The following is a 65876-nucleotide window of genomic DNA, read 5'->3' on the forward strand; positions in this document are numbered from 1 at the left end:
TCCTATTCCACATAGAGTAAACCAGATCATGTATTTGCTGTTTAACCATTACTTGTAATCTGGCACTATCTTCGCTTGTGAATGCCTTCAATGAAAACTAAAAGAATCAATATTGTACTTCCTTTTTTTTCCCTTCTCTTTAATTCTGTGGCAACAATTGACCATTCTGGCTCACGTCTCTTAATCTTGCCGATGTTTATAACTTTATGCTACAAATTTATAATTGCGACAAATACAAGATTTGGTAATTATGTGTTACCAGGGTGGCAGGCAAGGGTTTAATAGTGATTATTCTTTCTAGTTTCTACATTCTCGGTAAGCAAAGATGACAGTCATCATAATCAATAAAAGATGGGGAGAAAAAGTATGACAAGAAAATAAGTTACCTAGTTCGCGTTCACCAGCCAATCTAAAAAGCAGTGCAGCCTGATAGAACAATTAATTGCTGATTAGAATAGTAAAAGGTGGTTAAAAACATTTAAAAGGTAACATGTTTGGCATTCCGAAACATTACTCTTATGACTTGTGCATGGGCTCTAATTAAGCTCTTCTTTTGCTGTTTTTCTTCTTCCCCTTTCAAGTCCAGCGTATATCTAAAACGCCTGGAAGCATTGAGCACCAGTGCTGCTTGCTGTACATGAGTAAAACTTCAGTTTAGATCTCTTGGATAAGCACGCTACCAAGCTAACATTCCTCAGAAATTAAACAAGTTAACCACAACTCAGGATCGAAATAATATTAAAAACCGACACACTGATGATTTGGCCATGACAAACTCTACTGCATTTGAGTATTAATGCAGTGCTCGGGAACCAGAAATGCAATTTTCTACATACTATCAAATATGATAATGGCAGAGTTCATAATTATTTCCAAAAAAAGATATGAACCGGTTGTATTGTTACAATATGGAAACTAACCCTTTGGTCCCACACCAAAGAGACATCTCAGAATTCTCATTCTTTCTATTTGAGTTTGGTGCTCATCGTCAAGATTGTACTCATATCCAAATACTCAAGTTTCAAATCAAACTAATTACATTTTGCTGAAAGTCTTCTATTTTCTACGCCAGCTGATGCACTTGCAGGTTGACCAATGGTCGCAACTTGCACATTCACTTCTTTTGTTTTTGCTCATTTTTAATTTAATTTAAAACAAAACTCTCATCACATAATGGCAATTTTCTGATTAGTCACAATAAACTGATCATTACACACGAAATTTCACTAACCTATCCTCCTAAGATATGTTCAACCTATCCTCCATTACATTCATGATTCATCCAACATATACTAATAACAAAATAAGAGTGGGTGTTTGTTTGTTTAAATTCTTCAACATATCACTATTTTGTACAAGATATTGACCTGATATGAGAGGTGGAATATGCAAATTCTCAAACAAATAAAAGTTATGAATGATTGTTCAAAAAATAGAAATTGTGTGAGTCATTTGAGTATGAACCTATTTGGATTTGCTTGTTTGAGTACTTATGAAAACAGAAAAGTTAAATTTCATCTTATCTTGGACCTGTTTGGATAAACAGCTTATAGCACAAGTGCTTATCAAAATAAGCACTTATGAATAAGCTCGCATAAGCTATTTTTATAATAAAACATAAAAATAAATTTAAATGGCTTTTCCATATGTTATTATTTGCTTTCATTAGCTATCTTGAAGAATTTATAAAAATAAGTTCAAAACAATTTATGGAAAATGTCATAAGTTATTTTGCTTAAGTCTAACAAACCGTGTCACAAAACTTATAGCAGTAGATAAGCTCAAATAAGTTCATCCAAATAGCTTATTCATAAGCATGAGCTTATGCTATAAGCTGCAAAATAAATTGTTTATCCACCAAACAATCATATGAATTCAATTTCCTCTTACATTAACGGTTGCATCTCAATATAGAAACTGAAGATAACAAGCAATGCACATTGATTAATTGATTGATGCGTAATATATAGAAAGTGCAGTTAAAGAAAAAGCATAAACAAAAGCAATTAATGCAATGCAGATTGAGTAATGCATCAAAATTAATAACAATCATAGTAATTCACAGATTCACAATAAGATAGAAAAGGAAAGGTTATTATTACTCTCCAACGGCGAAGAGTCTCGTGCGAAGCATTCTTCGTTTGAGTAATATCGAAAGGATCATCAGGATCGATGAGTTCGTCGTCGTCGTCATCGTCATTATCATGCTGGTTGTTGTTGTGGTGATGGTTGTTATCGGAAGGTGGTGGAGCATTGTTGTTGTCGTCGTTGTCGTGGTGACCGGCGGCGATGTTGACGGTGAGATGGCCGTTGGAGGAGGTAGTCATGGTTGGCGAAATTTGAAAAAACGGTTCACTGGAAATGAAAATGAAAATGAAAATGGATACGCCAGTGCCACACAGAGATGGTAGGGCACAGGCACAACCACAATACAATCAGAACTGATTAACTTTTTTTTCTTTTCTGAATCGCAAAAAAATAAAAAAAATAACTAAATCAATGAAATGAATGAATGAATGGCTCCGTACATTGGGGCCCACTAGTTCCGTTAATAATAATAAATGGTTTAAAAGTAACCAACGGAGGGAGAATATTATTATTAGATTTAGTTAATTAATTATTGATTAATTAAGAAATTAAGAAAAAAAACACAAGCAGAAAAAAATTAGATGTGCGCACTGCGCTATTATTGTGTGGCGATGCAAAACTAGCGCTCCGTTTCCGTTAAGTTTTCGTGGACAGAAGAAAATTTCACATACACTACCATTCATAACATTTTCATTTTTATTTTCAACTCTCTTTAATTTGATTTTTTTAAAGTCTGTTTAATCTGAGTAAATTCATTTCAATTAAGTGCTCTTGGATTGAATTGCATGTTATTAAATCATTTTTATTTTAAAAATAATATTTATAATATTTTAAAAAAATAATATTTAGAACTCTTCGATATTTAAAATTTAAAATTCGGGTGTATCATATCTAATTTTTAAAGTTAGATATTTTACATCATATGATCTTTAAGAAACATCATTAAAATTTACTCACAAATTTTTATAGATTATGTTGATGTAATTTATATTAATATAAATATAAGAGTATTTAAAATTTATTGTTCAATCATTTAAAATATATTGTTGTGTTATTTATACTAATTATTTTCCTCTATACTTTAGAAAATAATTTTCATTTATTTCAAATGTTTAGTATACAACTTTAATAATAAAAATAATATTCTCTTCCTCCAAAATCAATTCTTAGTAAGAAACAATTCTACATTTATTATAGGTTAGTTGTTACAACTTCTTTTAATTTTCCTTCTTTAACCTCCTTAATTTTTATTGATTCCTTTTCTCTTTTTTGTTTTGTATTAATATAAATAATTTATTACTATTATGATAATTATACATTCAAAATCAATTCTAATAAAAATTATCCCAATAATGTTAATGGATAACATTCTATATTTATTTATTTTTTGGAAATAATGAATTTGGTTATACCCAAAAAAAAAAAGGAAAATATAATTAAAAATCAATTCTGATAAAAAATTTCCAATAATGTTAATGGATAACATTCTATATTTATTTTTTTTTGGAAATAATGAATTTGATTATACCAAAAAAAAGAAAATATAATTCAAAATCAATATTGATAAAAAAAATTCCCAATAATGTTAATGGATAACATTCTATGTTAATGGATAAAAAATTTCCCAATAATATATTATTATTTATTCCAACTGTATTTATAATTCTTTTCACCTATTTCATTATTATTTACTATCCCTCCATAATATTCTATATTATTATATCTAAATATAAAAGTAATTTTGATAAGCTCAATTATAATAAAATCAATTCTACTAAATTCAATTATCAATTTTTTTAAAATCAATTTTATCTACCGACAATTCAAACACACGCTTAACATTTCAAAATTTATTCTTAAACTTTTATCTTTTATCTTGATATTATAAAATATATATCATTGTATGTAGGGATCTCAGCATTGTATGTACTATGTAGGGATTCAATAAAATCATATTCGCTGTACAAAATTTGTTGTTTTGCATGTTTCTAAAAAATGCTGCGTTGGATGAATACTGATTAGAAAAAAAATTATTTACGTCTCAAATTTTGATTGTAATACATTCAAATTCAATGAAAATATGTGAACACATATATACATACATAGTTAAAACATATAATTTCTCAATCATAAAATTGGATATTTTCTTCTAAAAAAATATTAAAGTTTCATTAATAAATAAGTGATTATATTTAAATAAATTAACAATGCAAGCGATTTACCTATAGTAATAATCTGGTTAAAAGAACCTCACTTGCAGCTGCTACCCAAACATGTCTCCAACTTGTTTCAACCAGCAAATATAGCTGTAATGTGCTGCCAAAGAAAAAGATTCAAACACAGTACCTTGAGAAAATTATTCTACTATATAATATATCATCACTATCATAAGTATAAATGATAAATAAATTTATAAATAAATGAAATATAAGTACCTTGCGAAAAATAATTTGGAGTGAATGATGATTGTATCTGAAGTCTGTGCAAGTTAACAAATACTTTAGATAATACGTAGTTCATGTAGTATACGGATACTTGAGCTGTACGCTACGTATGCATGGCATTGTAGTTAGTTAGAGTTTGTTACAACTAACTCTTAGTGAGCTACATATAAAAGCCACTATGTAACAGATTTCAGTTAAGCACTTTGATACAACAAATTAGCTTCATCTTCTTCATTCTCTTTTCTCTCAATCTTCTTCACCATTTTTGCTTCACTAATGGAGCTTTGAGTATTGCTTATATGGTATCAGAGCAGGTTCGTCCTGCTCTGCTTTCGCTGCGATATCGTAGTTCGTTTCTTCTCTTCGATTGATTGGTTATGGTGATCGAAGGTTCTTGGAGATTTACTCTTCTTTCTTGATTTCGTTCGTTTTCTTTGCATTGTATCGTTGCTCAAGTTCGGTGCTCGTAGTCATGGCGAGAAATCAGAACAACAACAATTCACAAAATCAAGTGGATCAACTAGATCCATACTACGTTCATCCATCGGAGAATTCATCTACAGTATGCGTCACACCAGCTTTATCTGGTGACAATTATCATGCATGGTCAATGAAGATGAGAAGGGCATTGGCGATGAAGAACAAGTTCAAGTTTGTAGATGGTTCCATACAAGTTCCAAATGAAGATGATCTGAACTATGCTGCATGGCAAAGATGCAACAACCTGGTTCATACATGGATCATCAACTCTACTACACCATCAATAGCACAGAGTGTGGTGTTTATTGATAATGCCATTGATATGTGGAATGATCTCAGAGATCGGTTCATGAGAGGAGATCGAATTAGGGTTGCACAGTTGCACCAAGAAATCTCTAATCTCAAGCAAGGTACCAAGAAGATTTCTGACTATTTCACTGAATTGAGAGGATTATGGGAAGAGCTGGATCAATACAGACCAGTCCCAAATTGCAGTTGTAGAATTCCATGCACATGCTTAGCTATGAGGAATGTCAAGAACTTCAAAGCTGAAGACAGAATAATACAGTTCCTGATTGGGCTCAGTGAAGAATATCAGGGAGTGGCATCACAAGTGTTGCTCATGGATCCCATGCCACCTATAAATAGGGTATTCTCTTTAGTCATGCAACAAGAGAGAAAACTGCAATATGGAACAAACTCTTTCAGCACAAATGTTACTGAAGAAAGTGCTGGATTAGTGAATGCAGTAGATGGACAAAGGCAATATGGAAGAGGAAGAGGTAATGGCAATGGGAACTATAATCAAGGAAGAGGAAGAGGAAATCCGAAGGTATGCACATACTGTGGCAAAATCGGCCACACCATTGATGGATGCTATAAGAAGCATGGATATCCTCCAAATAATGGCAAAGGGAATTCTTATGTGAATCAAGTCGAAAGTGAGGAAGCAGAGACCAAATCCACAGTTGGCTCAACAAGTGATAATGGCAGCATGACTTTGACAAAGGATCAATATCAATCCTTGATGGCATTGCTGGAGAAGAACACTGGATCAGTCAATCTAACTAAAGGAGGTAACCCTTTCATAGCCAGTTTTAATATTCATAGTAGTGTAGACTGGATTCTTGATACTGGAGCCACACATCATATATGTTTCTCCTTGGATTGGTTTGATGAATATAATGAGATAAATCCTATTATGGTTAATCTACCTAATGGGAATTCTATTGTTGCCTCTATATCTGGTAATGTGAAGCTATTAGATGATCTTGTAATTTCAAATGTGCTTTATTTGCCACAGTTTGAAGTTAATCTAATTTCAGTGTCAAAAATGTGTAAGGAACAGGATTGTGCCCTAGTATTTGGTACTGATAGTTGCATAATACAGGGAAAGAAGGATTTGAAGAGGATTGGTTTGGCTAAGGAGCACAATGGCCTCTATCATTTGGAAGCAAGAAGAAGCAAAGGCATAGGGATGGTTTCTAGTGTATTTGTAAATAATAGAATTACAAATAAGGAAAGTATACCACCTAGTGTATTGTGGCATCTTAGGCTAGGACATTTGTCATATGATAGGATGAATTGTATGAACAAATTGTATAGCTATATTCCAAATGGCATCAATGCTGCATGTGATGTATGTCAGCAAGCCAGGCAGAAAATTCTACCTTTTCCAATTAGCAACAGAAATGCAAATAAAGCTTTTGATCTTGTACATTTAGATATTTGGGGGCCATTCAGTACAACATCTGTTCATGGATTCAAGTATTTTTTGACTATTCTTGATGACTTTAGCAGGCATGTTTGGGTGGTTATGATAAAGTTTAAATCAGAAGTGCAACAGAAAATTAAAGATTTCGTAAGCATGGTTGAAACACAATTTAACTCCACAGTCAAAACAGTTAGAAGTGATAATGGAGTTGAATTAGCCATGCCAATGTATTATGCCTCTAAAGGAATTCTGCACCAAAAGAGCTGTGTGTACACTCCACAGCAAAATGGCAGAGTTGAAAGGAGGCACCAGCATATACTGAATATCAGTCGTGCCCTTATGTTTCAGTCAGGCCTGGCAAAAGAATATTGGTCCTATGCTGTGCTACATGCTGTATTCCTCATGAACAGAATTCCTACAAAAGTTTTGAAAAACAAATCTTCTTATGAGATGCTATATGGAGATGCTCCAGATCTTAGTTCCTTGAAGGTGTTTGGCTGTCTGAGTTATGCTTCAACACTACCAAACAATAGACTCAAGTTTGATGCTAGAGCACGAAAGTGTGCTTTCTTGGGATACAAGGCAGGTATGAAAGGATTTGTGCTTTTAGATATTACAGATCACACTATCCTTATTTCTAGAAATGTCAAATTCTATGATCTAGAATTTCCTTGCAAAGATAATTCCACTGATTGTGTCCCAGCTGATGTGTACATTTCTCAACCTGACCTTGTTCATTCATCCACCACTTCTGTCCCTTCCATAAATATTTCCGAGCCTAATCATGATGTCACAATATCATTTGACAATAATTCCTCCTCTGAACCTAACCCTATTCAACCAGATAATACCACCCCTTCACATAAAGCCTCATCTGAATTGTCTTTCACATCAGATGCTTCACCCACTCTTTCTAACCCTACAAACTCCTCACAACCTGAAACAAGTTCTCTTTCACAACCTGAGCCACGAAAATCTACTAGGGTTGTCAAACCACCTAGTCATCTCAAGGACTATGTGTGTCACTCTAATGTTTCTTCGTGCCAATATCCCCTTGCTAATTCTATTTCTTACTCTAATCTTTCGTCACACCATAGAGCTTACATCATGGCATTGTCCACTGAAACTGAACCTCCTAATTTTACCTTAGCTTCCAAGGATTCTAGATGGGTTGAAGCCATGCGCAAAGAGGTTGAGGCCCTCAACACTAATCACACTTGGGAGTTTGTGGATTTACCTCCTAATGCTATTCCTATTGGGAATAAGTGGGTATTCAAAATTAAACGACATGCTGATGGATCTATCGAACGGTTTAAGGCACGACTTGTGGCTCAAGGTTTTAATCAAACAGAGGGATTAGACTACTTTGAAACATTTTCCCCCGTGGCAAAACTCTCCACTGTACGTGTGCTCTTGGCTCTTGCTGCTATACATGGCTGGCATTTACATCAGTTAGACGTCAACAATGCATTTCTCCATGGAGATTTGCATGAAGCTGTCTATATGAAGGTACCACAGGGTGTGTCCTCTCCTAAACCAGGTCAAGTTTGTAGATTGCTCAAGTCTCTATACGGGTTAAAGCAAGCAAGTCGTCAGTGGTTTGAAAAACTCACTGCTTTTTTGCATTCTCAAGGTTTTGTTCCTGCTCATGCTGATCACACCTTGTTTACCAAGTCCACTTCAACATCATTCACAGCTCTTCTTGTTTATGTCGACGACATCATCCTGGCTGGTACATCCTTAACTGTGTTTGATGATTTGAAGAATGCATTGGATCGCACTTTTCACATTAAGGACCTGGGTCAGTTAAAATTCTTTCTTGGTCTTGAAGTGGCTCGTTCTTCCAAGGGCATTACATTATGTCAAAGAAAATATTGCTTGGAGCTTCTACGTGATTCAGGCCTTAGTGGCTGCAAGCCTGCTTCCACTCCTTTGGATGCTTCAATTCGCCTTCACCAAGACAATAGCTCTGCGTATCCTGATGTTACAGCCTATAGACGACTTGTAGGCAGATTATTATATCTCACCACAACACGACCAGACATTGCCTTTGCTACTCAACAACTGAGCCAGTTCATGAGTTCTCCCACTGAAGTTCATTATCGTGCTGCTTTACACGTGCTCCGCTACCTCAAACGGTCTCCGGCTCGAGGCATCTTCTTGCCTCAATCTTCAAGCTTGCAAATATTGGGATTCAGTGATGCTGATTGGGGTGGATGTGTTGATACGCGTCGATCCATTTCAGGCTATTGTTTTTTTATTGGACAGTCTCTTGTATCTTGGAAATCCAAGAAGCAGGTTACAGTTAGCTGCTCATCTGCTGAGGCAGAATATCGTGCCCTAGCTTCCGCCACACGTGAGCTGCAATGGTTAAGCTTCCTTCTCCATGATCTTCAACAACATCCAACTCGTCTTCCTGTGCTATACTGCGACAATCAGAGTGCGTTACACATCTCAGCCAACCCTGTCTTCCATGAACGCACCAAACACCTTGATATTGATTGTCATTTGGTCAGGGAAAAACTGCAAGCTGGTCTCATGCGTTTGCTCCCAGTCACGTCTAAACAGCAAGCTGCCGATGTTTTCACGAAGTCTCTTGGCCCACGACCTTTCTTTGATTGCATATCCAAGCTTGGTTTGGTCGATATCTACCAGCCTCAAGCTTGTGGGGGGGTAACAAATACTTTAGATAATACGTAGTTCATGTAGTATACGGATACTTGAGCTGTACGCTACGTATGCATGGCATTGTAGTTAGTTAGAGTTTGTTACAACTAACTCTTAGTGAGCTACATATAAAAGCCACTATGTAACAGATTTCAGTTAAGCACTTTGATACAACAAATTAGCTTCATCTTCTTCATTCTCTTTTCTCTCAATCTTCTTCACCATTTTTGCTTCACTAATGGAGCTTTGAGTATTGCTTATACAAGTTACTGGTAGAGATGAGACAGAGGAAGAAGAGATTAATATTATTGTGTATTGAATGATGAGAGAAGAAGAAGAAGATCTTGAGTCAATGTGGTATATCGTAAAAGATGTGAAGGCAATTTCGTGGAAACTTCCTATATAACAAGTACCGACTATCGTGCGCACACACCGAGTGTACTACAATTACCAAACCAACTATTGTTATTTAGTGAGTTTATTTTTTTTGGCATGCATGCAGATGTAATGCGCCACATGTTTTTGTTTTCTTTTGACTTTAGTATTGGTATTGGTATTTTTCGTTTATATATTAAAAACAAAATGAAATGAGATAGAACATATTCAACAAGTGCAAAACAACTCTACATTTTATAATTTGTTTACACGAGATATAAATTTTACTTAAATTCACTGTTGGAGTACTATATTTAATAAGCTCTTAAAGGAGTTATGGTAGTTAGAAGTAGTTAAGAGAATTAGTTAGTATAACTAACTTTTAGATTGTGTAATTAACTATCAAAGCTTGCATGACTTGTATATATAGCAAGCAAACTCTCTTGTACAAAGTACTGAAATTCTTAATAATCACAAAAAGATATGTGTTAGTTCTCTCTCCATGCATCAAAGTTTATTCGTTATAGTATCATTCGTCTGAGAGACATTTTCTACTCTTAAATCATCAACTTTTTCCTTAATCACTTATTGCAATTATGCATAATATAAGAGCTTTCTCATCTGCATATTCATTTATGCATCAAGTTTGAAAGAAGCTTCAATGACAGATAAAGAAAGCATGTTGCAAGACACACAACATATGGCTAGATCTTTGCAAGTGATTGCAACAACAATAGTGAATTCAAGCTTGGGCAACATGTTTTGTATCTAAGTTATCAATCAAACTTCAACAGAATAGCTTCCTCCAATGGAATCAACAAGTTGATAGTGGGATTTTGCCACATAAACTTCACAAGGTAGTGGTGAATTCACACATTCTCCCGTGTTCAAAACTGATAATGATAGACTAGCCAGTATCGTTTCTAAAGAGTATGACTCTTGGATTGCCCAAGATCAAGCGTTGTTTTTACTTGGATGATATCTAAAGTCTTTGAATTCGTGTTAGCAATGGTTTTTTCGTGTAAGCATACCTATGAGGTGTGGGACAAAGTGCACTAGCACCTTCATTCTAAAATGAAGACAAGAGTTCATCAGCTAAGGACAGAGTTCAAGACAAGCAAGAAAGCTAATAGACCTGTCTCAAAGTATATGCTTCGCATTTGTGTTATCGTTGATTATGTGCTAGCAATTGATGATCCAATATTTGAGAGGGGTCAAATTGATATGATTATTCAAGGCCTACCAGAAAAACATAACCCCTTCATCATGATGATTTATGGCAAAGTGGAACCTACAAACATCTATGATGTGAAGGCATTACTATATGACCAAAAAGCTCAACAGGACAACTATCGCCAAGAGCTCTCGACTCCAAGTGCAACAGCAATTGTGGCTCAAGATGAGTTTGATAATTTTTCTGGTAAGAGTGAAGTTGGATCGGGCTCTTATCAACATTTTTATGGTCAAACTCGGTCTTTTAAAGGGATATGTCGTGGAAGACAGGATAACGCAACAGGAAATAAACCATCTTGTCAACTTTGTGACAAATATGGTCATGCAGACATGGATTGTTGGCATATATATATATATATATATATATATATATATATATATATATATATATATATATATTAAATACTTTGTGCCTCCGCCATTGAAAGCTCAAGCATAATCATTTACTTCAATTAGAATTGTTCACAACCATGTTAATCAATCAAACAAGTAAGGCCACCACTTCCACTCGGGCCACTTTATAAGTGCCAAAATATGGTAAATGTACACATTGATGAGGGAACTTATTAACTTGTTTCACAAGTTTTTCTTATCAAAACTCCAAATATATATTGTAACTACTAGTTTTATTAGGAAAATAGTTAGTTTCTACCTATTACGCCTAAGTCCAACCAATTTTATAGGTGTTTGTGCAAGTCAGGAAGACTGGTCTAGTAAAGCAAGAAAGTAAGTTTCAGCAACCTCGCCTAGCGAGCTTAGAGCGAATGACAAAGCGAGCTTCAAAGCGAGATCAAGGCAAGCCCAAAGCAAGAGCAAAAAGAAACTCAAAATTATGCAAAAATAACACTCTCGCTTAGCCAAGGCAAAGCAAGCTCAAAGCGGTAGCAAGCATAAACTCTCAATTTTGCAAAGATAATAGCCTCGCTTAGCAAAGCCAAAGCGGGCTTAAAGCGAGGCCAGTTAGAATGGGCAAAGATTCCTATATCAAGAGTCTCGATTAGCCCGACTTAGCGAGGTCAAAGCGAGAGAGTTGGCTAAGCGAGCTATATGTGGCTAAGCGAGGGAAGGCAATTTAAAGCTGATGTGTCCGAAAATTTCATGGTGAAGAATGGCTAGTTGGCTAATTCAGCCTTTTGTGGCTAAGCAAGCTTATGTTTTTAGGACATATGTGTAAATACCATTCAGAAATAAATAAAAAATTTGAATTAACACTTTTACATTGCCAGAGACCAAAAACATAGAGAGAAACATGAGAGAATCGGAACAAGAAGAATTCAAGGTGGATACACAACAATCGTTCAAGAAATCAATGTTCATGTTCATTCATCCATTTTCTTCTCATTCGTGCAAGGCTATTATGACAATGAGTAGTTAAATTTCTCTCTTATTAGAATTATATGTAATTAATCGTACTTGTATGTATCCCTTTTGACCATGTGCTATATATGAACTAGTTACTCATCAATATTGATGTTATCCTTGTTTCAATGTTTAACTTTATGGATCTCATTTGTTAATGAGAAATACCTTCTAAATCTGGATTTAGAAAAATCATCTGTTAAAAGCTAAACTCTAAAGATAAATTTGGATTTAACATTCATTATAAGTATTGATTCTTAATGCTACTGTATTGATTAATAGGCTGAGAGATATTCGATTAAACAATACAGTGGAACCCACATAATTGTTTAGACATAAATAATGTTTATGAGTGATATGTGATAATATTGATTAATAGCTAGGATCTATATCATTGATCAGGAAGATTCGTGCGAAATAGGTTAATGAAATATAATCCTAGCAAACTTATATCTCTATTAATTTTCTTATCATTTACCATTGTTACATTCAAATTATTTACGTAAACAAATATCTTACAATCACCTCACTTAAAGTCATACTAATTGTTGAACGACAGTAATATCGCGCTAGTCCTTGTGGATACGATACACAAAAATACTTACTTTTGATTATACGAACATCAAATTTGCTAAGAGATTTTTACTATAATCCATTTTCTTCTCATTCGTGCAAGGCTATTATGACAATAAGTAGTTAAATTTCTCTCTTATTAGGATTATATGTAATTAATCGTACTTGTATGTATCCCTTTTGATCATGTGTTATATATGAACTAGTTACTCATCAATATTGATGATATCCTTGTTTCAATGTTTAACTTTATGGATTTCATTTGTTATTGAGAAATACCTTCTGAATATGGATTTAGAAAAATCATCTGTTAAAAGCTAAATTCTAAAGATAAATTTGGATTTAACATTCATTATAAGTATTGATTCTTAATGCTACTGTATTGATTAATAAGGTGAGAGATATTCGATTAAACAATACAGTGGAACCCACATAATTGTTTAGACGTAAATAATGTTTATGAGTGATATGTGATAATATTGATTAATAGCTAGGATCTATATCATTGATCGGGAAGATTCACGCGAAATAGGTTAATGAAATATAATCCTAGCAAACTTATATCTCTATTAATTTTCTTATCATTTACCATTGTTACATTCAAATTATTTACGTAAACAAATATCTTACAATCACCTCACTTAAAATCATACTAATTGTTGAACGACAGTAATATCGCGCTAGTCCTTGTGGATACGATACACAGAAATACTTACTTTTGATTATACGAACATCAAATTTGCTAAGAGATTTTTACTATAATCGAATCTGATTACAATTTGCTAAAGCACACAAGCAAGAAACTTTCAATGCCCAAACACACAAGTAAGGGACTTCAATGCTCAAGCACACAAGCAAGAAACTTTTGATTTCTCAAGCACACAAGCAATGTCTTTACAAATGATCGAGCACACAAGCAAGAGACATTCACCAATGCTTAAGCACACGAGCATGATACTTTCACCAATGCTCAATTACACAATCAAGGGACTTCTAACTATCTATCTAACAGATAAATGATAATTATAGAGTGATAGTTACACTTGATATTCAATTAGAGGTGTAAACAGATTACAACACAGAAAACTCTAAAACTTAAGAGCTTCTAAGAATGTACAACGGTGAAAAGTTCTAAGTAAGCATGTGCTATTTATTTTTATAAAGTAACTTCTCTTTTCTCGTCAATGCACAATGTTGAATATTTCTCCAAATCTTCAGCTCCTTTGATAGAGAGTTCCATGAAAGAGTCATTGGAGATATTTTCAAGCATAATAGAAACATTATAGAGAATCATCAACAGTTATATTGCAAAGCTTCCTCAAATGGATAATGTTGTTATAAGTCCATTTGAATTTTCTTTGCTACAAAAGGAATTATCACTTCCAAACGACCAGGCTTCTGCAACTTTTTTAGTGGGTTTAAGTTATATTCCTTCAAAGTTTGAGTATTGACTTCTGATGACTTTAGACTTCTCTTCAGAGGCTGGCTTATTCAGAGTTTGGAGACTTTATATTCTAATCATCTTCAAAATTTGATCCTTCAGAATTTGCCTCATAAAAAGCTTTTCTTTTAAGGTTCAGTGTAATTTCATAATCGATTTTTAATTAGTAAATTGATCTTTGCACCTGCACACCTGAACGCGTGTTAGTCAAGCCAATTATTCTTTAAATACTTTGTTATCCTCAAAAACCCAAAGGGTATGGTATACATCAATTTTGTTCCAACATGTACTCTTATGTGACAATTATTTTGAATTATGGAATGTCGGGTAATGTAAGAATCACCTCCTACTGATCTACTACTCCAAGGTTGTTATGAAAGAAGATGAATACAATTTATGAAAATTGGCAATGTTCACTGATTTTTCAACCAAATATCTAAGGGAACAAATCATAAAGTTTTAAAAAAGCGGCATCACTGTCAAAGTATTGAATCAATTATCTGAGACTGTCATACAACTATATAACAATGAAGTAACCAATTATTTGCTAATTCCTAAATGTCGATCAAGATAATCAGAACATCGGTTGTACGATTCATCAAATGTCTTATGAAAGAGTGTCTTATAATGCATTTCAGACATGCAAATGAGTCATATCCATTTGTATATGATTGATCTTATTTCGCTTATGATATAGTTTTTTTCGTTTACTAATCATTTACATGTGCAGCAAGTTAAGCATAGATCGTCAAAAATGGTATGAATGTTCCAACCTCCCCCATTCTTCTTGTATTACGCTTATTTTATGATTATTATTATGTGCTTAATGTGATGTTTGTGTGAAATGTATGTATGTGTTATTTGTACATTTCATGTTTCGTTCATCTAAATGTATTGTGTATTGAATTATTATTCCATCTAAGCATTCATCATTCATTCATGCATTATTCAAATAATTTTGTTTCATGTAACATTAAAGCTTTTTTTTTTGCATTTTAAAACATGAAGTTTTTGCATTTCATTGAGATTTTGTATTTTTATTAATTTTGCATATTCTTAATTTCAAATTTTTCAATTTTTTTCTTCATGATTCGGCTCAAGTTAAAACACATGATTTGAATCACTAAGTGCACCATTTTGAGGAAATTGCATATGTTCAATTTGATTATAGTCACATTCCTTTTTTATCTAAATCAAGGCTATATTTTTTCAAATATGTCTTACAGATGATTTGAATCACAACTTTTAAAAATATATTTCTAAACGCGTGATTGTTCGCTACCTCTTTTCAAACCACCCACTTAGTTTCAAACCAATACATTTTAAATAATTTCATTTCAACTCAAAATATTTCCTGTCATTTTTCAAAAATTCATTTTTATCATCATCACCATCGTGTATTTCATAACATAGTCATCATCATCATCTCATTTAAACCCATCTTCCTCCAAACCTTCAACCACCATTATCATTATAAGCTCCAATGAACCACCAAGTATGTCAGAAAAGCAAAAGTGGAAGAGAAAAGTTTCATCATAAAATCCTTTGTCATTATTCCAAATAAGCAAACAAAGGTGCATGCTAGCAAATATTCCTCAAAATCACGTATGCTTGAAACTCAAAGCATAAATTCAAGCAATCAAGCATCTTATAAGAGTCAAGATTTATCTTTTATTTGCAAAAAGGTTAGTCATCTTATATTGTATGGAAAGCTTAAGAGTTCATATTGAGCATGATTGAATATTGCAAGAGTTCTCCAAATAGGTATTTGTCTTTCTCATATTTTATTCGGTTCATTTTAGAGCTGAATGGTATTACTTTTGTTAAAGATGATCTGATTAAAGCACCAAAATCAGTTGATTCAATTGTGATTAAGCTGATGTGATATTTCCAGGATAAGAAGGGTGTCAATTTATTTCTTAACAATGTTGGTAGATATGTGTATGAAGACATAATTGAATTGCATAAAACAGTTGTGGCAAAAAGGAAGAAATTAACATCTGCTTCTGGCCATGATGTTCTTGATCACATTAATTCATCATCATCTGGACCTTTTCCTTTATCTAATAACTTGTTGTCAGCTAGTGCTAAAGCATACTTTGATGAGTGGTTTAACAAGATTTTAGTAGATTCCTAGGCCAGAAAGTCTCGCATCAATGCTCACGTTGATGTAACAGCAAGAGAACCAAAGGAAAGAGAAGATAAGATCAGAGAGGAAGCAAAATTAAGTGAAGAAAAGATTATGGCGAGCTTGCTATTTTGAAAGGTGTCACAGATCACCTTCAAGGTTCTACACTTATGTTTAACCTTGGAGATAATGATGTTGCTCCCGCTTCTTCCTTCGTTGATTTACCTTAGTTATTTATGCATCATGACATATCATTTGCATTTATATTTTGTTGACTCTGTCTTCTACTATTTTTTGATATTGATCATGGATATTGTTATTAATGATGTACATGTTTTGGCCATCATTTTGATATGATTTGCTGATTGTTGTGATATATTTTCTATCTCATATCTCTCATAATTTCAGAAATTGTGTATATTGTGGTTATGCATGTATGCTAGTTTATGGTGTTTGATCAATTAAAGTGTGTGGCATTGTGTTCTAGGATTTTGTTTTATCATGGTTATTCTTTGCGTCTTTTCTTATGTTCTATCTTTTTTATAATTATCAAAAGAGGATAAATTGCCAATATATTATCGATATTTACACGCAATATATGTTTAATGGACGAGGAACATGAGTGCTCTAGTCTTAGAGTACATACCATTATCATGTTGTGTTGATCAATAAAACTGAATTAAACTGAATTCACCATTTTTTCAATTCCAATTCAAATTCAAACAATCGCTCAAAAAGGGGGAGACTGAAATTGCATTCATTGCCATTACCATTTTAATTTTGATGATTTGTCAATTTGTGTGTATATGCATTATTTGATTTATCACGTATTTGTACTTTGTCAATTGTATGAATGTGCATTATTGTTGTAATTTATGCTTGTAATTCATTTGGAATCATTTGTATTCGTTTGCTTCGGCTATAAATAGTATTGTACCTTTAAGAATCTTTCCATTCATTGATTTGGTAGTTGTATCCATAAAAATGTCTCCTTTTTCATCCTAACGATTTGTTTTATATCAATGTGTTAAGTATTGCTTGAATCACAAATTAGAATGATTGAATCGAGATTGTAAAGATGTTTGATTTGAATCATGCATAGCGTGACTCAAATCACGAACTCTTGTGAAAGTTGGGAATTGCATCTACTTCATTTGATTAAAATCATAGGAGAATGTGATTCGAATCACAACTCTCTTTGACTCAAATAATGAGACATACATGACTCAAATCACAACTTCATTCCTTCCATTCCAACCTTTGATTCAAGTTGTTATTTCTTTGATTCAAATAATTACTTCATGATTTAATAAAATCTCATTATTTTCCAGTGTGTCTATACTCTAACATCAATTTCTCTAATCTCTTTTGTTTTGTCTATGACATATAGATAGTGTGTCCAGAAATCAAGAGAGAGAATCTCACTGAAAAATGTGTGATAACACAATCTCTTGCAACAATATTGTGCGTTTTTGTAGTAGAACAAAAAATTAAGAGAGAGAGAGAGAGAGAGAGAGAGAGAGAGAGAGAGAAAGTTGATCAATCACAAATGAAATTGATCAATATCTGAAGAAAGAGAAACTAGTAGTTCCCAAGCTCCTTATATGCCTCGACAAAGGTGAATTGTATGGTCCAATACATTGGGAAGTGCGAACCTTGCCACCAATAATCAATATCTCAATGAAAACTACTTAGAGTACTTGAGTATCCTAGAATAAATGAGACATCATTATCGTCATATTTAGGAACACGTGTCGAGACGCCCCCTGCAAAATATTGCCGATCAAGAGAAGGATATTTATTGCACTTGTTCCAAATGCTACGATGTCCCATCAAGATTCTTCACTTACTTTAGTTAGTATTTAACTTAAAGGGGTGAGCGACAAATCCCCCATTATACCAAATAGGAACAATGGCTTAAGGGCCAGCTGTTTTGGACCGTATTCAAGGCCTATGACAAAAGGGCAAATGATGAATTCTTAGTGGAAATACATGCATAATATACAGACCTTCCTCTGACTAAAAGTAGATGATTCGACCATTTAGCACAACAATCATCATCTGATTTAATCCGATGACTGTCTGCATAACGCGTCACATCACTCGCAAAGAAGTTCAACTGCTCTTGATTTATAAGAATAAAACACACAATTTTAGATATTCAAATTCATTATCACCTACACATTACCCTCAATTTCTCTCATTGACTTGGATATTTAAATGTTAACCTTGCAAATCCGCCTCGTTCCGTCACATCAGAAATATCACTCTCCACAATGAGACACACCTCCACCACCTCATCTTTCATTTCTAATTCCTAACTAAACAAATATATTAATGCTTATTTTCCACACCATTAAGTTGCTACGACATTAATCATATACGTGGTTATTCAACACCATTACACTTCAATCAATCTAAACTCCCTCAATGTCAACCGATTTAATATGATTTACTTAGAGAAAACGATTGAGAAAAATACTCTATATGATAAAACTTTACAACAACAAAAAAAAAGAAAATTTCTTCACCCACCTCCCAACCTTCTTGCCCACCCCTAGTGAATTTACCACAATACCCCTTGTTTCGGAAGTTCATTTCCGAAACTGTACTTTTTTTTCTTAAAAAAGGTGTTTTCAGAAATGCATATCTGAAAACGTGTTTTTTTTAATATAAAATATTGATTTCGGAGATGAATCTCCGAAATAAAGTTACTTTTTCAGAAAATGTGGTGTTTCGGAAGTTCATCTCCGGACGCACCCCCCTTAGGGAATTCGGAAATGAACTTCCGAAAATATGTCTTGACAGAAGAAAATGAAAAACAACAACAATTTACTTTATTTAATCGGGTGAAGATTACAACGATAATATCACATATAATTAAAGTTACATATTGTTGATCACAGGTAGGTGGGGATGACTCAACATTTTGATAACATCGTCCGCCGATCTTTGAAGTTTCGCGTCCAACTCGATCGGGCCTTTCGAAGAAAATCGGTCGAACGTTGTCCACAAGACCGCCAAATCTTCGTCGTTCTTGATCTCAAAAGGTGTGAACTTAATGCCTCCCTCGTCGTTAAGCGATGGCGAGCGGTACTCGAGCTTGACAACCTTTCGATTCTCGGGATAGCGCAAAAGCGTGTTGAGCGACGGTATCAACTCCGCAAACGGCGTGTCGCGCGAGAAGCGAAATTGGAACAGCATCGGGTAGCCGGTTTCAAAGTAGACGAATGCTAGGTGGGGGTAGGTTTGTGTCATTTGTGTTTTGTGGTGTGCAGAGGATGAAGAAGAGTGTGTATTTATAGACTTATTGGAGCATTGATGGCCTAACAAACCTTATCCTGCCTCAGGGGACATTTCGGAAATGAACTTCCGAAAATAGGAGGCAGACTAGCATATTTCGGAAGTTCATTTTCGAATTATGCAGAAACAGACATAAATTTTGCATTTCGTTGATTGCTTAGTGTGTTGTCTAAATTGAACATATGGAATTGACATTAACCATAAATTAGACAAGTAAGTCATAAAACATAATTATATTATAAATGTATTGAATCGGTCCGATTTTACATGATAAACAACAATACATACAAAAAACGATCCGGAACAAACTAAAATTCACCGAACCAATCGGTGGATCCTAAGTCCAAAATAGGCTCATTCTTCGACCGCTCTCTATTTTGCTCGCGCTCTTGGCTCATCATTTCTTCAAACTCCGCCATTCTTGAAACAAAAGGATCCGGCCAAGTCTCCGCCTCATTTGAACGATGTGCGGTCCATTGACAACAAGTAGCCGGTATAGGACACCCCAGTTTCAAAAACACTTGGACGAAGTGCCGCGATCGTAGATACCCGATGCATATGATTCGGCCCGACGAGTCCAATGGCGGTCGACTATGAAGTGGAAAGAAAGTCTCACATAGTCCAAACCTCGTCAAATCGACGCATACAATATCATATGCACTTGCTATGAGATGACCCATATCGGGGAATGACATCCACTTCGAGACCGGAGCGATACCGGTAAGTGGTGGAACAAGTGAATCATGGATTTTTGCAAACTTTTCTTGATTTTCATATAGTCGGCCGTAGATGTCCCGATACGAAGTCAACTCCGCAAGAAGTTCCCGTCGGACAAAAGTGTGATTATTTTCCCCTTTACCGAGCAAACCCGCAACGGCCCGATATCCACAATTGCCGTCTCCTCCAACATCAACGATGTTATAGATATATTTATGCATAAAAAGTGGCATCTCATCAATGTAGACAATGGGTGATTTTTTTATCGGCGGTGTGCGAGGTGGCTTCGAAATACGGGCACCTTTGTTACCACTACACTTGGACTAAGGTGTCTCATGAATTTCGGGTAACGATGCATCAACATGTTCAAAGTAGGAAGGAGATCGTTTTGTTGATGTGTCATCTTGTGTAATTTTGGACTTTTTCGGTGCACCTTTAGTCTTAACCGGTTGAGATGGCGGTTTCAAATCGGTGGTCTCCGGAAATGCGATCTTTCGCAATTGTTCTTTTATATGCATTTTTGTTGTGTCGTCCGCTTTAGCAAACTTCTCCAATATCACTTCCAACTCGTCGGAGATGGTGATTTTGGAGTCGTTTTCTTTCGGCGGGTCAAAATCATCAAAACGAAGTTTCTTCCAATGGTCGGTTACCTCATCCATGCGTATGGGTGAATTCAATTTTTTTTTTGCAAGTATACAAGCACATGGTAGGCCGTATGTATTTCTAATCGTGCACCCACATAATGAACTATCCGGCCCCGTCGTCTCCGACCGCTTAGCTTCGTGAAACAAAAAATTCAAACCCGTTCGAGATATGTTGTAAATCAATTGGGAGAATAGAATTTGCCCTTTAAACCGGTGTTCCATAACCGTCTTGCTCCGACCGAACGATGTTTGAATTTCATTGTGTTAATTTTCAAGCATTTGGTTCACGGTGTCCCATCCCCGACACAAATCTCCCTTGCTATCACCCAACCACCTCTTGAAGACCGCATGTGCAGATTCAACTCGGTTAGTCGTGGTGCAACCAAGATGTCTAACTCGATTTGTCCAAGCGCACACGACTTTTTCTCTAACTTTGTCGAGAATGGTGGATTCGACATAATGACAAAAAGTCTTAAGGGAACCACACAATGACCTAAAGTGTACCAATTTCTCGGTATACACATCTTCGGAGTAGGCATCCAAAATTTCCCTCCATGCCGCCATTATCCTATCAACCACAACACCGACTTTAACAACTTTACCGTTTTCATCCGGCCTATCTTTTGTCCCAACCGCGGGTTTCAACTTGCTTCTCACGTTGCAAGTTATGTGATACCGGCAAAGTAAAGCGGTAGATATCGGGAAGACGGTATCGACCGCATTCATCAAAGCATTGTCCCGGTCGGTGACAATGACGTTTGGCATAACCGCTTGATCAACTAACAAAGACTTGCAAATTCCCAAGGCCCACGTAAAGTTGTCTTCTTTTTCACACTCCAAAAAAGCAAACCCCACCGAATAAGTCTTGTCCGTCGAGGTAACATCGACTATCTCTAGAAGCGGAAGCCTATACTTGTTGGTCTTGTACGTCGAATCCATCACAAGAACGGTTGGAAATGTGTTGAATAATTTGATACTTTCGGGATGAGTCCAAAAAATATCACGCACGGTAACTTTGTCCTCGGAGGTTCGGAAGCTTGAAACATAATTGTTATCGCCTAGAAGTTTCAAAAGTTGTTGCATTTCCGACCGAGGGCCCATATTTAAAACCTTGAGATTGTGCCGTTCATTGTAAACTTGCTTGATATTTGAAACGCTATCCGGTTTCTTACGCTTCAAATCGACAAGTATGTTGCGAGGCGCCACTTTGACTATCGTTAGGTCCGATATCACATTCCTCTCTTCGCAGGACAAACGACACGTCATTGGATGCCCGTGTAACTTGACATCCAAGGCAAGATTATGCATTCCACAAATTACGGTTAACCGCCACAAATCATCAACCCTCCGAGTGGCACGCAACTTAAAGGGACACCCGCACTTTCTCGACCCCGTGTCCTCGTGTTTTAGCACCCGGTTTGATTGTACATAACTACCACCCCGTTCGCAATTCAAAACAACGAAAGCTTTCCGCCTACTATTTCCGTTGTCCGACCTTAAAATAACAATTGCAAATCCATTTTTGTTAGCTTCCTTCCGAACCCAATCAAGCAATTGTTCGCGATCGCCGAAGCTCCGATCAATTGTAAAATGTTGCCGAACATCGACCGCATTGATCATAGGACTAACGTCAATAACCGGATCGTTATTATTGTTGACAATTTCTGGAACTAATACTCCATCGTCTTGCACAATGTTGTCCGGATGCACCATACCTAACAAATGAATAAATTATCAAAGGTTGGCCAAAACTGTTTTTTTTTACTGCCAGGCCTATTTTCGGAAGTTCATTTCCGAAATATGTTAGGTAACATATTTCGGAAATGAACTTCCGAATTATATCAGTGTTCAACAGAATTTTGTTGAATCAATGTAGTGAAATAGAGAATGAAATAAGTGATTTTTACCTGAAATTGTAGCTTTCTATGCTCCCTTTAACGTGATCAACGGTTTGAAACTTGATTTTAGGACGAAAAATGGATGGAGATTGATTGGGTTTTGTAGAGGGTTTGGAAAAGTGTTGGAGAAAAATGATGAAATAGTGAAGGAGGGAAATTTGTATATGCAGAAATATTTTCGGAAATGAACTTCCGAAAATATTAACGGTTTTACATTTTCGGAGGTTTATTTCCGAAGACAAAAAAAATTTTAAAAAAAAAGCGCTTCGGAAGTTCATTTCCGAAGCAGGGGTAGTTTTGGTTTTTCGCTGGGGTGACCCCCATAGAGAGGTGGCTAAAGAAAAATTCAAAAAAAATGAAACTTATAGAGAGATGAAGTCTATTTTTTTTCAAAGGACTAAAATGAAAAAAAAAAGATTAAAAACATAAATAACCTTTTATTATTTACAACCTTAGTCCTTACAATTTACACTCATTTGGTCCAACCCAATCAATCTATCTAACTATAAAAGCCAAACACGCCCACTATAAAACCCTAGCTACCTCTTCTCTCCACTCGCCGAGGAACCCTAATTCGCATTTTCAGAGAGATTCACTTCCTCCCTCGGTACGTAACCCTAATTTCTCCATCATTCTGAATCTGCAATCCAGATCCACCGTTCGCATCTTTTGCATTGTATTCGTCCAGTTCAATCAAAATCGTGCTATTTGTTGATCTTAATTTCAATTTTTTTTGGTAACAGAGATGAGTAAAGAGGTGAAGACAAATGTTCCAGAGTCTTTTCTGAAGAAACAGAAAAGAGCAGAAGAATGGGCTTTGGCTAAAAATCAAGAATTTGAAGCTGCCAAGAAGAAAAGAGCTGAGAACCGTAAGCTGATCTACAGCAGAGCTAAGCAGTATTCTCAGGAATACGAGGAACAGGTACTTGTGTCATGTCACTGTACTGTTCTTGTTTGGTTCTTCAATTGTTCTGATTCTGTTTATTTATATTTTGCACACCAAGTGTTTGAGTTGTGGTTTTGTTTTTTATTTTATAGGAAAAGGAATTGATTAGTTTGAAGCGTGAGGCTAAGCTCAAAGGTGGATTTTATGTTGATCCAGAGGCTAAGCTCTTGTTCATTATTCGTATTCGTGGGTATGTGTATATGCTTTTTTTGTTTTGTTTTTGTTTATTCAGATTGGATTAGATGCTGGTTGATTTATAATTAGTTAATTGTTCTTTAGAATAAGTTAATTGTTCTTTACAAGACTTGTTAGCTTAACAGTTTCTGAGACAATTTTAATGTAAATGTCTTTTTCAATCAAACAATAAAAATGCTGATATATGTTTTTTACTGGGTATGCTGTGCTCCAGCAACTCAGTTTATCCAAATTGTATCCTTATATGTTTTGGTGTTCTGTCTGTTTTAACTCTTGCTAACTTTGATTTTTCAGTATTAATGCCATGGACCCAAAAACAAGGAAGATCTTGCAACTATTTCGATTGCGTCAGGTAAAACATGTTTTCATTTGTTTTACTGTTTTAGTCTCATTTTATGTTATTAGGACTTGTAGAAGTTCCCTGTTGTGTTTTTTCTAGTTGGGTTATACTAATTAAATACATTTCCAACTCCTTTTAAAACAATTGTGTACTGGATTATTTGTTGGCATAAAAGCTGTTTGGTGATCCTTGTGTCTTTGCTGAACAGGTTTTTAATGGAGTTTTCCTTAAAGTCAACAAAGCAACATTGAACATGTTGCACAGGGTTGAGCCTTATGTGACTTATGGGTATGTTTACTAACATACTTCCCATCCCATTGATTTTTAAAGGCAATGTTTTTTTAAAATAAATCTAAAGAGACTCTTAATTTTGTTTAGATACCCTAATTTGAAGAGTGTTAGGGAACTCATTTACAAGAGAGGTTATGGAAAGCTTGACAGGCAGAGAACTCCTCTCACCGACAACTCAATCATTGAGCAGGTGCAGTAATTTGCTTTTATAAATAACTGCTACTATTTCAATTTATTCACTGCATTATGCTGACTAGATTGGATGTTATTCAGGGACTTGGAAAGCATGGAATCATATGCATTGAAGATCTTATCCATGAGATCTTGACTGTTGGACCCCATTTCAAGGAGGCAAACAACTTCCTTTGGCCATTCAAGCTCAAGGCTCCTTTGGGTGGCTTGAAGAAGAAGAGGAACCACTATGTTGAAGGAGGTGATGCTGGAAACCGTGAGAATTACATCAATGAGCTCATCAGGAGAATGAATTAGACTGTTGTACTGTTTAATCATTTATTAGAGGCAATCAGTATTTCTTTGTTGGTTTTAGATCAAGATCGTTTGCGCATCTGGAATTTTGGGAATAGCAAATTTGACTTCTATACATTGTTTTTGCAATTTTGAATTTGTTTATTATGAGACTGATGAGTTATATTTCTATGTTAATGATAAGCTATCTGTTGTGTTTTGTTTGTTATATATATCATCTTGATTCTTAGTTTCTTTTGCTGGATTTAGAGTTCTACCTCCAAGTATCCATTTTCCTTTGATTGTCATATACCCGAAAGTGCCCCTTTTCCCTTGTGACTCAAATTGGGTCTCTGGATCCTTCAGATCATCCATCAGATTGGGGAGTCTGATAATATTTTATAACTGGCTATGATCTTGTGACTGAGATTTTGATTGTCATGTGGCTAAGGAAAAATCTATAAGCATAATCCATGAAAAATACTTCCGTTTTTATTTTTTTATCTGAGTTTTGTCTTCAAAATTCAAATGGCAATTTATCATTCTTCCTCTAATTTTTCCCTTCACCAAAATGTAATTTTTTTGTACACATATTTTAATCAAGTTAGGTGGATGGATGGAGATATTTTGATGAGATTCAAGCTAGGTGGATGAAGTGTAAAACAGGTTCAAGTGCTATAAGTGAGTTGTGATCAAAAGGTGTTGCAGAGATTATGAAGTGGTACATGTATGGACATACAAAGATCAAAACTGGAGTAATATATTGAGTAAACAATGAGAGAATCTTGCCAAAGATTTGGTCACACAATAAGATGAAAAGAACAATAATTAGAAGCATTGAAAGGCCAAGACCCATGTGAAATGATTAAGAAGGAAGTATATCTAAAAAAACCTCAACAAAGAATTAGCATGAAATATGAGGGAGAAAATACAACTGTGATAGTCAAACAGTCTCGCAAAATAACTTAGTGAAAAAAAAAAGCTTCTTATCTGACTTTCTAAGAAGAAAATAAATCAATCCAAGAACATGTCACTCCATTTTTATATGTGGTAAGATGCTCATCTAGTATTTTTTTAAATCAAATATTAACTATAGTAAGATTAAAAGGCGACAAAAACTCCCAAGATAAAATTTTCCTCTGCTCTCAAAATCTCTTACTGCGCTCACTACATATCTATTTAGATCTCCTCCTAAAAGCTCACTACATATCTATTTAGATCTCCTAAAAACACCCATCTCCTTAGATTATATCATGAAGTAAGTCTTCTAAATTTTCTCAAAATTTTACCGTTGATCTAATATGAAATACGTAAATACTGATAATATTAAAAATATCAATAATATTAAAGGTGTCTTGATCAATAATTCCCACTTTATTTTTTCATTTTTGAATCTAACTTTTTCGATTTAAAGAGCTTAAATCTCGAATTATCTAATTCTTTAATCTTTTCATCACCCCACTTAATTTTTTTGTTGGCATGTGAAATTGATTTTCCACCTAATCACAATATCCACTATTTTCATTAACTTTTCCAGTACTGTAAAAAAAGCTCTTTTGATACAAAAATAATTAAATATGAATTTTCAACCATAAAAATTGTGCTAACTCTATATTTCTATATTTTTTTATTTTATTTTTATAAACAATCATTTCATATTTTTAACTAAATGAGTGGAATTTTAAATGCACCATATAAATTACTAAACACCTGGTAAAATTCGGAAAATACCTTTATGCTTCAAAAAAACATCTCCAAACGCTTCTGAAAATAAAAATATTAGATGCATTCAAAAATACATCTCCGAATTTCACCCCTATAAGGGTGTATTAAGAAATTATCTCCGGAAATGCATTTCCCATTCCGAAACAAATGTAACCATAAATTTAAGACGTGTTGGATGCATCCAAAGATCCATATCCAAAATCTGAAAACCAATTTTGAATTTTCACAAGCCATTTTTCCACCTTAGAAATTCCCTAAATGAAAATTTCACAGATTCGGATCCGAACTCTACAATAAAATGTTAATGCACCCTCCAATCAAATGTTCATGCAACTACGAAGCTACAAATTAAACTGATAAATTAACAAGAGGCAATCAAACATAGATTAAATGTACTAAACAATACTCAAATGGCCCAGTCAAATCCCAAAATTTCAGAACAATGATCACAGATCCTATATCTACAATTTGAAGTAGAATGTCAAAATTTTATGTATATTACTTCATTTACGTTTCATCATGAATGTATTATGTGTCAAAATTTTATGTATATTACTTCATTTACGTTTCATCATGAATGTATTATGTGTGATATTTGATGCAAGTGAGAGGAGTTCCAACACACGGAAAAATCACAGCTTCTACTTGGTGCATGTTTTAGATTGCAGAAAGTTAACTTGAGGCCTCCAGGAATAATGCAAAATTCAAACACACTTGTTCATTTTGAACTTAGCGTTAAGGAATTTATCACTCATACATTAATTTTACTCTTTTCCTGCTAGAGGAAAAAATGAATACATGTTTTACACTAATCTATCAAGAGCTGTCGACTCAACTTGAGCCATGTAACTTGAAAATTTCATTTTCCTTAAGAAAGAGCACCAAAATGAGCTCATAATAATGGATGATGCTGAATCAACATTCATAAATAAATACACTGACAAGATAAATGAAAGAGAGCGGGATCTTAGATTTATTGAAAACTTTAACTTGACAAAGATGACTCTGTTGGATTGTGGGCTTCGATATCAACATGGCGGATACCGGGAACAAGATTTTGGATCTCCTTCTCTAACCTATCAACTTCACTTCCTAATGCTGTAACTACTTCCTCACCTGCCACACAACTCATAATTGTAAGCACATATTTTTTAATTCTCAATCAGCAACATTAAAAGGGTCAGTTTTGCTACAGCATACCATAATTTGACATAATCTTCGTCAAGGCGGAATCGTCCTTTAGCATTGTAGCGTCCCGAAACTGTAAATAATAAAAAATGAAAAACTGAGACAACACTAGACTAACTAGATCCTTATGATTGTGTAATCAAAAAAATAAGATCCTAATGATAGAGTCACAAATCTAATTCTAAAGATTTAACTGTAAATGGGCAGGGCAAGCAGGGTAGAACTATCATGAAATGGAATAACCTAAAGTAGTCATGCAGCAAGAACTGGTCTACATTATTTTAAGTTTGAAGTGATGTGATGCCCTAGGATAGTTTCATTTCATGTGAGCTACCAACCATATTTTCAACTGGTGCCATGCAATTAAAAAATGTGAATCACAATAGAAACAGAACAGAACATACAACATATTGTCTAAGGTTTTAGATGAACATTATAAAGAGTATAACCTGTTTGGCCCATTCCTCACGTCCAGTCCTTTCAAGATAATTTTGTACAACCACATCTCCGTTAAAATCTGTTACATTAAGACTGATCAGATTAGAAATTTGAGCTGTTTATGGATTTAGACAGTTGAATTTGAATTTATATAATACTCCAACTCAGGGTTCATTTGTTTGTCCTTATAATTTTTTTAAAAGTTCCTTTTCAATAATAAAAATACGTGAAAAATAGAAAAACTTTTTTGGAGGGAGTACACAAATCTCAAGCTTTAGTGCCCTTTCCTATAAATGATAAAATAAAGATCAATCATGAGAGGGATTTACTTCATCCTGCATCAAAACTACCTTTACAACTAGCACTAGTTATGCAAGAAAGTGAAAATTGAAAATGGTAAAAAGAATTGAGTACAAATACTTTTCCTATAAATAATAAAATAAAGATCAATCATAAGAGGGATTTACTTCATCCTGCATCAAAACTACATTTATGACTAGCACTAGTTATGCAAGAAAGTGAAAATTGAAAATGGTAAAAAGAATTGAGTACGGATAGTAATACTATTTATTTAAGTTGAAACTTGAAAAAGATAGCATGATACAAATCATAATCACTACATGGTGTCAAATATAAGAGAATCACAATAGACCATTGAGTTGAGATAACATATGACCTTTCAAGTCAACAATTGCCAAAAGACCTTAAATGATAAAAAGAAATTGAAAAAACTTACGTAATCATCATAATTTTCTAAAATGTTTTGCTTTAAAAAAGTATTTTCTCTTAAAAAAAGCATTATAGTAAACAGGCCCATATTCAAAACAAAGCTCAACTTTAAAATTATATCCACAACCTCCTAAACTATAGTTAGAAGTCAAGAACAATGATGTGAAGGATAACCTATTTCTGCCTTAAATCTGAAGAATCCAGGCCCGATAACTTCACTTTTGCAGTCATAGAGAGCATCTACAACCTAAAGCATAAAAACCACCTTAGTAAAATTAATGGCAAAAAGTTATGATGACATTTTAGTAGAGAAAAAACAGAAAGAATGCTTGTACCGGGTCATTTTTCAAAAAATGGAGTACTTTTTTCATATCATGATCGTCCATAGCTCTACCAATCAAGGCATGTCGGTTTCTCTGGATAAGAAATATGGCTACCTGCATAGTAATTCAGCACAATATCAAATAAAAGCAGATACCAAATGACCGGGAACATTTGCTGTCTTGTGAATCCTCTTTACCATTCCAAGTAAGTTGCCAACCAATATTGAGCCAATGGGATCATACATGGCATTTCCCGTGTAGTGCACTGCCACCAACGATGCCCCAGCAATAGCAAGGCCAGTTACTGCAGCACCATCCTGCATAATTTAAAACTACTTGTAAGAACAAATACGAAGGAAGAATTTTAATCCATTACTAAAGGAGTTTACATACTAAAAAGGCAACAAAATCCTGTCGCACACTATCCTCTACATCCCCTACCTACCAGCCTCTCCGTCTCTCATGATTTTTATCTCCCTCTCTTTTTATTATCTTTCCATTTACTGTCCATCTTCTCTCTCCCCATAAACATTTTTTGCTGCTACAGAGGGTGCAGCATAGTTGAGAATCCAGGCTCACCTCTGTCATTACTGCAACAGATGTAGGATCATGTCCACGCCAAATATAGTCTCTTAATTTCATTCCCTCTGCAGCTGCGCCTTGCTTGACAGCTTGAATGGCAACAACAAGAGAGGCACCTAACGAAAAATACACATTAAAAAATGAAAGGAGTGAAACAGACAGTACCAGATTGCAAATAGACAATAGTACCTTCAATGACAAATGAACCACATAACACCAAAGCTGCTAATTGCATATTTTCAGGGGGCTGAAAAAGAATTTCTCAAAAGCCAATAAATAAATGAGAGACAATTCACAGACCAGCAATTAAAATAAGAAAGATGACAAAAGCTTATGAAGAAAAAATTTGAATGTCTGCATTTCAAATACTCAGTTTGAATGAATACCTGTGCAACCCATAAGTTTTGAACTCCATGAACAACTGTAGCACCAGAACCAAGACAAAATATCCCAACAGCAGATATTAATGACCAAACAAATCTTTCTTTGGAATAACCATAACTGCATAAATAGAAGACATTACCATTACGCCACAATGATTAAATTTCAAACCCATGCAAAGATAGAAGCCATATCTCAATTCATACCATGAAATAGAAATGGATAGAGTAACTTCTCATCATACATAGAGGCTTGTTAAATTTTGCACTACTCAGTTAGTAATTGAAGCACAATTTCATAGACAAAGGCTTAGGTATCAGTGTATTCATCCATCACATGTATGCACCAAATGTATGCATATCAAATAACGAAAAACAGCTTGGCATTGAATGGGTAACAAACTTTTTTTAAAAAAATTTGTGGGGAAGGGGCTTATAAAATATAATGAAAATCGAATAACTCACGGATGCATAGCATCTGGTGCCCGCCTAGAGCTAGATAGACCATAAGCAAGCAGCGCCTACAAAACAAGAAATGCATCACATTAGTTTCTCATTTACAATATGGTTGTGTTTGGATATTAATTGGGGAGTGGAATATAATGAAATGAGATGCTAAACTATGGAGTAAATGAAACCACCATTTCATTGGTAGGTCACTTTATGATGGAATGAAGAAGAAGACCTGTTCCATTCCATCTCATAACCCCAAATTGGAGGGCCATAACAAGAGAGAGGCAATGAGGTATTGAATAGAATGGAATGGAGTTAACTGCATTCCATATGTTCCATTCAATCCCATTTTAAACAAAGATAATATATATTATTATTCTACTCCATTCCATCCATTTCCTTCAATCCAAACATAACCTAAGGAACCTATTAGAAAACAGCATCAAAGAACAAAGTTACCTGATTTGCAAAATCGGCAACAGAATGCACAACTTCCGCTAACATAACATGACTAGATGAAGCTAACCATACTCCAAATTTGAGTGAAAAAACAAGAAAATTACACCATAATGCAGTTTTAACAGCTCGCTGACTACAACAAAAAATTAAAAACACAAGTTATGAAAGTAGCATTTTCTCACATCACACGTTAAGAAAGAATAACAAAGATAATGCGAAATTAATTAATCAGAAACAGAAAAAATAAAACCTGTGGCGATCGTTGAATTCAATTATCTGAGCCGGTTTAGCTCTTGTAAAGAAATCTAAAAAAAGAGAGAAAGATAACAAATCACGTTAGAGAATCGATTATTGTGAAAATTTTGTAGAAAAAGCGAAAAACGTACTTCGATGGAAAGAGTGATGGTGACTGTGATGAAGATGTCGGCGAGAATCGAATCCATGAAAAAGTAAGCGTCTAGAGGATAGTGAATAGGATGTGGTGGTGGTAGCGGTGGTGGTGGTTGCGGAGACGGTGGTTGGAGGTGGTTGAGGCTCAGGTTTGAGAGCGACAATGGTACAAAACCAGTGTTGGTGAGAGTGACGAAAGCGAGCACGAAGAAGAAGGTTATAGGATGTTAGCATTTAAACGAATGAATTTCGTGAAGAAAAATTGGACGAAAAACACGAAATAAATTGGTGTGTGGAAATTAGGGCTTTGTTATGATGGCATTTTGGATTGAATGTTGAAGATGAATGTGGGAGTAGAAGTGTACAAGTGTGGCATGAAGATTGAGAATTGAGATAGAAGGAAAAGTTAGTATTCTAGAATATTCCAACCATTCATCAAATCATCATTTAATTTTTAGCTATACCCAAGTTATGTAGGGCTCTCTATATAGTGGAGAATGCATTATGAAATTTTATGTCGGCTCTCATAATTTTCTAACATAAACACACAAACACATTTACTTATTCATTCATATAAAAAGAAAAGGGAATCCTATAACACACCCATTCATTTTAATGAAGGTGTGTATTAGCATGATGCACCTTCTTAATTTAACATTAAAACTTCTTCTCTCTCTTATTTATGATTTATCTAATTTCTTTTTCATTTATTTTTATACCTAAAACTCATTTTCTCTCTCTATTTTTCACTCAGTTGATTTATGTAATTATTTGACATCTACACTAAGATTAATATATAAACTATCAATTTGGTACATAATGAAAAAAAAAATCTCTAACGTTGTTTGACAAAAACATTTATTTTAATAAATTAAAGCACATTCTTTGTATTGTATTTTAACCATTATTTAAAAAAAAACAATTTTATAACGACTAAATATATTCTTGTATTTTAATAAAAAAAATCTCTAACATTGTTTGACAAAAACATTTATTTTAATAAATTAAAGCACATTCTTTGTATTGTATTTTAACAATTATTTTAAAAAAACAATTTTATAACGACTAAATATATTCTTGTATTTTAATCATCAGTTGTTTTTTTTTTAACAAAAACAATTTTATAAATGAAGTTACTTCTTGAAATACACTACAAAAGAATTTATTTTTTATTTGAAAATAAATTATAAAAGACTAATTACTCAATAATAAAGGGATTATTTTTGTTAAAGAAAAAATTAAAAGTTGTTTTTTAAAAAAAATATAATTGTAACCAACAAAAAATAGTAAAAATGTTTTCTTTCATCATACACTATAATGCTTTAGTAAAAAAATTGAAAAACATTTCCTTTAACTGTATTTCAAGAAAAGAAATTACTATAATGTTTTACTCAACGTGTTTTCTTTTAATTATAAATGTTAATGCAGTAAAAGATACGTATGCACTAATTTAATTAAAAAATGTTTTTGTCAAGAAAATAAAATAAAATAAAATAGAGGATTAGAATGGAAATGAGCAATGTTAAAGGACTTTTATTATTAAATTGATAATTAAATATCAAATAATTACATAGATCAACTGAGTGAAAAATAGAAAGCAGTGTTTTAAAAACCGGACCGGTCATCGAACCGGTGAGGGTACTGGGTCACTGGTTTATCGGTCGAACCACTGGGTCACTGGTCGAACCGCACGACCAAACCGGATTAAACCGGATAACTCGGTTGAATAGACCTGTCATTATATAGGTATAAAACCGGTCGAACCGGATGATTCAGTCTCTAAAAAAATATAACTAGCTTTTAAATTTTTAAAAAATATCATATCATAAATTCACAATTTCATAACTTAAATTCAAATTTTAAACAAAGGTATCACACATAACAAAATAATAAAAAATTACAAAGTCTAATTGCAAATAAAGTCTAGTTACAACATAATCTAATTGAATAATTTATAACAAAATAACTTCAATGTGTACCAAATTTAATTCAAAATAGGATCCTCCTAAAAATAAAATCAAATAAAATTCAATATGTTTATGCTATTTAACAAAATTTATTAGCAAAGATAATAAATAGACAATAAAATTTTTAATTTGTCACTAACGAAAAAAACTATGTGAGAATACTATTTAAATAATACACTACTAAATATATTTAAAAAAAAGTTAAAAAAAAGTTTAAAAGAAATGTTAAAAAAAAGTTTAAAAAAAATTTTTAAAAAAAAAAGTTTAAAAAGAAGTTAAAAAAAATTAAAATAAAAAAAAGCAATTAAACCGCCGGTTTTCCGGTTTTCACCGGTTCCCACCGGTTTGATGACATACCCGATCTGACTATTGAACCAGACCGGTTACCAGGCCGGTTCCCGGTTCGACCGGTCCGACCGGCCGGTCCGGTCCGGTTTTTAAAACACTGATAGAAAGAGAAAATAGTTTTAGATATAAAAATAAATTAAATAAATCATAAATAAGAGAGAGAAGAAGTTTTAATGTTAAATTAAGAAGGTGCACCATGCTAATACACACCTTCATTAAAATGAGTGGGTGTCTTATAGCATTCCCCAAAAGAAAAACATCTAATACATCAAATATATCATAGTTATTTTAGAAAAGCAAATGAATATCATATTCTATTTTTGCTTTGGTATTTAATAAGAACCTAAAATATAAGAAAATTCCTCACCCCAACCTATAACATTTAGGCGCATAAATTTGCACTCGTGCTTCCGTAGATGAATCTTCGGAAGTATTCATTTTTTGTTTAAGTTTACTTTGTTCCGTAAATGCACATACGGAAGCATTCTATGGATCCATCTACGGAAGAGTTTGATGTTATACTTCGCGTCAGACCCTTCCCCTCCCCATTCTTCAGTTTTCTCTTTTTCAAACACAAACTCTCTCTCAACCCCAAAAAACAAATATCTCCTACAATGCATTTCTTTCACTCAAGTTTAACCGACATTGTCAATATCAACTTCCAACGCATTCCATTAACTTCAAATATCTATTTTAATCGGTAAGTTTTCGATATTTCGAGTTATTTTAGAGTAGTTGTGAAATCGAATTAGAATTCGATATTTAGGTGTATTATTGATTAGATAGATTTTGAAATAGTGTTTATACATAATGTAGGTAATGTTTTAGGTTTAAAACGGACGATCAAGACAAAATGATGTTTTTGGATGATTGAACAGTGGAGAAGACGCCATTGTTGCGTTCACAGACGCCTCTTTTTCACAGATACTCTAGAACGTTGAAATATATCAACCAGGACATCTCTAACAAGGTGTCATATAAGTATTTGAAGTCTGGAAGCTGCCTACAATAGATCACGTGTTTCCCAAATGTATCCAAACACACCTTACGACAATTAGGGCATCAATAGGAAATAAAGGAATCATAATGTGGTATCTTAGGATAATACGATACTCCACCGATGACATATATTATCCATCAATAAGAATAGCAAGGAGAAGTCTTGAGCATGTGTGGCTTGCAAACAACCAAAAACCTCCTTCTGCCTTATGGTAATGTCAAACTTCATATCCATGTCCTTAACAATTTTACTAAAAAGGGCACTTGTCAAAACATGTTGTGTTTTAGGAGGGATAATGTCCTTGCTAATAAAATTGCTGATGTCAAAATCTGGAATCACAACACTAAGACCATCAAAAGCTCTGTCAAAATTTGAGTCCATACCATACTTGTCACATATATAAGTAAAAGAAGATGGTGTTGACTTCCGAACCAAACTTATCAAACACTTCATTGATTTCTCCTACATATCTTTGTTTTCAATATTCAAAGGGAATGTGGAAGTCAATTAAAGAACAATTCAAACTTTGAATTCATCATCTTCGTATTCTATATTTATTGTTGAGTGAAATCCTAATAATTCAGGTGGTATAACCGGTTAAAACAAGGGTGTAACCAGTTAGAGCTTGTAGAAAAACACTGATGGACAAGAAAAAAAGTTTTGTAGTTGCGTTAACTGGTTAATGAAACGCGTTAACCGGTTACACCTGACATTGATTATATTGTTTTGTCTGATGTAACCGGTTAACAGTTTATGTTAATCGGTTACAACCCTGAGTTTTGGCTTTTCTTATATTTTGTTTATGTGTTTTAGGTCCCAATCACTTTATAACACTTGTATAAATGCCTTGGATACATCCTTTTCTTTGGTTAATGAAAATTATCATTCTCCTCTCAATTATCTCTCTCTAATTTCCTTCTCCCTCACTATCTCTCTTTCCATGTGCTCCATTGTTCATCAATTGTGTGATTGTATGTTTCAACATCGGGCATCAAGAGTTTGGTTCTGATGCACAAACACATAGTGTGCAACATGAATCATGTCTCCAAAAATAGAGTCCCTATCAACCTATCAACCCTTGATGCCAAGAATTATGAAAAATGGTGCAAGCAAATAAATGTGTTGTTTGACTACAAGATGTTCTTGAAGTAATAAAAAATGGGGTGAATCCCCTTGTCGAATGTGCAACTGATGTATAACGAGCAACACACAAGAAATAAAAGAAGAAAGATTACAAAACGTCATACTTGATCCATCAATGTGTGGATGATGAATACTTTGAGAAAGTTGGTGATTGCAAGTAGGCAAAGGAAGTGTGGGAAATATTGGAAAAGGCATAAGCAGGGGTTGATAAGGCAAATGTGATGAGTTTACAAACTCACAACATTCAATTTGAATTGATTCTAATGGAGGAAAGGAGACGATAAACGATTATGTGACGTGAATTACGTGATTCGTAAACCAAATCAAGTCTTGTGGAGAGACTGTTTCGGAGTAGAATGTTGTGTCGAAGATCTTGCGTTCTTTGACAGTTAGAATTGAAAATATTGTAGTGGCGATTGAAGAGTCAAAGGATCTTGTGACGTTGAGCAAAGATGAGCTTCAAAGCTCTCTTGAGGCTTATGAACAAAGGATGGAGGAGAGAAATAATGATATGGCAAAGGCGGAGACCGCTTTTCAAGCTCGGTTCAATGAGTAGAACAAGAAGTCAGAAGGAAATTGGCCCATGAAGAGTAAAGGGAATTTTCATAATTTTGGTGGAAAATAGTCTCAAAATTTAAAGAATTCGACTTGTCAAAAGGGTGAGAGCAGTTGCAATAAAAATGGTGGACAAGAAAACTTCAGAAGCGAAAGAGTGAACTGTGACAAAAATAAGACGCAATGCTAAAATTGTCATAAGTTGGATCATTTTGCAAGAGATTGCAACACGAACAAGAAGGAATCTCGAGGAGATGAAGCCAATGTTGCAAGACAAGAAGTTGATGATGACGATGATAATATACTTTTGATCATAATCACGGAAGGTGAATGCATCAACAATTTTGGGAACGCTGCAGAAATGTATTCAGAAGAAATGCTATGGTGACTATGAGAGAAGGAGTTCAGTGCAACAAGGACTTGTGCTTGAATTCTGGATATTCTACACATATGACGGAGATGAAGGATTGGGTTGTCAAAATCAATCAAGCCACGAAGAATAAAGTGAAATTCGCTGATGACACTACTTTAGCGGCCGATATGATCGATGATGTTTTTATAATGAGAAGGGTTGGTGTACATTCCTTGATCAAATATGTATTGTACGTTTTAGGTTAAATGTAATCTTATAAGTATTGGCCAATTGCTTGAGACAAGGTTTTGGTCCTTAAAGCTCATATGGCTGCGAATAGAACTTTCAAGATTAAGTTGAAGGTCATGGAGTATAGGTGTCTTGATACAGTGGCAAGTCGAGAAGAGCGGTTGTGTCATTACCATTTTGGGTATCTCAATTTTTGAAATTTGTTGCATTGCAAAAGAACGGAATGGTAACTGGATTGCCATCCATCAACATTCCAGCTGAGATTTGTGAAGAGTGTGTGCAGGCGAAGTAACATAAACGTAAATTTATCAAGGATGCAGGTTGTAGAACTAAATATCAACTTGAGGTGGTGTATTTCGACGTGTGTAGATCAATGCAAGTTGATTAGTGTGGTGGCAATAGGTACTTTGTCACTTTTATCGATGATTATAGTAGAAAGTTATAGACATATCTAATCATGAGAAAGGATGAGGTGTTTAAGAAGTTCAAGTCTCTGGTTGAAAAACAGTCACAAGCTCAAAGTTTTCAAAATGGATGGTGGAGTATGTCTCAAATGACTTTGGAAAGTTTTGTGATGAAGAGAGGATAATGCATTAGATAGTACCACCCTATACACCGTAGCAAAATAGTGTTGCTGAGAAAAAGAATCGATAGATTATGAACATGATGAGAAGCATGTTAAAAGGGGAGAACTTGCCAAAAGAGTTATGGGTAGAAGCGGTATCCACATCTACCTATTTGTTGAATAAGTGTCCTACAAAGAAGCTTGAGAAGATAACACTGGAAGAAACATGGTCAAGATTCAAACCAAATTTAAACCATTTGAAATTTTTTGATTTGTGGTGTATCAACATGTTTCGGGCCAACTTAGAAAGAAGTTTGATGACAAAGGAAAAATAATGACAAAATCAGATTAAAATGACTTCGAATTAAAAAAAATACAAACTTAGACATTTTTTTCTGCCCACATTTCATGTAGAGAAGTTTTCGGAGATGCATATAAAAAAATTACTTAAAAATAGTTGAAGATGCATCTCCGACCAAATTTGAGAAATAATGATTGAAGTGTATTCGAAGATGCGTCTACAAAACATTCATGGAATGATCAAATAATAATTCTCAATGAAAAACGCTTGGAAAGTTGATTCAGAGATATTTTCAAAGATGCATCTCCGAAAATATCCTCAAAAAATATTCGTAGATGCATCTCTAAACTAAATTTTGACAAAAATAATTCATGATACTTTAGTAGATGCATCGAAAATGAATTTTCCGAGGTGTGTTTTTCACTGCACAAGGGTGGAAAAAGAAATTTCCAAAATTCATTTATTGCATCTTAAAATAACTTTTTCTGTAAACATAGTAATATTTATTTTTATCACACTAGATGTATATCTTTCTCTATGCACACATCTGTGTATAGCTTTTAATCCTATAATCTTTCTTTTCTTTTTAAAAAACACAATAAAACAAAATGTACTTTTTATAAAACAAAATGTACTTATCAAATCTTACCACTGTAGCCCAACAATTGATAACAAAACTATGCAAGTTTTCTCTCTTGATGAAGAAAACGTGGGAAATAGTGGAAAAAACCATTTTAAAATCGTAAAACACTATCTGTATATCTCAGATACTGAATGCTTACAAGTATCTGTCTTCTATTGAGTGCACAGATAAAGGCCTCAGATACATAAATCATGTATGAAATGCTCAGAACATTTGGTTCAACAAGATAAAATTAAGGACCAGAACCTATTTTAGTCAGAATTTCAAAAGGGTCAGTCATCAACAAAATGGTCAAGTCACCTCGAATAAACCCATTTTGTAAGATACGGAGACCTATTTCTATTTCCTATATTACTCATCATTTGTAGCAACATGAACTCATTTCTTAACCTGTTTCACAATTGCTTCCCGATGAAGGAATTCTGACATCTTACAAGCTCCATAATGGAACAAATTCCTCTTTGAATCTCGGTTGAAGTGGTTCATCAACAAGTAATGGTAGAGAATAATGAATGTACGCCTAACCGGACCGTCCTTCCTTTCTTCCACCTATTCTAGGAGGTTTTTGCTTCTCATTTGAGTTCTTAACAGGTTTCCCTCCATCCCTCGTCACAATCTTCAAAGGGTGTGCTTCTGTGTTGAATACCCATTCGTCTAATGGGATGACTGAAGTAGGTGCAAAGAGAAGATAAAGATACTTTAGAGTCTCCGCAAGAAAGAAACTTTGCATCATGTCGTCTTTAACACCATTGTTAACCTGTGAAGAGAAAACATGTGATATAGCAGCTAAGAATAGTAAATGATTGTTCATCATTAGACGAAAAAGGTTTTTCTCTGAAGAACCAAAACAAAATAGTTATAAATTATCAAAAGATAAGGTTGCTTAATGCTCTTTCCACTCCATATCAATTTTCAATTTAGGCTTTTTCAGACAAATTAAGAAAAGCTATAAATAAATGAAAGAGTAACAATTTTATAAAATTACCCTTATTAATTATTAAGTGTTAACCATTGTTGAAATGCATAGTGAATAATTGACTTCGGTGTAATGCACATAGTGTTAATTTGAGGATAGAATTGGAATAAAATAATTAATGTTATATTGAAACTTGAAAGCATAGTAACACTATTTGGTTGTGACACTATGGGAGAGAGGAGTAAGAAACAAGAATAACACATAGCCAGACACGCAATTAAATGTGAAATCAAGGTGTACTTACATCCTTTAGTCCAACATAGCCAGACTCTATACGAGAATTCTTCTCGAAAGCTTGAAATATATTCCAACCCCATTCTTGGTATGTCTTGTTGCCAGTTAGACGCCAAAGGTAAAACAGTGATTCAACTGTCTCTGGCCTCAGGATGTTCCATGATGTACCGACACTCATGTCCTTAAAATTCAGAAGTGAATTTCAGATCACACAAATTTCAAATTGCATATCTTAAATAAACTAGTATCTAACCTGCCCAGAATGAAAGAAATAGTTCTCTCCGGCCAATTTTGTTGCAGTTGATTGGTAGAAGTTATAACATGTCCAAGCAAGCTGCAAATAAAGTCCCGTGACTCCGTGAGTGCAGCTTCATAAAGATGGTTAAAATAAAGTTGATGTGTAAAACATCCCGAATATGTTTGGACCGACTTAATTGAGCTTATCAACCATCAAAAACATTTGTGAGACGGTTTGACTTAATCATATGTGTTAAGAAGTGTGGTTGGGCCTAACTCAACCCTACAAAACCGGCTTGTAGGGTGAGGATTGCCCCCACTTATAAGGACATGTTCAAGCCATATATTGTCCAATGTGGGACTCTTAACACACCCCCTCACGCCCAGGACTAGACAACTGGAGCGTGGAAATAAATGGTGGGTGGCCCGATAGCGGAAACCATAGAAGGTGGCCCACCGGATCTTAAACGAGGCTCTGATACCATGTTAAGAAGTGTGGTTGGGCCTAACTCAACCCTACAAAACCGGCTTGTAGGGTGAGGATTGCCCCCACTTATAAGGACATGTTCAAGCCATATATTGTCCAATGTGGGACTCTTAACAATATGTTTATAGGTTATTTTTAGCTTATTTCCATAAGCTCGCCAGAATAGCTAACACAAAGACATATTGACTTTATTTTCTCTTGTTAAGGAAATGGCTTATGCATAAACACTTATTATATAATTAGCCTCATGCTATAAGCGCTTAATTAAGTTGTTTATCCATACAAGGCCTTAATGTATTGATAGGTTAAGACTACTAAAATTTAAAACAGACCTCTTCTGCAAGTGACATAAACTTCTGGGAATCCTCAGGACCATAACCAGATGATCCTAAAGCAATCATCCCTGGAGCAAAACATGCTAGTTCATCCATCTGCAAGTACTCGGTTGAATGAAGAATTATACTCTCATCCAATGTATCAATATTAAATGGGAAATACGGAAATACCAGTATTGCAATGCAATATCATACTTTGTCAGAGAGAGATCCTCCGTTCTTCTCACATATATAAGTAAAAGAAGATGGCGATGACTTCCGAACCAAACTTAACAGACCTTTCATTGATTTCTCCCACATATCTCTGTTTTCAAGAATCAAAAGGAATGGGAAAAAGTTAAAGAACAATTCAAATTTTGAATTCATCATCTTCCTATTCTACATTTATTTTAAAAAATAAATGAAAATGTCTTTAACCATGACAATTTAAATACTTATGTACACAACTCTTTCATTGATCCACGGAAGTAAAACCCAATTTAGCTATCATTCCAGTTACAAACTTACAATTGGATCAACAATGAATTCATGCATTAACAATTCAGCTCAAAGGGTACAAAATGTGAATAGTAGGCGTGTTATTCTCACCTATAAAGTTTTACAGCTGGAGTCTTATTCCCCTGAACCCAAACTTTAAGCAAGTATTCATAAAAACTGCAATTGGTGCCATTCACAAGTTAGGCCAAATTAACACAGACTAAAATGATGAGAAGTTAACAATGTTTGTTATGTTTTTATTGTATGAAAAGATAGTCATGAAATTGTGTTAATACCTGTCACCCATGGCGCCAAATGTGATGGGAGAGTAGCTTGTTGTTCCACTATCGGGATTAATATAGATAGGAAGTAATCCATCATCAGGAAATGTTTTATTAAGTACTGTTATAACATTCTCCACCTGAAATAGCACGAAGCAACCAAATTGGTGTATTGCTAGAGAATTAGCCTCCACATGTAATATACAATTTAACTGGCCCTTATCTATTTGCTTAAATATACTAAGCTCTAAGAAAGAAAAGTGTAACCCCTTCGCATTCCCCTTAAAGTAAACAGAATTATGGAGTTGAAGTTAGAAACCTTCTGCTGATACTTTGGATCTCCGGTCCTTTGAGATAGAGCAATGAACTCTAGCTGTTCGGTGCCAGAATCTGCCAAAATACTCGAACCCTTGGAAAAAATGAAGACAAAAAGGAATCAGAAACTTTAACAAAGCAGCTCAACTATCTGCAACAAATACAGACAGAGTAAGGAATATAAAACTTGTATATGAAAGTGAAAATCTGTTCATTTAATCAAAACTTCTACAGTAATAGTAGTACCAACACAGACAGTCTTTGAACTAAAACAGGCATGTGAATGATCTTTAAAAAATTTACTAGCCAAGATCCATGCCTAAAATACAAACATGGAGATGAATACTACTTTTTCTCCAGATAAAATAAGAAAACAGCAATTGAATTATTCAATACTCAATGAGAACAGTCCTAAATTGTTTTTTCATGTCTCTGAAAGATAACAAAAAAACACCGAGCAAAAGATAATTTTGAAAACATAAAAAAGGACTTACCGCGGGTTGCATATAAACATAATCTTTTGTTTTGTTTTCTACTAGACTATAATAGAAGAAGCTCGTATAAAAAAACCTTCTTTTAAAAACTCATCCAAACAAGCCACAAAATAGCAGATCCGGTGTCATTAAGCTAGCACAAAATTTTATATGAAAGGCAACATGAAGCTTGAAAGATGACCAGCAACCACAATATCCAAGCTTAAAAGTTAAGATCAAAGGCGTAAGCCCATAAAAGCCACACCTCTATCAATAAAAAAAAGGTGTAAAAAATGACTTGTAATCAAGATCAAGTCCTATAGACCATGAAAGCAATATCCTAAATCTTTTTCGTTTTTAGTAAGATTGAAGCATGTGTAGAAACTTACCCCAGTCCATCCAGGATTGTGTGCACGTCCATGTGACAGGTTGATGATGTTATAAGGAATTCCTGAAGGGGTGTTCCATGCAGGCAGTAATCTATCTGCAATGTCTCTAGCTTTGTCAAGGAAAATTTTGTCCCCTGAGAGATCATATGTACTAAGAAGGCCACCCACTACTCTAGATTGTGGAGAAAATAGACCAACAAAAAGAAAGAAAAAAAAGTAGTTGTCAGCACATAAGCTTAATATGATTTTTGAAATGAAGAGACTTTAACTGCAATGTAAACCTTATAAAGTAACCTTATGGTTGTCTCAAAAACACTTGCGTCATAATCCTTGTTAAAATCCAGAGAGTTTGCAACCCATCTGTAAGGAATGTCATGTCTTACTATAAGAAGAAATGTAATAAAGCATAACCAAGATTATCACAATTGAAACAAATTTATGTAACTTCTACATACAAATTATGACAATTTGCAGCAATGAAGAGTTAAATAGGATAGTAAATACATGTATCAGAATCTAATCTTACCAGTTAAACACCATAAGCATGAATGTTCCTCTAGAAGAACAACAAAATAGAAAGAGAGAGAAAAGTAAAAAACAAAAAAAAAATGAAATTTCTACGCTATATGCAAGAATCTTTGCCAAATACTAGTAGAACATCAGAAACAACCTGTACACTTTTGACTCCAATTGAATATATAGGCGTATGGAAACAAAAAATAATTACAATCATGTGTTCAGGACAGGTTCAGGGTAAAAGGTTACACTCACTCTCGGGCTTTCTGAAACTGTTCATCAAGTCCCATAATGTATAGTGTATCAAGAGAATCAATTAAAGTTGCTCCAAGACCTCCAAAGCTATTGACACCACTCTTTGACTGTGGCTGGAAGCAACAACAATTAAAACAATTAAGAAAAATGTAAATTTAAAGAGCAAAGTGTTTGATTATTCTACTAAAAACAAACCAATGTATATCATGTGTCATTCAAGAACAATACAATTGGTACTAGAAGATAACATATAATATAAATAAGTTACATCAAATAACTACATCACTCCATTAGATCATGATGCAACAAAACAAAAAAAGTAAAAGACTAAGTGAGTGTTCGTAATAGAGATTCACCATAAGTTCATCTTGGCCCCACGCATATTTTTCATAAGAATTCCAAGCATGAAGCATTGCTTCTTTTACTTTTTCCCTTCTCTGGATATCAATGGGATCATCCAGGGCCTCTTTAGTGGACTTGTTAGTTGTTCCCTTTGAGTCACCCTTCCTGACAGCGCCACCGTGCACTTTATTTAACTCTTCCAACTGAAACAGTTCCAAATGCTTAGCCCCCAAAGGGAAAATTAATAAAAAATAGTTTCAATAATTTAAATAAGAACTCTGCTGTAACATTAGCCACAAGGAAAGAACTCACTAGCTAAAGGAAAAAAAAATAGATTTAGCTTTGTGCAAGTTTTATTGGGCAACAACAATTCACAGCCGAGGATTTCAATCAGTTCAAAGCAGGAGTCATATTGGGTGTGCCAAATGAATACAAATCATCTCAGTCCTTCTTTTCTTTGTTATTTATTGGCAAAATAAAATGAAATTGAATGTTTGAAGGAACTAAAAACAAAACACATGTAGCAGAAGAAACACCATATGCAAAAGTTCAAGCATGTACGATATTTTCTTACCAAATTTTGCAAGTCTGACATTTCTTTACGCAGCTCAGAAATTTCAACCTGTATTTATTGAACAGAAAAATTATGTACTGCAGTAAAATTAACCAAGTTATTCAAGTGCTAAAAAAGTCCAAAAAATAATTCCATCCTCCGTCTAAATAGAAGGTTGCACTTGAAGAAAAAAAACTAAGTCATATACACTAAAAACAGGCCCACAATACATTCTACAAAGTTGTCAAATAACCAGCACCCGCGTAGCAGTATTCTATAACTAATACAAATTTGGTTGTTTGGCATGAGTCAAACCTGAAAACTCCACAACTACTTGTTATCTTGCAGAATCAGTTAAACATGGAACAAACCCTATTCTCAACCTATAGTCTGATTTCTGCTGTCTCATACTCAATTTTGCACATACAAAAGCCCTCCATAAGTATCATGTTATATAAACCTTCTCATGATGTACTTACGAAACACAAAATGAATCTAGCAATATGTAGCAACGACGCTTCATATTCGAGGTGTGTCAGGGTGTACAACACATGTCAAATATCTATGTGGTTACATTCAATTATTTCAGTTTGACAAATCATTCCCGATACTGACATGACATGTCAGTATCAATGTCGTATCCGATGCACTTATCTAGGCCGATGCTTCATAGGAAATAACTAATATTTTTTTAATTGGCTTCTCTAGTAAGTTAGTATTAGCTTTTGCATCTCAATTTTTTTTTTCAAAGTTCTCTCATTTAACTAGTTCACAACCATCTACAAGTTCAAAAAAGTCCTTCCTAAGCATTGTTATCATAAAAATTATATATCTAATCCTTAATTTCATAAAAATTCTACATGATCATCATAAGAATACATATATAAATAACATAATCATGATCTTCAAACACATCAACGAAAGTACTAGATCCACAATCCAAACCTCGAAAGAACAAAAAAGTACGAACCTGGTGTTCGCTGACCAGAGTTTGACGATCCCAAACAACGAAAGAAACCGAAACAAAAACGATGAAAAGCAAAGCAAGACGCTTTGGTCGCTTCAAGTAATAACCCGGATTACAGTACCTCCATTTACTGCTACTACTCACTGATCTACTCCCTCTCGCCATTTCCAAAAAAAATCCCCAAAACCAAAGATCTAAATCTTTGGAATTGGAATTAACAATTTTGATTCTTTTTGTTGATACAAAACCGAAACCCTTGAAAATACGAAGATCTAGCTAATTTGCATTGAAATCTACGGTTTTTTTGTCTGGTGTTAACAGAAGAATATAGGGTTTTTGATTTTTTATATAGGTTTTTGTTTTTTTGCTACTAGTGAAGGGAATTTTGAAAATTGGGATTGTTTAAGTTAAAATTAAGTGGAGAAAATGGAATTGGAAAGAGGATGATACCAAATGAATGGCGACAACAAAGCGATTCCAAGAATTTTGAAGGTGGAAATGGAGAAGAAGACGAAGAAGAAGACTAGACTTTGGTTTTCTATGGAACGGGTCACGTTTGTTCAATTTTCATCCGAGATTATTCAATTCAACCAAATTTACTTTTTTTCTTCATTTTTTCTAAATAAGAAAAGTCATCATCATTTCTTGAATAAAAAAAGAAAATAATCATTTTTTTAGTTATAAAAAATCTTGCTTAAATGTATGGGATATAAATGCAAGTTATTACTCTCCTTATTTTACTATAAACTCTATAAATTTATAATATACTTTAAGGATGTTTGGTATGGTTGTCAAAATTGGCGTGGTTTAAAGACGAGGTAAGTAGACAGATAAATAATAGAAAAATGTTTAGAGGGATAAGTTCTCCACTCTCTTTAAACTTAGAGTTTTCCTCTTTTAATGGGTGTCACCTCATTTTTGTAGGGACTTCTCTTTCATTGGAGTTATTCACCACCATTATGGTGGTCATTTTCTCTTCAATGGAGGTTCCTTTTCCACTGTAAGTTTTTCCTCTTCTCTTTTCATTTCTTTGAAACCCTCATCCATGTTAGATCCAGACATATTTATTCCTCCAACCTCCATCAAGCTCCTCCTCCTCTCCACCATCAAGCATCAATCGTTTGCAACCCCAAAATCACCTCCACCAACCGATGGTCCAGAGTGGTATCGATATGGAAAACGACCCCCACCAGAAGATAAAGAAGCCCGAAGTTTGTGTGTGTGTGTGTTCATGTAATAGTTTATTTTATTGTACTTATTTTGTTGGGGGTTCTATTTTTTTCTTGCTTGGTTTGTTCTGTTGGGTTTGTTGTTATTAGGCCTAGGATGTTTTAAGTTTGTGCTCAAGGTATTTGATGGAATGCCTCAAAGAAGCTTGGATGAAGGAAATGTGTTTTTGAATCAGATTTTTACTAGGGATGTGGCAACTCAGACTCCTCTTTTCAGTCAACAATTGTTTCATCCATAAATCATGAGATTAATCAATATTGTGAACCTGAATAGTCAATTTGAGAGTGATAAAGTTAGTGTCAAAGCAAAAGATATGATCCGTAATTAGATAGATTTAAAGATTGAGATTCCAAAACTCACTTGTATCTTGCGGAAGAACTTTGCTTGGTTGATTAGATTAAAGTTTTGGATTTGCACCTTCTTTTTTATTTCTAACCTATCAGAACATTTTAATGTCCATAGTTTGTGAGTTTTAAGTATTAGTGTTGTTGTTAATGTGTGAATGGAAAATTCCCAAACACATTTTCTTCCTACTTTCTCTTTTTCATATAATGAATGAGATTGTTTTCTATATAAAAAAGATTGTTTTGGTTTAGAGTAAACACATCCAAAGATGTAAGCAATTATTTTTATTAGTGATCTTAGATTAAATTGCATGTCAGTTGTCAATGTTAGAGTTAAAATATTTATAAGAATTCATTAGGCATGTATCTTAGGTTCCAAGAGAGTAATATTCTCTCTAAAAAATTTGATACGTGGGTACTCATCCATTATTTAGGATGATGTGATTTTCATTTTTAATTTCTTTCCTAAAATTGTGGATAGGGAAACATCACCCTGCGTTTTCTTAGAAGGCGGGTAATATAGAAAATGAACGTCACAACTAAATGACGAAAACGTTTGTTCTAATAAATATGCGGTTAAAAAGTTGGCAGGAGTGATATATCATGTCACATTTCTTTAAAAAAACTCAATATGTCATCTTTCGTGGACCTTTTACAGATTCATTAATCCATATTGGTATTTATAAAATCGTTGTGATGATAAATTTATTTATTTTAATTTAGTATAATCTATAATTATAGATCAAATTGTGGGAGGATAATTTATAAAATTTTGATGATAAATTTTTTTATTTTACAAGTACATACAATTTACTGAATCCAATCAATAGTGATCTTGAGCAAAGCAAAGTTTAGAAAATCATTTGGACTTTGAACTGTCCGGGACATATCAGAGCTTTTATACGACTGGCCAAGCATAATAGTCTTTTAACAAATCTGCATCTCAGCAAAATGCAAATTAGTGGTCCTTTTTGTCCGGAATGCTCAACTGTGATTGAAAGTGTACTCATGTTATGAGAGACTTTGTAGCTGTTAAACAAATTTGGCTCTCTCTTGTTAGAGAAACATGCTGGTGCTGGGGAGTCCGGGGTAGTCGGGAACACCAACGGGACTAAAGTTCCAAGATCACAAGAGAGAAAAACGCCGCATCTCAACCGAAAACCTTAACGTGATATGTGAGTGAGTTATCTCTCTTATAAATCTAACATTTTGATACCACTATTAGGGTGTCCAGGAGAGTCGGGAGTACCAACGTAACGTGACTAATGCTCCAGGACTACAAGAAAGGGATGCGCTACACATCAATCCAAAACCTTCAGGTGATAGGTGAATGAGTCATCTCTCTTATAAATCTAACATTCCATCAATTAATGTGGAACTTTAATCACTCACACTTACACCCAACAACTGAAACTTATTTTTTCACGCAGGTTTACAAGATTGGATTCACCTAAGCCTATGCAACAATCTCGACCAATAAAAGATAGATTTAACCCGAGTAAAAATCAATGAGATATCTAGAGTATCATCATTGAAGATAATCATATTCATAGTCAACCAAATAGTCAAAGTCACCACAAACCATAAAACTCTCCGAAATTTCTTCTTGATTTTTCCTCTCAAGAGAGAATTCAAGTCTTCAAAACTCTCCGCAACAGACTGGGGAAGTGACAAACCCAAAATTCCCAACGAAACAATTAAAACCGTCCAAATATGTACCGAAATTCTACAATGAAAAAAAAAAAAGAACAGCCGATTCTTCCTCGTTAAAGCACAAAGGACAAACTACTCCAAAATGGTCACCAACACCTCTTCTAATTAGTACTCCCTCCGTCCCAAAATAAGTGTCACATTTACTTTTTAGGTTCATTGAATATTTAATGTATCTAGTCTGTATAGAGACCAGATACATTAAATATTCAATGAATCTAAAAAGTAAATGTGACACTTATTTTGGGACAGAGGGAGTATTAAATTTTGTTGAAAGACCTATTTTAAAAAACTTGAAACTTTAATGTTTTTTTAGTGTCCCTTCATGCAATTCAATTGGTGCCTTTTATAAAGAATTATTCTAGTTGTGCTTAATATTTAACATGAAATAAGTCTTTAACTAGATGTAATAATAATGATGAAACATTTTGTGGGACGGTGAAAAAGATTTTGACTTTTAGCAAATAAACACTCTTTCTGTCTCTCTGATCTCATTCCTTTTCGTTACCGACCCAATTTTGCCCCTTACTCCTTCTTCTTCATCTTCTTCTTCATCTTCATCACCTCAACCTCACATGCTTCTATCTTGTTGTTATTCAGATCAAGTTACAATCTTCAATCCGTTCGTTCTTCTTCCCCTTACAAAAATGTCTTATTTTCTATCTCCATCATCATCAAATTGCAATCTTATTCGCTTGATTCTTACATGTTTTTATGATTATTATTTCTGATTCAAAACTACTTAATTTATTTTCTGATTATTGTCTTATCTATTGCAAAATCTTACTTTCTTGCTGCTATAGTGAATCACATTGCTAATTGCTATCTCAATGCACTTTTCAATTGTATCTGTCGTTTTGTTTGTTGTAAGAAATTCATGTTTTTTTTATAGCCAAATGTTATAAATTAAGTGTGTGTTTGGTGGTGATCAGAATTGATTATGAGTGAATTGATCTGGGTTAAAAGTGAGTTGGATGTGAAGTGATTTATGTTTGGTATATTTAGTGTAATACTGAGTTGAACAACAAATTTCAGTGTAACTAAACTCAAAACCTACAAATTCTAGCTTCTAGTAGAATCAATTTTGGAGACAGAATCAATTCTACTATAAAAAAACCAAATACCACAAAATTATTTCAAAATCAATTCTACAACTCTAGAATTTTAGATAAACCAAACATACACTAAGAACTACGAAGAGGGTTCAAACCCTGTCACGTTTTTGCTTTGTTATTCTTCTATGTTTTTTATTGGTTAGATTTTGCTTTAACTCAGACTATGCGAATCGTTATGATCGTGATGTTTGGTGTCTGTGCTACATAGGTTATAGCTTTTTTTTTTTCTTCATTTTATGTTATTTTTGTTGTTGGTTTTCTTTGCCTGCCATTAACAATCTTTCTGTCACTTCTTTAGGTAATTTTGGCTCTTCCTGTACTATGGATGGTATTCACGGGGATGATTCGCGAATGGAGAATGGTGATGGACAACATCCTATACATATGTCATATGAACATCATGGATTGCACCATATGAGCAATGGGAATGGGATGGAGGATGATCAAAATAACGGTTGTGGCGGTGATTCTAACTGCGGTGGAAGTGAAAATGCGGAAGGTGATGTACCCTCCAACAATGGAAATCTTCATGACAATCAAAGTTTAATAATGGATCAAGGGAATAATGATATTGGAGATCAGCTTAGTTTGTCTTTTCAAGGACAGGTTTATGTCTTTGACTCGGTTTCACCAGAAAAGGTTTATCAACTTATCTTAGCTTAGTATTCTTTCTATTATACTAACATCGCATTGCCCCTCTTGTCTAATCTTGCTTGCATCTTTCAAGCCATAGCCATTATCATTTTCCAATAGATTAATCCAAGTATATTCAGTTTAATGACTCCAAGTTCTGATTTTAAAAAAAGTTTCTCAAGTTTCAAGATTGTTGTATATATGAAGATCTCTGCATGAATGTACATTATTAAATTGTTAAAATAGTGATTCTTGAGTTATAAATACCATGGTTATCAGTATCTTCCAATAAATGCGAGTCATATCGCTAGTGTGTTTCTAAGATAATTAATCATTTGATCCATTGTTAATCAAGCTATAGATTATTCCCTACATCAGGTTTTGATTCTAGAAAATAATTTATAATAATCCTAGGTGTCATTGTCAGGTTCAATCTGTACTTCTGTTACTCGGAGGCCGTGAACTTCCTCCAACCATACCTTCCATGCCAATTTCTCCTGACGAAAATAACCGGGTATTACTATATTATTTGGTTGGAGTGTGATTGATAGTCTTTTGCTAGTCAAATATCTGGCTCATGAAGCATTTTATTAGGGATTTACCGGCACTCCACAAAAATTCAGTGTCTCTCAAAGATTAGCTTCATTGATTAGATTTCGTGAAAAGCGGAAGGAGCGAAATTTTGACAAAAAAATTCGTTATACTGTTCGTAAAGAAGTAGCATTAAGGTATGGTGCTTACTATCATTGTTTCTTACATTGAGCTTACATGGAATACTTGTTTGTGTTGACATCATAACTTCAATGTCTTCATTTAGATTTCTACATTCTTTTAGTTGCCGATACAAGTGAAAGGGTGGAAAACAAGGCATAGTGGCAAGTTTCTTGATATGTCCGCAAATATCTATATTTGGTTTTTGAAGAAGCCTCAGTATTGCGTTTGGTAAATAGTGTTCAATTTCTTTCAAAATCCATGATCCTTGGTTGTTTACAATGGAGTTCTTTCTTAACACCATATGTAATGATCATGTTATATTATAGCACTGACTTTCTTCAAGTAGTGTAATAGCAATAATATTGTGAATATATGATATCGCTCAAGTTTACATACTGAGTTGATGATGTCTGCTTACTGATATATGCCTAAATCCACGTCTTGGCCGGTGTTATTTTGTTATATTTGCATCACTTGCTAACAAATACAAGTAATTTCTGTAGGATGCAAAGAAATAAAGGCCAGTTTACATCTTCCAAGTCCAGTCATGATGAGTCTGAAATAAATTGCGGAACAAATGAAGGGTTGGTGGCAGACAATAATGGATCCCAACAGCAAGATACTGTGTAAGTTGACTGGTTCATTTTGAACAAGGAAGAAAAACCGAATCGGTATTCTAATATAGATATTATGGTTGATTTGATAGCTTGAAAATAAAGCCTTATTTGGAAATATTTCTACCTATACTGAAGTCTCTTGTATATCATTTGATAAATGATGTTTCTTTCAATTCTTATCAGTTGTAGGCACTGTGGCATCAGTGAGAAGTGCACGCCAATGATGCGACGTGGACCTGAAGGGCCAAGAACCCTCTGCAATGCTTGTGGACTTATGTGGGCAAATAAGGTAAATGCGATCTATGTTAATCCCTCGAGCCAGTTGCTTTGTTTTTGTTTTTTCTATGTTGCACTATAAAATTTATTATTATTGTCAGAAAAACTATCGGAAAGGTTTATGTCTGGTTTATTTCCTTCCGTTTTATCATCTGATATCGTGATACTTATTTATTAATGCAAGTATATGCTAATTCATCACAAAAGGTGAGATACAAATACGAGATTGACGACACTCTCGGAAAGAGTTAGACATTTGATTGCCTATAAAATAGTTCATTTATATCATCTCAACGAGTACTGTTACATTATACCATTCAGCAAAAATTTGTGGCTTCTTTTGATTTGGTTCATTTATATGTTTTCATTTTTTGAACCACAGGGAGCTCTTAGGGACCTATCAAGAGCCGCAACCTTGCCAACACACAATTCTCCACTAAACAAGAATGAGGTTGGAATTCATGCATTCATTAAATTTATTTTGATGTGTCTCTTACCCATTTAGAAACTTAAATCCATATATTAAACTTTTCTATTAACTGGATGACTTTCAGAGTCAAAATTTGGAGAACAATCAGACGGTGCTTAGAGATGCTGCTGAATCATCATGACAGACCTTTATATTTTGATTTCAATGGAGGGCAGTTCCATGAAACAAGGGACATAGCATAGAGTGCTTTCCCCTTGATGAGAAATTACAGGCAGTCTAGTTAGCGCTATTTCGACAAAAACGTTTAAAAGAGCATTATGTATTTGATTTTATAATATTATACAGCTTGTTCCTTAGCAGACTTTGATTGAGTAGCCAAATATATGATGACATTGGAATATATCTTAAAAGTTTTCATTGAAATTCATACATCATATGTTGGTACACAAATTGGTGCTTACAGACTCAAACTCACAATTAGTCAATTAGCCATTTGTCTTTGGGGTGGTTGGGATGGCCATAACAAGCTGTTCCTCAAAAATAAGTACTGCAAAAATCTCCTATGCACTCTGGTTTGCAGTTTTATACACTCTGCAGTGGTGCAGTGGTTGAAGAAGATCTAGATCTATGTTATATTGAGTACAATATATTGTGTTTTGAGAAATTTGGTTTTGTGTAAATTCAGAAGAGGAAGATGGTAAAGGTTTGAGCCAACTTTATAGAGTTTTTTTGTTGAAGGAAATGACATAGTTCTTCGATACAAACACAGAAACTTTGGAGGAATTATCATCCAAATTTTGTTTAGGGAATGATCAAAATCAGCTGTTAACTAAAAATTCAATTCACACAATGGCATGACTTCCTTAATATAATATAAATATAATGATACAAGTTACAACAATCTCAAAACCTTTTGTTTAGACTCTAAAACTGCAGACTTAAGGTGCAGTCTGTCCACATAAAATAAAGCCTTGAGTTAGGCACTGAGCAGAGTGAATTTGATCTTGGGTTCCTGATACAATCACCTGCCCTTAGCACCAGGTTTTGGATCATGAACAACCACATTTGCACCAGAGATCTGAGGATCAAGATACTCCAAAAGTCAAAACACTATAAAAAGACAATAAGAAATGAATCGAAAATCAGATATAAACAAACCTGTCGAATTTGATTTAGGTTGCTACTGTTCTCCCCGTACACATGGATTAAATATATACGAGGGATGGTGATCTCAATGGTTGAGCTATTTAGATTCTGTAATGGGTTTCCATTCCTGTTAATAATATACAAATCGCTATAATGTATCAGGTAAAACAGTTTGATCTATGTTGAAGCACCTATAGAAATTTGTGTGAATATGAGATTCTACAGATATGATTTACCAACTCAAAAAAAAAAAAAGTACCATTCACATTTTCCCTCAGTAGAGTATGGAACCATAGTTTATTTCCTACCTTTAATTTCTGCATTTTACTTTTGCCTTTTTCGTGGTTTTTGGTTTTGTAATTCCCCCCTCCCCAAAGCCTTATAATAGCGGAGGTTTAATTTCTGCCTTTAATTTTGCCCGTGATATTAACTGTTAGAAATTGAATAGGATTGTATGGCAAGAATAAAAACAACATAGCATAACCCTAATTTTCAGGATTAAAATAAATCAATCACTCTTGTTTCACACACTCACCTTTAGGGTAATTTCTCTTATGCTGCCTTCGATTAAATACTCAAGTTCCTCGGATGTAGGGATACCTTAGCCTGCTGTCTACGAGAAAAATCATCATCAAAAGATCATAGTCCCTTCGAGTTGCCTACGATGAATGATCTTGTCCCTCGGATTAATGATGATAGACCCTTTCGAATGCTAAGGTATTTTTATTGGTTGCCTAAATGACTATTCTCATCCATTCCTAAGACTTCCTACCCTTCTTATGGTATGGATAGCCTTATGGCAAACGATGACCCTCGATGACCCGATTACATCCAATGAAAGGATTTCCCACTAACTAATGGTGTAGATAGTCTCTTTTCCTCTTAAGACTTAAAGAGCAAGAAAGACCATAATCTTAGGGTAGGTAGCTCTTAATTGCTTGCTCACAACAAATTCAAACTTTCAAATAACTTTTCATACACCTCTTTTCAAAACAATTTCCTAAAGGCTACACTTTACTTACAAAGTTAAAGTCCTTATTCAAAAATATTTTCTATACATACACGACACTTTTCAAACGAATCAAACAAAGTGAGCTAAGCAAATAAGAGTCCATGGATAACCATGGATACAAAGGATGTTTACACCTTCCCTTTGTATAACCTATCCCCGAACTCAAAGTCTTTAAAAAGGTATTTCCTGTTCTTTGGATAAAATAAAAGTCGATGGCGACTCTTGCTATCCGCAACATTTCAAAAAAGTCAGTTCTCCCACCGTGTTACAAATTGCTAACCTGGTTCAATGAAATGTCACCTACATATGGGATCATCAAAACCAAGAAAGAAATCCACTAAAATCAGATTAGTTTGAAGCCTAAGTAAAAAAAAATTGGTTTACAATCCTCTCATCTAATCATTACCCATGTTATTTCTATCTAAAACACCCCTAGATATGAGACTCCTCTCTCTCCCCTTCAATCACACAATAGTGATAAACTAACAATGATAAACGAAAGATGAGACACTCTTCAAAGACACATAATCATCTATGCTTAAAAGCTTATGACTTATTAACAAAGACAACTTGAAACGCAATCCACTCTTGCCTAAAAGCTCATGAGTGATTGACAATGTACAAATCAAACTTAGTCCAACTCTAATATCAAGATGATAAGAGAGTGGCTCATAATAAACAAACAACAACGAACAAACTAAAAACATAAACCTTATTCAATGCACACAGCTTCTCCAATTGCATTGGGTTTAGAATGTCCTTTTAAAAAGACTTTTGCATGCACGAGTTTGGGCTCTTTATTCGCATATCCACAAGAGCTGCAAATATTCTGCATATACTTCTCCATAAAAATAGGAACAAAATATAATGTTTCCTAAAAAGTCTCCAAGATTCTTTTTATGAAACAAAAGCACTTATGGCATAGAACCATTGTCCTAAATTAACCCTTCTAAAACTGCGACGGTATGAGAATTAAAAAAATACATAATCTCATATTTTAAAAACAAATCTTCCAATATTTAAAACCTAAACATGCACTATGTTTCGTGTAACATGTCACGACATCGTGCTCAACATCTTCTATAATGATGTCTGATCTACATGTCAAAACATCTTACTGAGATACATGTTTTAATAAAATTGTTGCCAATTATAAAATCACAGACTTACAATCCCCTCATTTGAATTTTTTTGGCTAAAACAACCTTTGTATGATATAGCTGGAGATAAGAAAAAATAGCAGCAAAACAACTACAAAACACAAGATACGTGAATACCATGTATCCTTTGAAAAATATCAAACAAATTAGATACACACGCAACAAAGTCAAGGAGATACCCATTATCTGATTATATTTTTGTTTGTTTGTAAAGATTGAAGAGATTCGTTCAAAGCGCATTGATTTGATGTCTAGCGAAGCTGATGCACAAAAAGGGGCATTGAAGTTTTTTGCAATACTCGTCTCTTCCGGTACTGCACTTTTCTTACTATTTAAATTGATATTAATATTTCAATAATCTAAATGAAACAATGTTCAGGCGACCTCAACAAAATTAACGCTGTGACCGAGAACGAAGTTGTTCCTTGTTTGGTGATTTTTTTTGCCGGAATTGGATGTGAACCACGAAATGCATGTATATATTTTTTTTTATTTTGTTCATAATTTTTGTCATTTCTTCTCAATATATTTCTACTTTGTGCAGGCCCTTGCAACATGGGCACTAAGAAATATTGCCGGACGACTGTCTAAGCATACTGAAGTTGTTGTTGCAAATGGTGTAATTCCTCGTCTCGTGCAGCTGCTGAGTAGTAAGAAATACATCATTCAAATGAAGGTATAAAACACTCTATCTATGTATTATGTATGTGCAATGAAACATGGATACGCTAAAATCTATGTTAGATTGTTTTGTCCAGTTGTGTAACTGGGTTTTTTTACATGATATAACTCTTTATATTAACAGGCTGCTTGGGCGTTAGGAAATATAGCGTGCGATTCTTTAGAAAAAAGAGATATTATAGTTGAAAATGGTGCACTTGCGCCACTGATGTGTATGTTGAAGACAACCAACAAACACGTCTTGATGATGACTAGATGGACATTACGAAAGACGTGCAGTGAAATCATTCCACCAAGATTTGCAGAAAGTATTGTTAATTAATTTCGACTTTTTTTATTACCAATTGCATGTTGTCTTATTTTTTTCTTCATCAAATATCTACTGTATTGTCCTTCTTCCTGGAATTATTAGCACTGACAGAAGAAGATAAGCCGGATGAGAGTGCTATACTATCCGGACTCCAAGTTATTATATTTGTTGACCATTCAAGTGAAGTATACAAAGTCTTAGCTGAAAAAGGGGTGTACTTGGAAATCGTAAAATTGCTTTTGTAAGTACATTAATATAGTTTTTAAGTAAAATTACTCTTTGGTTGAGACTAACAGGTTGGATTTCATTATTTCAGCTATGATCCCAAATATAGCAAGTTTATTTTGTATGTTTTGATGGTCATGGGAAATTTGGCACAGTGTGGAAATACTCAAAAACAAGTAAAATACTTCTAGAACTCTCATTTTTTATACAAATCTTTCATCACATATCATTAAATTTGTAATGTGTTTTTTTAGATCATAATCGACACTTGAGCACTCTTTGGCCTTAAGTGGCTACTTGGGCCATCTCGCAAACTATCTGACAAACTGATTCTTAAAGAGGCATGTTGGGTAATAGGAAACCTCGCACGTGGAAAAGGGACCATTTACAGGTAAATATGATTTGACCTCAAAAGTATTTGTTTGTTTTAAAACTATAAACTGTAATCTTATCATAGGTGGACAATTGGTTACTTAAGCAATGTATAACTTTGTTTTTTTTTTTTAATCTGAACTCTAAATTTGTTCCTGGATAAATAAGCAATCATTGAGAAGGGTTTTTTTCCTATTCTGATTGATGTTATGAAGAATAAAGTTGACACGAGATATGAGGCGGCATGGGCCATTTATACGGTCAGCTGTGGATGCTTTAAACAAACAAGGTAAGTTTTACCATTAGATTTAATTTTCCTTCATTTTTTTAGTCTCCCTCATTCTATGTGGTGGCGGGTATTGTGGAAAATATTTAATACCATTGATTGTGTATATTTATGTAGATACTTGCTGCAACTAGAAGTAAGTGAATGCATAAGGGGATTATTTTAGAAAATTTCTTTACCCACCTCCCTATGGGGGTCACCCCAGCGAAATCCCCAACTTACCCCTGCTTCGGAGATGCATCTCCGAAGTAGTTTTTTTATAGATTTTTTTAGACTTCGGAAATACATTTTCGAAAACACCAAAAATAACACATACCTTTGTGGGTGGTTCTTAACCTTGACTCCATGCTCGTGACTTTGAACCTTGTTTGTGTGACCTTGTGTGATCTTGATTATGAAGGATACATAAACCATGCATTCGTTTGATTTCCAAGGAACTCATAGGTCTTTCTTTGTAAACATCATAAGTTTCATCAAACTCAATGGATCTTGGGTGTTGATGGGGTGAAAACCCTAATCCGCTAAGATGGATGATTGATCTTGATGATAACTTGATCAATGCTTTGATCCAATTTAGGATTTACTTCCTTCATGCTTTGATGTTTACAAATTAATAACTTGAATTCCTCGAAAATCAAACAATAACAATAACAACATTGCATTTACATCGCATCATTTGCATACTTCATGCATTTATCCAGGTTGTCCAAAAAAAACTTATCCTTGTATGTCTCCATCTTCAGAGTTGTCTGTCTACAATCAAGCTGATTCCTCCACACAAGTACGAAACTAGAGCCAAAGTCAGAAGAAGAATGGAATACCAATAGCAACACAATGCAGATGTCAGAATGGAAATTGATGAATTGAAGTCAGGCATGACCAAGCTAATTGAAATGCTACAAGTTTTGATTGCTAGAGGAGAACCGCCTCAGAAGACTGTCATTGTTGAAGTCCCAAGTGCTGATGTTGAACCTCAACCTACTCAACAACCACCTTCTACATGGCATGAGTTTGGTTTGCCACATGGTTACACTCCTCCCTATGAGAAAACTCCTGGTGTTGGTCAATCTTCACAACTTGTGATGGGCCAGTCTTCAAATCAAGTGTTTCGTGCTCCTATCATGACTGAATCTCAGCCTATTACGCACACTATGGCTCAACCTACTTATGTGAATCCTTTGTTTGAACATCAAGCTGCTCGTTCCCAGAATGGAAGTCAAGGAGATGCTGGAGATATTGAAGATGTCAAAGAGCAATATCAAATTCTAGAAAAGAGACTTAGGGCCATGGAAGGCAATGATTACTTTGGGGTTGTCGCTGAAAACATGTGTTTGGTTTCTGATGTTGTCATGCCTACAAAATTCAAGACTCCTGAGTTTGAGAAATATAAAGGGAACACTTGCCCAAGAAGCCATTTGAACATGTACTACCGCAAGATGGCTGCTTATACCAAGAACGACAAACTTCTCATCCATTGCTTTCAAGATAGCCTGAGTGAAGCCTCTTTGAAATGGTACATGGGACTTGAGGGGAATCACATTCGTTGCTTCCAAGATCTATCTGATGCTTTCATGAAGCAATATAAGTATAATCTGGACATGGCACCTGACCACCGACAATTGCAAAGCATGTCTTAAAGAGAGAAAGAATCCTTCAAAGAATACGCTCAACGCTGGAGAGAGTTAGCTTCTCAAGTTGAGCCACCATTGGCTGAGAAAGAATTGTCTGGAATGTTCATGGATACTCTCTCACCTTTCTACTACGAGAAGATGATTGGAAGTATGTCCTTAAACTTTACAGACTTGGTTACCATTGGTCAGAGACTGGAAGAAGGAATCAAGAATGGGAAAGTTGCTGAATCTTCTGGTGGAGCAAAGAAAACTTATGGAAACTTCCAGAAGAAGAAGAAAGAGAATGAGACTAATGCTTTGTTGGATGATAGAAGAAGATCTCATCGTAGACCTCAAAATGGTGATCAACCTTATGTAGCCGCTGTCGCTCCTGTGCAAGTTCAAGTTCCTCTACCTCAGGCTGCTAATCAGAATCAGAATTGTGGTAGGACAACTTATGATCCTATTCCCATGACTTACACTGAATTTTATCCCGCGTTGATTCGGAAAGGGTTGATCACAACAAGAGCCATGCCTCCTCCTCGAAACCCTCCCTCAAAAGGATTCCAGTCTGATCTTCGTTCTGAGTTTCATCAAGGTGGGGTTGGCCATGATTTAGAAGGTTGTTATGCACTGAAGACTAGAGTGCAAGAGTTGATGAGAACACATATTTTATATTTCAAGGATGTTGATCCCAATGTTGCAAATAATCCTTTGCCAAACCAGAGTGTCTAAAGAGAAGTCAAAGCCAGATGGTCTCCTAAAGCCAAGTGTTTCAGATGGGATATCTCATCCTTGTTGCTGATTAGTCATTAGGCCATTGTTTCTTTACATTTTGCATTTCCTTCATTGTATTGTTTTCTTTCAAACTTTGTTTATTCTTGAATGTTAATTTTAATGAAATGAGCATTGCATATTTTGAATTAATTCACATCCACTATGTTTATGTTTATGCATTCTTTTACAAAATTTTCTTCCATTTTCTTTCTCTATCAAACTTGTGTTTTATGCAAAGATTGGAGGGAGGATGATGACAACGAAATACCCAAGTTGTTGAATTGTATGCTTTCAAATAAAACTTTGTTGATGATGTACAAACATTGTTTCAATTCTCAAATACTGGAGAAATAAGGAAGTTAATCCCTCGTCAACCCCTTTGAGCCTTCGAAGTTGGAGTTTCTTTCTGTACGAAAAAACCCGCCTTTTTTTTAACCTGGGGCATGGTAGTTCTCAGTTAATTTGGCTGTGCATTATATTTCAAGAGAATCATTCAGTACACCTTTCAACAAAGGTTTCAATCACAAGCTTTCCTTCGCATACATCAAAGAAGTGATGGAGATGTCAATCAAAAGCTGATGATGGTTCTTCTTAATCATTAAGCAAGGCAACCACTATCTTTCAAAAAAAATGTGTAAAAAAAAAATAGAATCAAAGAAAAGCCTGCTAAGTCAAAACCAAAAAAGATGACTTAGGCAAAAATAAGGGCATCCCGCTGACTGTAAGTTCAAAATAAACAGTTCAGGAAAAAGTTGGGGATATAAAAAGAAAGGATGAAAAAGAGAAGTCAATAAATTTCCCGAACAACAAAATGCTGTGACTCCAAAAGGAAGAAGTGACTGCCATCTCAAATATTCTTTTGGCTTGTGAGCTATCGTCATTACAACAGGTGCAATTCCATAAGTCTCTTGGAACCTGAATGCATAAGGTGAATTAACTGAGTGTAAGGACTGGAGATCATCACGAAGATAGGGTGGGTACAATCAAAATTTGAGCCTTATATCCTCTGTTTCTAAAACCGTGAATCTGGCCACGTTACAACCTTTAGAAGACCTAATTGAAGCAAGGTTTATTTTGAAAGCATACTACAACAAGGTTGCGTAAATTGACTCCTAAGAGATTTGCCAATCACTTGTTTGCTTTATCTTTCACTTTGAATGTCTTAACCTCTATGTTTTGACCAGTGATTCCATTTGCTTTACATCAATAAACATCATTCCAATAATGACTTTGATTTCAAAAAAATATGCTTTGAGAATTACATTAAAACCACCATTCTTGAATGAACATTTTATTTGCAAGTAAGCACTCATCTTTCAGGAAGTTCAAACAGTCGAGAAACTTGATCAGTGATCCTATCAGGGGCACATTACTTCAAGATCATGTTGTTCAGATGTTAAGTCAAGATTTGTTGATCAAAATATCCTTTCAAGACTTATATTGGGGCAAGCCTTCCCAGCCTTCATCTCAAGAACTGAAGCCATGATCAGTTCATCCCCAATACAGTCCAAGTGAAGCCATGATCGGTTAACTTACAACAATCAGTCAATCAGGGGAAATCTTCTTCAGCATTCCCCAAGCAATTTATCAGTCCTTACAAAAAGGATCATCAGTTTGATATAGTTACCCGTGTGATAGAAGTATGTTCAAGTAACTTCTTCCCAAGCAGAGTTGGCAGAGTTCCCGTGTTGAGGAATCAGAGCTCCAATCTTGCCTCACAAAAGAGTCGACCTCAGTTGTCACACACAATTGCATTGCGTTGATCATATATCATGCATAGAAAGATTCAACATCATGCATTAAAACAAAATTCATGCTCATTTACGTTTTCCGAGGTCCTGTTGCTATCAACATCTTACCTTGAGATCTAAGTCCAACTTACTTGGCACCTACCAAAGCAGATTTATCCTTTTGGTTCGTTCTGTCTTTGTCTATCTGATGTTCTTCCGGATATGTCTTGCTTGTTCTGATGTTTTTCCAGAACCTTTATCACCTTTTATCCAAAGCCACTATTGGATGTCACAATCCCCATTAACATGTTTCTCACCTCGTTCAAAGCTACTATTGAACGATCTCCATGTCTTTGAGCTGGAATAATATTCTTTTCGTCCAATTCCACTATTGGATGTTTCTTGAGTTTGTTTTTCTTTTCCATCCAATGTTTATTCTGGATGGCTATTCAGATTTTTCAAACAAGTTTCTTTGTGTATTCAAAGTCACTATTGAATCTCTCTGGCTTCCTTTCGTCCAAAGCTACTATTGGATGACTTCAATATCTTCTAGCTTGGTTAACTTCCCTTTGTCCAATGCCACTCTTGGATGTCCTCAAGTTGTTTTCCATTCCATCCAATGCCACTCTTGGATGGCTACTCAGATTTTCAAATTGGTTTTCCTTTTGTTCAAAGCTACTATTGAACGTCCTTGATATATTTCCGGGTTCAGGTTTCCATTTTGCATTCAAAGCCACTGTTGAATCTCTTTGGTTTCCATTTTGTCTAAAGCTACTATTAGATTGTTCCTGATGTTTTCCAGAGTTTGGATTCCTTTCGTTCAAAGCCAATATTGAACGTCTCTGCCGTATTTCCGGGTTTGTAGGTCCCCTTTTGCATTCAAAGCCACTATTGAATCTTGTTGGTCTCCTTCCATCCAAAGAAACTATTGGATGTCTCCGATGTTTCCTCAGAGTTTGGACCCTTTTCCAGATTCATTCAATGCCACTCTTGAATGTCTCTGATGATTGGTGTCGTCTAATGCCACTCTTAGACGTTTATACTCAATATGTTTGTGTTCCAGAATTCATTCAATGCCACTCCTGAATATCTCTGATGATTTTAGTCGTCTAATGCCACTCTTAGACGTTCTTACTACCCTTTTACACAGGGTTTTATCCCTCTCTTTCCAAGTATTGCTGGATATTCCTTGTCACCCTGACAGATAAACAGTAGTATCTTGTTTCCCCAGCTATTTCTTTCATTCGAGTCTATCACTCATTTCTTTTGTGTATTCCCCTGTGGAGTTCTTGCTTTACCAAATTTCTCCATCAATAGTTTGTCTCTCGTGGCGCTATATGTAACACCCCACTTTCCCATTTTATAAAAATACGGTAAAATAATAAAAATTTATCAGAGTTCACAAACACAAGTGGGATGTCACATCATTTCAAACCAAACAGAATATGAAGTCTCAATTACTTCATCTATTCATTTCTCATTAATCAATAAAAACAACGGAAATATAATTTTATTTAAAAGTAATCACGACACATTTGCCAACTTATTCCAAAACTCCACATAAAATCGTGGTCCTCAAATATTTGAATCAAAAACAGATACGTAACAAAATTCAATTAAAAATAACAAATAAAATAATCCCAAAAACATCCTATGTTACGTATCAGAGCGACTCGAACTAACAACATGGAAGACTTCCATAAAGCTATCCTGGACTTCCAATGCTATTCTTGAGTACATGTCCATTTCCCATGGTAGGGGAAATATCAGCAGAAAGGGTGAGTACTCACATACCATTATAAAAGATATAGGAACAAATATAATAACATAATTCACAGGTCGAGGTTCATGTTCACATAACATCACACTGCATATACAGACTTCTTTTATTCAAACATTCGTCACAATATAAATTAACGCATCATTCACAATATCGTAAACAAGTCATCACAGATCCATTCATTTATGCAACTCCACAATGCACACATCACGACACACATGTCCCTTCCAATAAAAACTCAACAAACATATAATAATAATAATAATGACAATGCAATGTGACTCAATGACTTGACACAATGCATGTGGTACCAAAACATCGTGGTTCATGACCACAGTTCCCGTCGGAACTCTCGACCCCTATTTCATGGTCCAGTGTGACCCCTATTTCATGATCACACCCACGACCCCTGTTTCATGGTCAAGTACGATCCCTATTTCATGGTCGTACCAATTCATGGTTCATTCAATCGAACCCGATTCCTAATAGAATCCGGATAATTCACATACACTCCACGGAGCAACGAATTATCTCCACCATGACTCCACAATTGAGTCCGCACCTACTAGGCATCTACCATATATTTTCACCTAGAAGTCTCAATGATATGTAATGCAAATTCACAAACAATACAATATGCATAATTACAAATAACATCATGCATATCACACGATCCTCCTGATCACTTGTAAGCCATACGCTTACCGTAATTCACAAAGAATTACCACTGTTGTGCTAAGACAACACACAACATATAATTATTCAATATAATTCGCTTACACCGCGTATACCACTCACACGCACATTATCACAACATAACACATCAACTACATCAGCATGCACACAGTGGTAGCCCTTAACAGCTAGCACAACAGCAATTTAATAACCCAACATCAAAATCATCATATACTTCACATAGCATGTATTGCATATTTAACCACGCACATCATTAAAGCATCATCATCACATCATCATGAATAACATATCAACATCAATAAAACATCATCATAATACCATCATTTGACCTCACAACATCATTAACACAAAGTGGACTACCAGTTTAATTCTCAAGAAATAATTTAACGTTTTCTCAAAATTGTACACTGTAAAAATATATCACATCACTCATTTTATTTTCCCAAAATAAATATTATCTCGTTATCTTTTCGACACTTCAAACGGCTCGTCAAACGGACACACGAAACACAAGTTATGATTTTTCAAAGTATTTCAATAAACCCGACACTGACATTTTAAATTTAATTCTAGGACTTGAAACCATTTTTACAAGAAAGTACACTATATTAGGTTTCTCCAGGTTCGACCAGTGAGTCAAACGGACACCCGAAACTCAAGTTATGAATTTTTGAAGTTTTATAAAAATCTTGCATTTTTCCTGCGAACAGCTCTCGGGTTCCCATTCAAATCCCCTCAAAATCTCATCTAAACATCACTATAATACAAATTAAATACATAGCAACCTATATCTATCATGTATCAACAATTAGGATCCTTAAAACATGATTTCTAGCACAAAAGTTTTGAATCCAAATCCAAACCCTAACATTTCAATTCTAGCAATTTCAAGAACAAAAGCCCTTTTCAAAATTGTTCGTAACTTCATTCCGACTCTGACACGCGAACACGCAACAACAACACATTTTATCATACACTTCATAATCATACAATATCATAACAACAATTGCAACCAATTATCATTCCAACAATAATCGTCATAACAACATAGAATTCATTAATCAACAATCATCAAAATTATCACATAACGACAA

General features: G+C 34.5%; 7 protein-coding genes across 10 annotated transcripts in view; 4 read left to right on the forward strand and 3 right to left on the reverse strand.

Moving 5' to 3' along the window:
- Nucleotides 1–4578, reverse strand: part of LOC131601078 (calcium-transporting ATPase 9, plasma membrane-type-like) — a 16409-nt gene extending 11831 nt beyond the window's left edge. The window contains exons 1-5 of one of the 2 annotated variants that reach the window (XM_058872803.1): nucleotides 4524–4578; nucleotides 4311–4404; nucleotides 2103–2355; nucleotides 515–631; nucleotides 387–426 (exon numbers count right to left, since the gene is read on the reverse strand). In XM_058872803.1, coding sequence (XP_058728786.1) covers nucleotides 387–426; nucleotides 515–631; nucleotides 2103–2327 — 382 coding nt within the window. In that variant the 5' untranslated portion in view covers nucleotides 2328–2355; nucleotides 4311–4404; nucleotides 4524–4578. Of the gene's footprint in view, nucleotides 1–386; nucleotides 427–514; nucleotides 632–2102; nucleotides 2503–4310; nucleotides 4405–4523 lie in introns of those variants that run through there. The other variant, XM_058872804.1, reaches the window with a different exon arrangement.
- Nucleotides 4579–23532: 18954 nt separating this feature from the next.
- On the forward strand, nucleotides 23533–25530 carry LOC131606083 (large ribosomal subunit protein uL30w). Its single transcript, XM_058878363.1, has 7 exons — nucleotides 23533–23671; nucleotides 23808–23986; nucleotides 24103–24200; nucleotides 24500–24557; nucleotides 24754–24833; nucleotides 24924–25026; nucleotides 25110–25530. Exons 2-7 carry the CDS (start codon nucleotides 23810–23812, stop codon nucleotides 25323–25325), a joined length of 732 nt encoding a protein of 243 aa, XP_058734346.1. The 5' UTR covers nucleotides 23533–23671; nucleotides 23808–23809; the 3' UTR covers nucleotides 25326–25530.
- A 2231-nt stretch (nucleotides 25531–27761) lies between these two features.
- On the reverse strand, nucleotides 27762–32438 carry LOC131601081 (metal tolerance protein C4). Its single transcript, XM_058872806.1, has 13 exons — nucleotides 31965–32438; nucleotides 31829–31883; nucleotides 31579–31711; nucleotides 31132–31187; nucleotides 30673–30787; nucleotides 30476–30533; nucleotides 30284–30402; nucleotides 29902–30021; nucleotides 29717–29818; nucleotides 29556–29628; nucleotides 28664–28731; nucleotides 28227–28287; nucleotides 27762–28142 (listed from the first exon to the last, which is right to left on the reverse strand). The coding sequence occupies exons 1-13, from the start codon at nucleotides 32200–32202 to the stop codon at nucleotides 28012–28014; spliced, it is 1329 nt and encodes a 442-aa protein (XP_058728789.1). The 5' UTR covers nucleotides 32203–32438; the 3' UTR covers nucleotides 27762–28011.
- A 6742-nt stretch (nucleotides 32439–39180) lies between these two features.
- LOC131601080 (mannosyl-oligosaccharide 1,2-alpha-mannosidase MNS1) lies at nucleotides 39181–46521 on the reverse strand. The gene is made up of 14 exons (XM_058872805.1): nucleotides 45932–46521; nucleotides 44983–45030; nucleotides 44423–44611; nucleotides 44067–44179; nucleotides 43590–43655; nucleotides 43296–43467; nucleotides 42438–42527; nucleotides 42134–42258; nucleotides 41949–42014; nucleotides 41556–41664; nucleotides 41358–41456; nucleotides 40555–40635; nucleotides 40312–40482; nucleotides 39181–39848 (listed from the first exon to the last, which is right to left on the reverse strand). The coding sequence occupies exons 1-14, from the start codon at nucleotides 46091–46093 to the stop codon at nucleotides 39612–39614; spliced, it is 1728 nt and encodes a 575-aa protein (XP_058728788.1). The 5' UTR covers nucleotides 46094–46521; the 3' UTR covers nucleotides 39181–39611.
- A 3112-nt stretch (nucleotides 46522–49633) lies between these two features.
- LOC131601082 (GATA transcription factor 28) lies at nucleotides 49634–53358 on the forward strand. Of its 3 annotated transcripts, none has more exons than XM_058872808.1 (8): nucleotides 49634–49861; nucleotides 50626–50966; nucleotides 51388–51474; nucleotides 51555–51688; nucleotides 52178–52300; nucleotides 52475–52580; nucleotides 52950–53018; nucleotides 53122–53358. In XM_058872808.1, exons 2-8 carry the CDS (start codon nucleotides 50649–50651, stop codon nucleotides 53176–53178), a joined length of 894 nt encoding a protein of 297 aa, XP_058728791.1. In that variant the 5' UTR covers nucleotides 49634–49861; nucleotides 50626–50648; the 3' UTR covers nucleotides 53179–53358. The 3 variants fall into 3 exon arrangements, with proteins under 3 accessions (XP_058728791.1, XP_058728792.1, XP_058728790.1); XM_058872809.1 differs by having other exon boundaries at nucleotides 49634–49817; XM_058872807.1 differs by having other exon boundaries at nucleotides 49635–49834.
- Nucleotides 53359–54296: 938 nt separating this feature from the next.
- LOC131601620 (importin subunit alpha-3-like) lies at nucleotides 54297–58019 on the forward strand. Its single transcript, XM_058873486.1, has 9 exons — nucleotides 54297–54305; nucleotides 56530–56626; nucleotides 56695–56747; nucleotides 56860–56991; nucleotides 57121–57304; nucleotides 57409–57491; nucleotides 57603–57707; nucleotides 57822–57922; nucleotides 57989–58019. Exons 1-9 carry the CDS (start codon nucleotides 54297–54299, stop codon nucleotides 58017–58019), a joined length of 795 nt encoding a protein of 264 aa, XP_058729469.1.
- Nucleotides 57140–60612, forward strand: LOC131606084 (uncharacterized). Its single transcript, XM_058878364.1, has 4 exons — nucleotides 57140–57547; nucleotides 57623–57707; nucleotides 57786–58192; nucleotides 58933–60612. Exon 4 carries the CDS (start codon nucleotides 59038–59040, stop codon nucleotides 59824–59826), a length of 789 nt encoding a protein of 262 aa, XP_058734347.1. The 5' UTR covers nucleotides 57140–57547; nucleotides 57623–57707; nucleotides 57786–58192; nucleotides 58933–59037; the 3' UTR covers nucleotides 59827–60612.
- The last annotated feature ends 5264 nt before the right edge of the window (nucleotides 60613–65876 follow it).

Source organism: Vicia villosa, linkage group LG5 (genome assembly GCF_029867415.1).
Source record: "Vicia villosa cultivar HV-30 ecotype Madison, WI linkage group LG5, Vvil1.0, whole genome shotgun sequence".
In the NCBI taxonomy this organism is placed as follows: domain Eukaryota; kingdom Viridiplantae; phylum Streptophyta; class Magnoliopsida; order Fabales; family Fabaceae; genus Vicia; species Vicia villosa.

Bases quoted from the DNA above. Each gene is read 5' to 3' on its own strand.
- LOC131601080 (XM_058872805.1), bottom strand. From the start codon at position 46,093: ATGGCGAGAGGGAGTAGATCAGTGAGTAGTAGCAGTAAATGGAGGTAC. The intron at 45,031-45,931 runs GTTCGTACTTTT...CAATAAATACAG, and splicing joins CTCTGGTCAGCGAACACCAG to GTTGAAATTTCTGAGCTGCG. The intron at 43,468-43,589 runs GTTACTTTATAA...TCCACAATCTAG, and splicing joins GTTTTTGAGACAACCATAAG to AGTAGTGGGTGGCCTTCTTA.
- LOC131601620 (XM_058873486.1), top strand. The intron at 56,992-57,120 runs GTATAAAACACT...TTATATTAACAG, and splicing joins AATACATCATTCAAATGAAG to GCTGCTTGGGCGTTAGGAAA. The intron at 57,923-57,988 runs GTAAATATGATT...ATCTTATCATAG, and splicing joins GGAAAAGGGACCATTTACAG to GTGGACAATTGGTTACTTAA.
- LOC131601081 (XM_058872806.1), bottom strand. From the start codon at position 32,202: ATGCTAACATCCTATAACCTTCTTCTTCGTGCTCGCTTTCGTCACTCT. The intron at 31,712-31,828 runs GTTTTATTTTTT...TTTTTGTTGTAG, and splicing joins GAATTCAACGATCGCCACAG to TCAGCGAGCTGTTAAAACTG. The intron at 31,188-31,578 runs GTAACTTTGTTC...CTTGTTTTGTAG, and splicing joins TTGCCGATTTTGCAAATCAG to GCGCTGCTTGCTTATGGTCT.
- LOC131606084 (XM_058878364.1), top strand. From the start codon at position 59,038: ATGGAAATTGATGAATTGAAGTCAGGCATGACCAAGCTAATTGAAATG.
- LOC131606083 (XM_058878363.1), top strand. From the start codon at position 23,810: ATGAGTAAAGAGGTGAAGACAAATGTTCCAGAGTCTTTTCTGAAGAAA. The intron at 23,987-24,102 runs GTACTTGTGTCA...TTTATTTTATAG, and splicing joins CTCAGGAATACGAGGAACAG to GAAAAGGAATTGATTAGTTT. The intron at 24,558-24,753 runs GTAAAACATGTT...TTTGCTGAACAG, and splicing joins AACTATTTCGATTGCGTCAG to GTTTTTAATGGAGTTTTCCT.
- LOC131601082 (XM_058872808.1), top strand. From the start codon at position 50,649: ATGGATGGTATTCACGGGGATGATTCGCGAATGGAGAATGGTGATGGA. The intron at 52,581-52,949 runs GTAAATGCGATC...TTTGAACCACAG, and splicing joins GACTTATGTGGGCAAATAAG to GGAGCTCTTAGGGACCTATC. The intron at 53,019-53,121 runs GTTGGAATTCAT...GATGACTTTCAG, and splicing joins CTCCACTAAACAAGAATGAG to AGTCAAAATTTGGAGAACAA.